This window comes from Cryptomeria japonica, chromosome 6, assembly GCF_030272615.1.
Source record: "Cryptomeria japonica chromosome 6, Sugi_1.0, whole genome shotgun sequence".
Lineage (NCBI taxonomy): Eukaryota > Viridiplantae > Streptophyta > Pinopsida > Cupressales > Cupressaceae > Cryptomeria > Cryptomeria japonica.
This window is the reverse complement of record NC_081410.1, coordinates 564385201-564457289: the sequence shown is the minus strand read 5'-3', so window position 1 is coordinate 564457289 and position 72089 is coordinate 564385201. Positions and strand designations below refer to the sequence as shown.

The following is a 72089-nucleotide window of genomic DNA, read 5'->3' as shown; positions in this document are numbered from 1 at the left end:
CTCAATCTTAACCCTCCATTTCTCATTGTGTCTTCTATTTAAGGAGATGCTTTCTTCATTGTCAAACCCTAATGGCTAATGACATATCCTAATGACATATCCTAATGACTGATTTTGGAGTACTTGGCTACACTACAATTCCACTTGCAACCACATTTCGTTCTTTGTTGAGCTCTTGTGCATATTAAAATCTGAGAGCAAATATATCAAGCAAGATCAATGGAGATAGGAAGAATGGAGATCAAAACCCTATTGGACATGTGATGGTATAATCTTTGTGATTTTGAGTTATTTGCATTGTCTTAGGTAATCTTCATATGTTATGGTGGATCTTTGTTGATTGTTAGGCTAGGGTTTAGTGGTTGGATTCATTTAGCCTTTCAATATTGTTATTATTGTATCCATTTTCACCATACACACCTTTCTATTTGTCTAACCTCTAAGAAAAAGGAAGAGCTTATTATAAAGCAAAGTTCAACTACAATGGACAACTCAAATCACACCTAGAAGAAAAGGCGGGTGATTGACAGATGAAGAAGATAACTAGAGCTTGGCTGCAGGAAACGTGGATCTAAACCAAACCATGGTCCTTGCACGCAGTAGCGATATTTTGTGAACTCAATGCCCACTAGAGTTAAACTCCCATAGTGATATATGGCTGCTCCGGTTATGCCATATCTTGCGCTCGTTCGGCTCCTCTTCAGTTTGATCTCCAGCTATCTCATACGTGATTCTTCATTCCTTAGGCGCGAAAGGAGAAGATCCATCGCGACATCATTTATCATCTGCACTAAACAAGAACAACATACAAGGACATGCATACATATTTTACTTAAATAATACATTCATTAACTCACATATAACATTATCCCAAATAATCCGCATAATAATAGGAACAAGCCACTTGGCTGCAGGAATAAATTGGCATGGCTGCAGGAATAGATTGGCATGGATGCAGGAATAGACCGGCAAACTTCAAACATGATTTCATAAGTTCGGGTTTACACATGGAATACATATAGTCAATTCACAATACTTTACTACCATAATGCAACCCAACTTTAAAAGTTTGTTGATCTTGCAGCAAAAGGAAAATTTATGATTCTCGTTGTAACCCTTAAATCACCAACAGTGCCCTAACCTGTCCCCCCTGAAGCCAAGTTCCAATAAAATCCTTTCATTTTTTCCAGCCTAGCCCATCTAGTTGTTTCTTCTGTGAATACATCATAATTATGCTCTGTTGGCTCGCATGCCAAGAGTGGCCACATAAGGATCGGAGGTTGAAAGATCAACGGTAGCCATTTGTTGGCTTTCTCCCTGCCTAACTATATGTATCTAGGGGTTCTTTGCATGGCTGCATGAAAATTTTGTAGTGAGTAAGGTTCTCCCTGTTTTAAATGTTCTGATAGATTATTCCAACGTTGAGTTAACCCTTCCATTGCAGTTGTCCTGGTAGTTTGAACCAAATGCTCATATGCTTGATAAACTTCTTCTCTCATTGAAAGCACTATTTTACTAACATCATCTCTTATTAGTAACTTTTGCCAATCATAATAAAGAACCCTTGGTTCTTGTGATTCCCTTCTTAATGGCAATGGACAGTCAAGCTCTAATTTTTCATACTCACTGGCTTGTGGCCCTATGATAATTTCATTTTGGATTCATGACATTAAAGCTCTGATATAGATATCCCCAATATATAATAAAGGATTCCACTCCCTGTCTGAAGGTACATCATAGTTATGTAAATATAATTCATATAGCAAATTTTTCATAGCAGGTGGAGAGGTTTGATAAGCAGAAAAGAATTCTTCAGGTGTTTCTAAAGAAGGGTTAAGGTCCCTAACAATGCGGTTTAATTTGAAGTTTAGATACCGTTCTTTCAACTATACTGCATTAATTCTTGGAGGTGCCCTACATTGCATCAACTTAGGAACTATACCATAAATTATTTCTACCTTAGCTTCTAATTCTTCAATTATGTTATCTCTCTTTTCAATCTCTTTTTGTTGTTTATCAATAATCCCTTGTAACCTATCCTTCTCTATTTCCCATTGTCTATAAAATGTTAAAGCAATAGATAAAATACTTAGGGATGAAGGAGGTCTCATAGGTACTACCTTAGATCACGAGATTTCTTCAATAAACTCCTCATTCGGAGTTGGCATACCTCCCATATTTTCCTCAGGCTGATGTAGAACATCTTCAACATTTTATTCAAATTGCAGTGCCACAGAAGCAAGATTTTCTAGTTTATCCTCAACAACATTTCCTTGAATCTCCACAACATTTTCTTGAATCTCCACAACATTTTCCTGAGTTTCATCCTCCACAGGGCTTCCTTCTTCCAAAGTTTCTACTACTATAACCTCTGCTGGATTACCCACAGGTTGAGTCTTCTATGTCCTCCTTCGTGTTCTTCTCACATACATTTTTGGAATGGCTACGGGAGCTTTTATTTTTGTCCTACGCCTCTTGGTTGTAGGAGGAATCTGAGTTACCTGCGGCCGGGTAATAAATTCTTCCTCTGTTTCACCCCTTTCTAACTCTTTTCCCTTCCTTCGCAAAACTGGCAAATCTCTTTGAAGAGAAGTAGAGGGTTGTTCTTCAATTGATTCAATATTTTCTTCCATAACAACCGTGGCTCCTTCAGCAACAAACAAACCCTCATCTTCAACAGGCGGATTATCTGCAACAGGGGCATCATTAACCCTAAATTGTTGTATATCCTCAAATACACCCCATTCCATTTGTGAAACATCTCTCAGGGACCGTTGTACAAGTAGCTTAACTAGTCCATGATGGCTAACAGAGCGATTTTCATTCTTTCACGTCTCCTTAGCACTTGTAGAAATGAGATGGTATAAGAAATTAGGTACATTAACTCGCCAGCCATGCCGCAAATGGCTAAGTAACTTAAAATGAGGTGAATGTAGGTTTGAATACCACCCTTCACATGTAATATTTTTCATGACATACAAAGCTACTTGAGGCCAATATGTTGGTAGAGAAACCCTTCTAGTTCCTTATCTATCCACCATTAAGGGTTCGTCAGTGGGAGTAGTGAACTCTGCCCTGGCACTCCTTGATGATAGACAAAAAAAGTTGGACTGACTCAGTGGCCTTTTCCTGGGAGAGGGGATTTTTTATAAAATGCTTTGGTGACTGGCCGTCGGTGGGTAAGATGAAAGGTTGGTGTGCAGAAAACTGGAAATGCAAAGTCGAACTCAAAACCCTACCAAATGGTTTTTTCTTGGTAACCACTGAAGATGGTAAGGATAAGCAAGGAATTTTAAATAGTGGCCCTTCTTTATGGGTGGTAGGGGACTGTACATTAGGGATTGGGAACCTAACTTCAATCCTATGATGACACCGATCGAAGAGGTACCCATCTGGCTAAGATTATATAACTTGCCTAGAAAATACTGGAATGAGGAGTCCTTTCAAGCCTTAGGTAACAAACTAGGATTCTACATCAAAGCGGACGAGGCTATTGAGTCTAAAGACTTCAGTGTGTATGCACAAATATGTATTAGGTGGAAACCCCACTACCCACTCCCGAAACAAGTTGAGATCATAACAAATGCAGGACAGTGGCTTCAAAAAATCGAGGTGGAGGAATCAAATGAAAGATGCAATCATTACAAAAAAGATGGAAACACGGAGGAAACCTGTTTGATAGGCCCAAAAGGAAAAAATATGGAGACAACGATTGAAGTTGAGGTAAACTTTTTTGTGAGCAAAGCGAATACAATGGAAAAGATGAGAACAAAAGACGACACAACTCAACCTCTACCAAAGCCCTTTTTTCAAGGGGAGGGTTCAATGGCCAACAACAATAGAACCCAGGAGGTGGAAGAAATTGTAACAGATGCTTTTCTTATAAACAAACATAAGGAGGCTGCAAGTTGGGTAGAAGAAGCCATTACAAGAGTGGAGAAAGTAGTTGACATTCTGGATGAGGTAAAATCAAGGGCCATACCTCCCGTGGAACTAGGATTAAACTCAGAGATAGGCCAGCACACTGAAAATGCTCAGGAGTCGGGGACTGAAAAGGATGGAACCAAGGAAAATAGAGAATTTGATGGAGATGATGGTGAGGACGAATGGGGATGGATGGATGAGGAAGACATTCTAGAAACAAAAATAATAGAGCAAATAGAGCCTGTGTGTAACAAGGTGCAGATGGGGGAAAAGAAATCCAGAGGCAGAAAGTCAAATCAATTCAAGATTGCACTAGTTGGGAGTGCCAAAGGCCAAAGTAAACTGATAGTAGGGAAGGGTGTCACCCTTCCTAAAGGACAATGAAAATCACAACCTAGAATGTCAGGGGTTGCAATGCCCTTGACAAATATCGTTTGATCAAACGAGGGTTGGATCAATTAAGTCCGGATGAAGTTTTCTTACAAGAGACCAAAGATAAATAAAGAGGAAGCTAGTTTACTCATGAGATCCTGGAAGAAGTGGATGGGGGCATTTGTGGATTCTGAGGGAGCCTCGGGAGGTTTGGGTATTCTCTGGAACCCAAACAACTACAAGGTAGAGGAAGTCTTTATTTCCCGTATGTGGCAGGTGTGTAAGATTCATTCCTTTCCTCTAAATGTTGATTTCATTTTGATTAATGTTTATGGCCCATCAAAGCCAAGTCATCAAAGAGAATTTTGGAAGCCTCTCTCTTCCCTCGTTCAAGAGATGGAAGAAGATGTTATTATTATTGGGGGTGATTTTAACACTATTTTGGATCTGAATGACAAATCGGGGGGCAAGGGAGGAATTTTTGCATCCCGAGTAAATTTTCAAAATTTTGTGATTGATAATGGACTTAGGGAAGTCAAATCCAAGGAAGGTCAATTCACATGGTCCAACCGAAGGATATTAGGGAACCATGTAGCAGAAAAGCTTGATCGTTTCTTCTTAGGAGGGCCCTGGGCAGAAACCAATCTCCTTTTTGTCTCAAATATCCAATCGATGGTTTCTTCAGACCACCTACCAGTGGAACTCACCATAGCTTTCGATGGCCCTCCCATCAGGCGCCCTTTCAAATTTGAAAAAAATGTGGTTGTGGGATGGAAGCCTGAGAGATCTAATCAAGGAATGGTGGTTTGGGGCCCCAGAGATCTTTGGTACTAAGGCCTTTGTTTTTGTCAAGAAATTGCAATTTGTTAAGTCTAAAATCAAAGAGTGGAACCGAATCAAGTTTGGCAACATTTTTGCTAATAAAAGAGATCTGGAGAAAAGGTTGGCTGCATTGAAAGAGGTAATAATACAAAAGGGGATGTCCTCTGAGATGTTTCTATAGGAGAGAGATCTAAAAAGTCAATATAGTGAAGTTTTGGCTTGAGAGGAGATCTACTAGTGACAAAAATCGAGGGAGTGTTGGCTAAGGGAAGGGGATGGAAATACAAAAAATTTCCATAACTCGGTCAAGGCGAGAAGGTCCCGGAACAAAATCACAACCATTTATAATAGTGAAAATGTCTTGTTAGATATAAATTGGAGGACATAAATAAAGAGGCAGTTGATTTCTTTTTGGCATTACTATCTAAGGAGAGTAATACCAATTCAGAACACCAACAAAATGGGCTCAATGTTATCCCAGAGCTGATAACAGAAGCACAAAATCAGGTACTTATGTAACCCATCCAGGCTGAGAAGGTTCAGAAAGAGGTTTTTAGTATGGCCGGAGACAAAGCTCCAAAGCCAGATGGTTTCCCGGTGCTTTTCTACCAAACCTTCTGAGATATTGTAGGAAATGATGTTTGGGCAGTAGCGAAGGAATCACGGAGCAAGGCGAGTGTTGCAAAGGAACTAAACTGCACACTACTAGCCCTTATCCCCAAGGTAGAGCATCCTACTTATTTTAATGAGTTCAGGCCAATTTTATTGTGCAATACCATTTATAAAGTGGTAGCGAAAATGATCTCAAATAGGTTGAAACCAATGCTAAGTCATATCATTTCAGAAGAACATAGTGGCTTTGTCCCAGGTAGATCGATTATGGAGGGCATAATAATTGCCCATGAAGCTATCCACACAGTACATTAGTCAAAAGTGGATAGAACGCTGATTAAATTAGACATTAGGAAAGCATATGACATGGTGGATCTGGAATTTCTTCTCCAGGTATTGCATAGTTTTGGCTTTTCAAAAGAGTGGATTAGCTGGATACGAGCTTGTATAGGGGGGTGTGGACTTCTGTCCTGGTTAATGGCAGTCTGCAAGGTTTCTTTCAGACTACCCATGGGATCAGACAAGGTGATCCATTATCACCTTTCCTTTTCATTATCTTGGTGGAAGTTTTGGGAAGATTAATTCGCTTTCAGCAACAATGTGGAACCTGGAAAGGAATTAAAATTACGGAGGGAATGGAGTCAGTAACACATCAATAATTTGCGGATGATACTCTACTATGTGGGCAGTCTTCACTTCAAGAGGTTCGAGTGATTAGAAGGACAATATATGCCTTTTGTAGAGCTACCGGTCAGCAGGTTAACTGGGCTAAATCGGAATTTTTTTTCTTTAATACAGGGGTTAGCAGACAACAAGAAATAACAAACATCCTAGGAGTCAAAATGGGCCTTTTACCTGGAAAGTTTTTGTGTACCCCCTTATTCGGTGGGCCTAATGGCACTACTTTATGGAGCAACCTTATTGATATTTGTGCGAATCGCCTTGAAGGTTGGAAAAGTAAATGGCTCACTTCATCTGGGTGGATTATGCTCCTTAAATTAGTTCTCTCTGCTCTTCCCGTTTTCTCCATGATGACTTTAAAGATTCCAGAGAAAGTGATAAACTGCATTAACAGATTATGCTCCTTAAATCAGTTCTCTCTGCTCTTCCCGTTTTCTCCATGACGACTTTAAAGATTCCAGAGAAAGTGATAAACTGCATTAACAGGGGGATGAGAAAATTCCTATGGAATGACAAAGAGACTACCGACAAAATCCCCTTGGTTGCATGGGATAAAGTTTGCCAAGACAAACAGGCAGGGGGTATAGGATTACGAAACTGGAACTTGCTAAATGAGGCAATGGGGGAAAAATTGATATGGCAGATTTACTCCCAACCGAATCAGAAGTGGACACAAATCCTAAAACACAAGTATCTAGATCAAATGAACATGTAACACATTTTTACTATCAATGCCCTACCAAAAGTCTCTGCTATATAGAATTTTATTGTCTCCTGTAGACATGTCATTACTGAGCACATCACTTGGGAAATAGGCAATGGGACATTGGCCAATTTCTGGACGGATTACTAGGATGGGAGGCTAGCTCTCTTGAATAGACAAGATCTTGAGAATATTATACAGGTCACTAAAACTCAGTGGGGAGAGAAGGTAGGGGATTTTCTTATGAAAAGCAGGGTTTAGGGGGTAGATCTGCGTGAATGGAAAGAGGTGGAAAGTCTTCCCTTGACAACACATCAAAAAGACCTATTAAAGAACATCATGCAAGAGTACACACCTATGTTATCTAATAAGGAAGATACTCTAAGGTGGTGTGGATCAAAATCGGGGTACTACTCAGTCAAGAGTGGCTACAGTATTTTAGACAAACTGGAAGAAAGAAAGGATTGGTCAGTCAAACTTTTATGGAGTTCCCCTATCCTCCCAAAAGAAGGAGCTTTCTCTTGGTTGGTTTTGAAAAAACACATCCTGACAAGGGAAAGATTGTGTAGATTGGGCTTCCTGGGCCCTTTCAGATGTATAATGTGCAAGAAGGCAGAAGAATCTCTTGATCACCTGCTTCTACAATGTGAGGAAGCACAGAAGGTATGGAGCTTCCTTTTAGGGAAGCTAGGATGGGTTGTCCCTTTACCTAATTTAATTCTTGACCTCTTTTCCAGCTGGAATCTACCTAGCCGCAGGTCTGTTTTTTCTAGTTTATGGCTAGTAGCCCCCTCCCTTGTTGTATGGGAGATTTGGAAGGAGAGAAACAAGAGAATTTCCCAAGAAAAAGAAGAATCAGTGGGGAGTTTGCTAACAAGGGTAGAAAGAGCAATAGTTGAAACTGTATCAGTGGCAGCCAAGAACCATAATCTAGCAAAATACCCTTACACTAGTGAAGATAGGGACATTCAAGTAAATTGGCCTCTTGTGAATTGTCAACCCGTTAATGGGTCCATGAGGGCTAATCCCACATTAGGAAAAAGGGGAGGTTAGATCGGAGCTGCCTAGCAAGGAACGGATAAAAATAAACTTTGATGGGGCATCTAGAGGAAACCCGAGAACCTCAAGTGTGGGGGTAGTGGCGAGAAATGATAAAGGATCCATCCTCTTCAAAGGATCCCATCGTTTGCAACTCTTGGCAACTGAGTTGGCCTTAAACATGAAAGTCCAATGGTTACATCTCGAAGGAGACTCCCAGGTGATCATCAATGCAATCACTAAGGTCAACACTCCATCATGAAAATTATCTCGTTGGGTGGCGATCATCCGAGAGAAACTCAATCTTTTTGAGGAATTTCGGGTATCCCACGTCAGGCGAGGCACAAATGCAGTGCAAGACCTACTCTCCAACATTGGATGCGACATGACCAATCAAATGGCCAAGTGGTGGAAGGGAGATGGTAGATTATGGAAGTGGTCTTAAATGCAGTCCTAGAAGCATGAAGTAAATAACATGCACGCAAGGAAGCCCAAAATGACAAGTACATATTTGTAGACATTGTAATTAAAGGGGTAGTTGCTGAGGCAGATAGTACCAGTTAGAGATGATGGCAGAGGGTAGCAAATCTGCTTTGAAATCTCACTTTTTATGTCATTGCATTTGTATTTATGACCTGTCTCAAATGATGGTGGAGGAATTTAATTCCTTTGGTTTGTGAGCTGGTTATTGAGTTTGTATTTAGTCCAATTGATAAATGGTATCATGTCATTTGCATTGTAGAAGCTAGAATTAATAATTTGTGCAGGTCTAATGGAAGCAAACTTCACTTTGCAAACTGAGAAGAAATTGGTACCATTCCTGGGGATAGTCTCAGAGAAGAGAATGCAGGAGCTATTCAGGTACAAAGAGGAGAAATTGTGGAGTGTTGCGCGCCTGATGCTAGGAGAGGAGGTATCGTACATCCATTTTCGCTATCAGACGAACATGGAGGTTTATTCCCTGATTTTGCCATGGGCATGCGAGTTCGAGCCAGAGGTGGAGAAAATCAGGCTCACTTTGACAAAACTGATAGATGGGGAGTACCTGATCAACCTCGACTCCATTCTGGAGTAGGTAGTGCCTCAGACAAGCATTCACATTAGGGAGGGAGATGATAAGGAGGAGCTATTGCCATTTGTTCGAGGTCCAAAAAACCACATTAAGAAACAATGTCGTGAGCGAGCTCTCATTGGTTGGGAAGCCATGAAGCTCTATGTAAAACTCATTAGGATAGATGAAGTTTTGAAGGCTCTAAAGCTGGTGGCGCGAATGGAAGTCGGGAGAGAGCTGCGAGATAGATTCGAGGAAGGGCGGGTGGTCCAGCTGTTAGCAGTCTGGAAGGAGACCCCGATTTTGGATGCTTGGAATGCATCCCGAAGATGAAGAGTGAAGCTGCAAAGGGAAAAGCTTTGGCTGATATCATAGATGAGGAAAAGAGGAACCAGAGCAATAGCGAGTGAGTGGCCATGGGGCCATTATTTTTTTACATATTCTTCCACATATTGTTTCAAAAAGTTTGGTTAAGGCATGTCTGTAATATTTGGTGCATAGATGCACAAAACTGGTTTTCTTTCCTTGTTTTAGCTTTGAATTTTCAAATTAGAGCAGGACTATGAATATTTGGGCCAATGTTTATATCTTTAGCATGGCCTTGGATGGTTGTATATTTTTTTCTGAATCAATATACTACAAAAATTACCGATCAAAAAAAAAAAACTTTTATTTATTTAATCGATCCCACTTCCTCTATTAATTAAATAAATCTGTATTTATTTAATTAATTCATTAGCCTTTTCTACCCATGACACATGTCATTCATCTCTTAATTCCTACACTACCTACCCCCTTTATCATTTTATTATTTCTTCTACCTACCCTTTAATCCTAGACAACCATCTATCTTTTACACCTCTTAATCTTATCCCTTCATTTCCTACAGTGTCTTCTATATAAGAGGATGATTCTTTCATTATCAACCCCCCTAAGCATCTAATTGTCTAATCAATCTTATGCAATCAAGGATTTTTACGATCAATCTATCAACCACATTTCCATTATTTGTTGAGCTCTTATGCACACATAAAATCTGAGAGCAAATATATCAAGCAAGATCAATGGAGATTCAAACCCTAGTGGACATGTGATGGTATAATCTTTTTTATTTTGTTCATTGGCATTGTTGTAGGTAATCTTCATATGTTATGGTCGATCTTTGTTGTTGTTAGGCTAGGGTTTTGGGGTTGAATTCATTTAGTCTTTCAATATTGTTGTTTCCATTATTCACTTTTCACCATACACAATGGGTATTGTCTTATTTATGGGTGTGATCTTGGGTGTCATCTCCTCTTAGGTGCTCTTGATTCTGGGTATTGTATGTATAGGTCCTTGCCCTTGTTCATGAGATTCTTTCATTAGTATTCCTTAAATTTCCTATGTCAAAATCTTCAAGAATCCTGACTCCTTTACTAGTTAGCATGAGGAGATATTTTTGTTTATCTGCATCTATAAGCCTTTCCATGAGTTTTTGGAAAGCGTCAAACTCTTGACATTGTTGGACAAGCTCCTCGATGATCTCTTCTTCTTCCATGTTCATTTTAAAAGGATTGGACTCCATTTAACTCGTACTTGATTCTGGTTGTGGATCCTTTCCTTTATTTTTCTGAGATCGAGTAACAATGGGCATTAATATACCTCTAAAGTAGTGAATTCTTTTTCTCCTAGCAGGGTTCTTGGTGGAGTTGGTGGCTCGAGTCGAGCTTCGTTGTAAGTGATGCAAATTATTGGAAAGAAAGCGGGATTGATCTTTCCCCCTTTGTTAAGTTGTTGGTTGAATGTTGTTTTATGTGTAAAGACCCTACTTCTTAAAGGCTCTTCGTCAAACTCGTTAGTTTTTCCTTGAAGATATAGTCGCATATGACGTAGGAAAACGTGATGGGATTTAAAGAGTTAAAGGTTGATATAGAGAAACTTTCTCCTATTGATAAGCGCTTTAGGACTAGATTGCCTCTTTTTCAGACCAGTTTTTAGACAAGGATGCTTCTTCTTGATATGTTGAAGGGTGTTCATGCAAGTGATCAAAGTTTCAATTAAGAGATTGGTAGGATGAATACTTTGTTTTGATTTCTAAGTCTACTTAGTCGAATAGAGGGTTCGATATGCCTCTATTGATATGACCGAGTGTGTCAAATGATATGATATAGTTTCCCAGATATTGGAAACTAAGCTAGTTTGACCAGCTTTAGAAAACTAACTCGGTATGTTCATATTTGGATTTGTTGATTTGAAACTTGTGATCATTAATTGATATTGTGTTGATACAATTTCTCCTGTTTGTGTTGGATTTGTCAGAAGACTGAAAAGGGTATCCGAAACTGGTTATGAATTTCAAAAGGTTGATAGATTGCTCTCTGTTTTTAGCCAATTTTGGTCATGCACTAAAACAGAACTTTGACCTGCTAAAAGATGACTCCGAAGCACTACAAAGTTTTTTAGATGCGCTATACTACCCCAAAATGTGCTATTTATCACTCTCTAATAACACAAATGTTGATTCTGTTATGCGCTAATATGTTCTGCAAAAACGCTAAGTTTTGGTCTGTATGCGCTATCTTATGGTTGCTATGTGCTATACTGATGTTTTTATGTGCTAAGAGGGTGTTTGCAAGCCCTGCCTGAGTTTTACCAATGTTTTGTTGATTATGTGCTAATTTAATCTTTTTAAGCGCCAATTTCTAGTTTGAATGCACTATTGTTTGGTTGAAATACGCTATATTAATGCTCTTATGCGCTAATTGTCCTTATTTTTTCAGTTTGATGATTTTGTTGAACATTTGAAAATAATTTTTATGTTTGATGGATGATTTTTTGATATTTGATTCACTAGTTTTGATACAAAGAAGACATATCAAGTAGACTCTTTATTCAAGGGTCATTGACAATATCATAGCCCACTAGTCTCGGTACTCCGTCAGCTCAAACAACCTTGTCACCCCCTAGAGGGCGCCCATTTTTTTGCCTTTTTTCCAAAAATTAACCCAAAGTGAATTGATTCACACTTAGGTAGTTATCTTGGGAGATTTATGGTGAGTAATCTTGGGGGTGGATTCTTCCCCACCCTTGCACTATAATATTGCCAATGTTTGGCAATTGACTCAGCTCAAAGTCTCTATCGCTATGGATTTTAGTAAAGACTTTTGTTCGAAGATACCCTTTGAAGTTGCGCAAGCGCGATTGAGGCCTATAGACCAACAAAGTACCAAACAAGATGTAGACATGCAAGCGTGATTGAGACCTCAAAGCCCTACAAAGTGCTCAATATGAGATAACTCAAAAGAGAACTCAAATATGCTTCATCCCCAAAGATTTTCATCTCAAAAGGCTATTTGATTATAGTAAGTTAAAATACTTGGCTTTAGCCGTACTCACTTGGGTCATTCTCTTCTCACTAGCCCCCTCAAGACGTTTGGGAAGATAGGCCCTCTAAAGGTTGTATTTGCTAATTTGAAAGAAAGTTTAAAAATGGTGTATTTGGCTTTTTGATCACCCAATTAAGGGGAAAGCATATACCTAACACCTTCAAAACATGGAGTACACACTTTCTTTTTATCCAATATCGCAGTTGTTTTCTAAAAAACTATTTTGGAGATGTTCGCTCCAAAAGACATGTGGTTCTTTTTATCCCAAGATAGCAATGTTTGAAGATAGGAAAAGATTTGAATGAATGAAATCCTGGTAAACCAAAGTAAATTTGCCAAATGAACAACAACGATTTGCAACTTTGAAAGCTTTTTGGAATAGCAATGTGAGGTTCTTTTTAAGATTCCAAACGAAACGTGAGGTTTGTTTTAAGTTCTTGCAAGAAAGATGAGTTCTTTTGACCAAAAATTAAGCAAAGACAACTATTCTAACTCCTCCTGCAAAAAACTATCAGAACCTGCATTCAAATTAGTCAACAACAATCCAATTCTAATGGTGGGCTTCACAAGCCTAGTTTTTTAGCTCTGTTACAAATTTTTGCCTCCATCAAATCTGTGCGCTAAATTGTGGAACAGATGTGCTAAGAAATGATTCCTATGTGCTACAAAATCAGGCAGATGCGCTACTCTGAGGCCTGGATGCGCTAGTCTGGTGGTCCTACGTGCTAAAATAGCAGAGAGGAATATGTGCTAAAAAGAAGATTAGATGCACATAAAGATGGTTTCTATGCGCTAAACAATGCAATGGATGCGCTAAAGTTGACTGTAGATGTGATACAGAAGGTCTAAGATGTGCTATTTTGGTGCTTTGACGTGATTGTTGTCTTCAAATTGCATTAAAAAATGATGTTATTTTTGGGGACGTGCCCCACAGTGGGCGCCAAAAATGTATGTAGAATTTGTGGTGATCAAAATATCAAGATTGAGATCAAAATGGCCAACATACCAATGAGACTCTTGAGTGCAAGGATTAACTAGATTTTAAACTAGTTTAACTTCCCAAGGTGCGTCTCATTGTTCTCTATCTCATAGGATCCCTAAAGTCAATATTTTTCTCTCAGATCATTGAGCAAATGACTTAGGAATGACAGCTCCAAGAATGAGTGATATTGTGATCTACAAGCATGAATGCATTTTAAGACCTATATGATATGTTCAAACTATGATGTTAACCTAAGATGAAGATAGTGATATGATAAAGATATTGACAAATTATCCTAACATGATATACTAGCATGGATGTACTATGATATGAAATGCTTCTAAATGCTTAAACGATATTCTAACAAAGAGAGGCTAAAATGCTTGATACAATTAGACTATAATGTAGATGCATGAAACTTGTATATCTCATAAATGAAGACTGTGAGCTTTATTTATAGAGGAAATAGGGCAATGGATGGTTAAGATTCAATAATCTTAACAAAGACTAGGATTGAAAGTTACTCAATCCATGCTTACAATTTCCACCAATGAAATGGTGACAATTGTCAACAAGAGGTGGCTTGAAAGGGGGTGTAAGAGGCATTAAATGCCTGAGAAGACATGAGGGTCACCCTAGGAGAGTATGGTTAGGGTTAATTAGGATTAACCAGTGGATAAAGATTTTAACCAAAGGGTAAACTCTTGTGCAAGGGTTAAATAAGATAACCAGGGTCAAAGCCATGAGTGCTTGATGAGACCCTTGGGTTGGATGAGGGTTGAGTGAGAGAGAAAGTCTCTAATCATGTGGTAAGGTTGAGTTAACCATTAATGGTTTGGGAGACTTTGAGGGTTAACTTGTTGAAGGCATAAAGCCTTTAATGCATTTTGAAGACTTTCCTCCAAACTTGAGAAGTGACCTCCTTAAACTTAGGGAAATGACATGATTGGATGAGTTAAGGCTAATTGATTAGGATTAGATGAATCTAGAAGGCTCTAGAAGTGGATTCCTTAGGAGAATGCAAGTGGGAGAAATAGAATTTTAATTAAAATAAAATCCTTTATTTCAACTAAAATAGATGCAACTTGCATAAATGCAAGTGGGAAGATTTTTTATAAATAAATTTGATTTATTTATATGCAAGGATCAATTTAGTTAAATGTAAATTTAATTAAAAGGAATAAAGGGGAATTTAATTAAATAAAGTGATTTATTTAATTAAAGGCTAGATAGGGGTTAGATGAATTTAATTAAATTAATTGAATAAATCATTTAATCAAATAGATGAAAATGAAGAAATTAATTAAATAATATTTAATTAATAAGGGGATGTGGTGTAAATAAATATTAAATATTTATTTAAGAAGGTGGTCAGATTTATAATTTGTCACATAGTTCCATTATATGTATGTACTCTTGGTCATAGTATATGAATATTGTGGGTTCCAGCCCCACCGTGGTTTTTCCCTTTCCGGGTTTCCACGTAAAAAAATTCGGTGTTGTGGATTTGTGTAATCTTTGTTGCATGCATGTTTATGTTCTTTTATGTTATACATTGCTAACCAGTGGATAAAAAATAAGTTTGTGGTTATAACTTCGGGTAGATCACTTATTCACCCCCGTCCCCCTCTTAGTGATCTCTGATTCTAACATCTTAGCCAACCTTGAGGGATTTTATATATGTGAGGATGATATAAATCTATTGAGGATGGAATGTATGTATTATCTTTTAAAAAATATTATAATTTGTCACATATTTTCCTCCAACGTTTCAAGAAAGGTAATAAACCCCCCCTTACAAGTCCAACAACTCTTACACCAAACTAACTCTGGTACCACTTGTTAGGAAATTTCCAATCCTTATCCAATGAATTAACATTAAATATTTGTTTAGGTGGAGTGAAGGAAGTCTTTGGAATAGCAAGCATGGATGTCAATTATGATTTTTCTTTAGGATGTAGTTCTTCTATGAGAATTGAATAAACTCATTCTTGCATAGCTAGATGCTAATTGAGAGTTCATTTCATTGTATTTTCTCATTATAATCAAATTGTAAGTCAGTGAGACTTCCCTGAAGGTTGTAGCCTTTCGGGCAATTGTAATTAAGCAGTGAGCCTGAATGCAAGTGCATTCCCCATTTATGTAATATTTAAGTACTCTTGGCCATAGTATATGAATATTGTGGGTTCCAGCCCCACTGTGGTTTTTCCCTTTCCAACTTTCCATGTTAAAAATTTTGTTGTTGTGGATTTGTGTAATCTTTGTTGCATGTTTATGTTCTTTTCTGTTATATATTGCTAACCGGTGGATAAATAATAAATTTGTGGTTATAACTTCCGGTAGACCACTGATTCATCCCCCACCCACTCTCAGTGATCTTTGATTCTAACAACTTAGCCAACCTTCAGGGATTTTGTAATCTATTGAGGATGGTATGTATGTATTATCTTTTAAAAAATATTATAATTTGTCACACAGTTCCATTCTCATATTTTCCTCCAACATTTCAAGAAAGGTATTAAACCCCCCCTTACTAGCCCAACAACTCTTACACCAAACTAGCTCGAGTACCACTTGTTAGGAAATTTCCAATCCTTATCCAATGAGTTAACATTAAAGATTTGTTTAGGTGGAGTGAAGGAAGTCTTTGGAATAACAAGCATGGATGTCAGTTATGATTTTTCTTTAGGATGTAGTTCTTCTATGAGAAAATTGGGAATCCACATGACTTTTTATTTTTCTTTTCTTTGTGCTTCTTTGGAATGCATTACTTTATGAGCAACTTAGGAATCCACGTGGTTTTTTATTTTTCATTTGTTGAATGGGCCTTTGCAGCCTTTTATATATTTCTTTTTTCTTTGGGATCAAATTTTTCTTTGTTTTTACATGTTTCTTAGATGAGACGTATTGATTCTTGAATGTGTGTGGATTTTTTGACCTATGAATTTTATGTTTGGCATCCAAATTGATTCCAAGAGCATTGCAATTTATGGATGGATAGGCGTGATATGAAGGTCTTTTGGATGGGTTGATGTAGATGGATGGTTGTAAGGTTCTGAAAGATGTGTGCCTCTGTTGATCTTGATTTATGGTAGGGTAAGTGGATTGTGAGCTAGGGGTGGTGTGGATAGTGGATGGAGGGATATAAGGACCTAAGATGGATGGATGTGATGAAGGATTTGGTTTTGGGGTATAAAGACCTGAAATAAATTTAGAGGATGGGGAATGTGTATGTTTGGGTTTAGATGGAGAAATGTAAGACTTAGCAGGGACACCAACGTCTTGAGAGTGACATGTAGACAAGACCATGGTTATTTGGAATTGCTTTAACATTAAGGGGTTATAAAATACCTTGTTCATGGATGCCTAACCCTTTTACTTGATAATGCATGCTTTGACAAATCTTTTTAGCAATGGGATACTCGTTTCTTTTGAAACAAGATGCAAGTCCATTTTGAGGTGGATATGGAATGGTGGGAATGATAATCTCATGAAGTAAACTAGATTGGATGAAAGTGGACTTGAACCCATTTGATAAGTAAAGGGTTTGTAAACATATTGGGTAGAGGTGATGGGATCTTGAGAAGGATTAGGATCATGAGGGGGATTGGGAGGTATGTTAGGATCTTGAGATGGATATGGAGGATTATGAAAAGGAGATGAAGGGATAATTTGATCTTGGCATGGAAGAAGATCTTTGGATGGAGTGGAAAGGGTGCCTTGCTCTTGATTTTGAATAGGATCATTGGATATGATGGAAGGGATATTATGATCTTGCTTTGTAAGTGAATTATGAGTGTGACTTAGAAGGATACTTTTCTCTTTAGATGTAAGGGAATCGTCTTGGATGGAATGAAAGTGATGGTGGGATCATCATGGGAAATGGGATCTTGGTCAAGATTTTGATTGGATTGAAGACTTTTGGTATCTTCATCTTGATTTATTTTAGGACTTGTTTCTTCATACTTTGGATTATCCTCTTGACATGGGGTATGGATTTGGATATGCATGGGGGATTCTAGGGTGGAGTCCATATTTTGGCACGATAGAAATGAATTTTTAATAGGACTCTCTGAAGTGGTTTTGATTGGAAGTGGAGTGCATAGTGGCATTGGTTCTAGGATATTTTACTCATGGGAGGGATTGGTATCGAGAAATGGATTAGCTTGGATATTTATAGAGGATAGCCCTTGGAGGTAAAATTGAAAGGTGTGATCATTGGATTCATTGTTTGATGGAGATGATGGGGATTGTTATTGTAAAGCTTTAGGGGATGAAGGAATGGTAGGATAAATGGAGGCTACTTGCGGGCCAACATCTTTATTGGAGGTAGATATGTTATTGGTGTAATTACTATGGGATGAGCCATTACTAGACATAGGTATATCATTTTTATCATGCTTGGAAATAGTGTCTTGACATATGCCTAATTCCTCATTAGGTAAATTATTAGATTTTATTTAATAGTAATGTCACCTTGATCAATAAGGTATTGAATGAGATTTTTCAATTTTGAGCAATCATAAGTTTATGTCCTTTATTTCAATGACACAAAATTTATAATCATTCCATGATGCGGGTTGAATCTTAGATTCGTAAGGTCTACCCTCGAAAAGTGCAATAAGTTTGTTGGCAATAAGTTTTTGCAAGGTTGATTCCATTGGCTCTCCCAAAGGTGTGTATTTTTGTTCTCATGTCTTGTGAATGTTTTCTAGAAGGGTTGTTATGGATTTTTTGTTTGGAAAAATATATGAGTGGTTTTGAGGATTTTTCATGGGGATGGATGTAGGGGTAAGGTTAGGTGATGTGTTTTGTTGGTAATGATGGGTGGTCATAGGTTGGATTGTTTGGTTGAAATTGGATGTGACGGTTTGGTTTTTTTAGGTGTAAGTGTGCACGTGGATTGGTGGTTAGGTAGAATATTGTTTTGGGGGATGTTTTGGTTTAGGTTTGTTGGTTGAGGTTGGTTTTTCGTGTGTGTTTGTGAGATGGGAGGTGGTATGTTGGGTTGTTGGTAGAGAGAATTTGTGAGCTACAAGTTTTGTGGTGATGTGGATGTTTTGGCTTTATGTTTTCAAGTTGTTCCAAGCCTTGTAATTGTTGAGCTAATGTCTCTATTTGTGATGGTGGAATAGTACGTTTGGTTCAAGTTCTGGGACATGCGTGCATTGGATTGATAGGATGGTTGTGATCTTATAGTCTCATAAGAGAATGGAGGTTGGTATGATAGTGACGTTGGCTGAACTAGAGGAATAGTTTGTTGAATGGGGTTTGACCTTGATACTTAGACTTCCATAACCATTTTTTCAAACCGATCCATGATATTTGGGATCTTAATTTGGTACATGTGATTGGTTTCGGTTGAATCCTAAGTTTGGTTGATGTGTTTCGAGGTTGACATTTTGGATTTTTTTTGGTTGGATATATATATGAAAACACAAAAAAAAAGAAATAAAAAAGACAAAAAAATTACGGCTCAATTTGTATGATGTGTCCCCTTTTGGTTTCAAGTGGGGAGGGGAAGGTAGTATAAACATTCAAGCACATAAAACACACCAACAAGCCTACTCAAGTGGGATTATCAATCCCCACATACACAAGAAATGATGGTCAAAAGGTTCAACTATAGGATTTAAAAGCTCAACTAGGGGTATCCTCTATATACCACAAGAGTACGTTGAGGCCTAAATCTGTGAAACGAAAGAGAAATGATGTCAAACAATCGGGAAGAGAGGGTAACCCACTCTCCACCTTCACTTATCTAAGGTATAAAGTTCTTAGAGGATTAGCCTAGAATGACAATATTCCACTTCCAAGAGGTGTGTCTTTTGATTCATCCTTGCTATTTATACTCTACCAGAACATGGGAGTTGAGGTTGTCCCCCAAAATGACCACTTCTCTAGGTAGGCCCCCTAAAATGAAAAGCAAGATCCCTTATTTATTGTGCAGTTAAGTTCACTACTAGGACACAAGAGGAGAGCATACATAAGGAAATATTAGGGATTACAAGGCACTTATTAATTTTAAACTTCCAAATCTAAATGTCAAAGGTTGATTTTAAGCCCATTTTCAATATGTGGAAGACATACCAAGCAAGTTTATCTAAAGCAATATATGATTTTATGATAAATTAAAAAGACTATGAACACTTTTGGAATGTGAATGAGACCTGATCTAGAATAAGTGCACATGAATTTAATGCTTTCCAATTGTTTTGAAACCCTTGATCCAATATGATGAGCTCCAAGCTAGTCTTTTCAACTCATAATCAAGTGCGTGAAATCATGAAAACATGATAGTCCAAAGTCAAGAAATGTATTGCACAAATAGATTCCTTATGATATTAGAACTCATAATAAAACCCTCTCAAAGATAATAAAGTAAACTTATGGTGCAACAAAATATATGCAATTAAAATATAAGCTTATCACAAGATTATAATTTTTTTTTAATTTTGACCTAGTCACACAAGATCTTTTTTTTTTGTAATATTTTTTACTCAAAAACATAAATGCAAATAAGATACCCTTATTAAAATTCTAAGAGATTTTCAAAAATGTAAATTTTTTAGAAAAAACCCTTAATTTGAGGCCTACAGAGTAGATTTACAAAAAAAATACTAATTTTAAAAGATCTAATTTTATGCTAATTATTTTTCATCGAAATTAAACATATATACAACAAAATCTCGTTATAATTATGAGACCTTTCCAGAAAAAAAAAATTTCAAAAAATTGACTGATTTGTGATCAAAATTTATTTTTTTATGAAAAATCATAAAAAAATTATAACTCGCTCAGGGAAATTAACATACCTCTGTTAACTCCTATAATGGTTAATCATTCATAGATTCTATTCACCCAAAAGACATAGCCTGATTTTTTATTATCAGGCTATGCCTTTTAAATAGAATCATCCCACCAAGTGGGCATTGGTGTCTATAACTGAATGAACATCTGCATATCTATTTTCGTCTCTTGCGTTTTCATTACCAGTGCACTCATATTTAATGTGATCAAGGTTTTCCATTGGACGCATATTTATATTGTTTTTAAACTGCTAGTTGTATATTGTTGAAAGTTTCTAAAGCGTTAATTTTACATATCCATTATGTACCTACATATTATGTGAGTGATGCGCCCCCTAGTTGACCACGACCTTGTAATTTAACCAACTTTCCATTATGTGCTTGTGTTGCCACTTTCTGTATAGACACCTATTAGAGTGTAAATTGCAACCTTAGTATTTCTCCAATCGACCTTTTAGGTATTTGACTATTGTCATTGCTTTATCTTGTAGTATGGGCATTTGTAAAAACAATATAATATTGAGCTTGTCTAATATTCAACATTACCCCTCACGTAAGTCTAAGCTAAGAAAGGAAAAGTTTTAATGATAATAAATGATTATTATTTACAATTTAGTCTAATAAAGCTAATTTCAATATTATCTCATTTTAAATGTTTTTTTTTAGATGTGAAATTAACTCTAGATTTAGTGTTTTTTTTCAAATTGTACTTCATGTAAGTTAGAATAAATTAAGATTAATAAAGTTTTAAGTTCTAATATCATTTTGTCAGATGTTCTTATACGTGTCTAAAACTTCCTTTTCTTATCTTGTTTTATCAATGGTGTTTATTAGATAAGATAAAAGAGAAGTCATAGACAAAATGAAACATTACCTATTATAGGAAAAATATGCGATAATGATAAACCTTAAAGAAGTATAAGTAAGAAATATTAAGTCAAATTTTATTTCAATTGGAAGTTTGGGGTATTATACGTATATTTATATGCATAGAACATAAGTTGGTATGAGCTCCCTTGACATGTAGAAGCAGATGAATCATTATTGAGTAAGGATTTTAAAAAAAAAAAAAAAAAAATAGTATAAGAAAAGATTGTGCAAATTTTGTTCTATTTATTTTTATATATTAAGAGGGAATATTTTGAGTATTAACATCTAAATGTTGACAATAAGAGATTTAGAAATCTTCCTTAAAATTGAATTGATACTATATTACAACATGACAAAAGGGTATTTCAATTTAAATGTGTTTAGGGCCATAAAAGGTATACCGTGACCTTACTTAAACTATGATAACTAATCTTCTATAAACATTATCTTCATGACCTCCATAGTATACGAATATTAGAAATAGGGAAATAAGTTTAGGCACATCCCAAGTTCTTAAAAGACACTATCATTATTAAAGGAATGGTAGAGAGAGAGAGGGCTCAATTGTTTCTTCTAGAACATATAAGAATAGTATTGGGTTATGCATTGTGATCTCCTTAAATTTATGCCTTCATTATATTGATCTTTAGAAACTTAAGAATATGATAACTATGAAAATACTATCTGATGTGTTCCTATTGGAAATGAGGTTACATTTATCTTGTCCTAGTTATGGTTGATTACTAATCTTTAGACCTAGGAAATTTCCATAGTGTTCACCTTAACGTTATTGAGATTCTTGTCACTAATGAAAATATGATAATGTCCAATTTTCATCAAAAAAATATGATAAGTTACCTCAATGCTTATGATCAAAATAACTACAAAAGAATTAGTGTCTACAATTGTAAATATTCTTCGTATGATATGTATGAACTTCGATACCATTGATTTGCATATGCAAGCATTGTTCATGATGTGCAAATCAAATTTTGGGTATATGAAAGACATAACTATATGTGAATTCTCATTTGATTGTTGATTTATCGTTTGCACGTTACCACCAAGTAGATTTATCTCTCATGTGATATGATTACATAGAAAGAGATGCTTCAGTAGTTCAATGAATTCTTTTGTTGACTTGTGGACATGTTCAAAAATATTGCACCTATATGCATTTATATACTCTTGTATTTTGTTGTATGCTCGTGTATATTTTTTTGAGCTTTTATATTCATTGTGTGTCTTCCATGTGTATTATGTGTGTATTGGATGGGTTTTGAATATAGGTTAAAAGAGAAGGGTGAGTTTACAGAGAGGTTTAAGTCTCCGCTTTAACTCATCTGCCGATAGTCGTCCTTGAAAGATCTTTGGCCAAATTTCTATTGATTTTTTAGTATATTCTTGCTAAGAGAATCACTATATTTTAACTCTCTTCCATATCTTAGTGTTGATACTAGATACACTGAGTTGCACCAAATTCCATCCCCTGCCAATTTCGAGTTGCTAGACTTCTTTGTGTAAGGTCGGTGGTTCTTTGTGTCAGGAATTACTTCGGGGAAGCGTAAATGCTTTGCGGTTGGGCAATAAAGTGCGTCGGCAGTGTTATCACCCATGATGTAAGTGTGGGAGATAGATGTTGGGAGTCCCTATCAGGATGATATTCAACTTTATTTTATATAATTCATTATATTTGACTTCATGGTCTTTTGTAGCATAAGTTCATTATGTTTAGCCAATCTCTTGGACTATGTAATCAAACATTGTGTTGAGTTGTAACATTATGTAACTACTTTTTGGTATATTGAGCATAATGGATTATTCAATAAAGTGAATTCTTAATTATGTGTAATTTTGTGTAAAATTGTTGTAATTATGCAATTAAATATTTTGATAATATGGAGGCCTCTGCATTGGTAATATATATCATTGATGTTTTATTTAATATTACATCATAATTTATAGATTAATTTAATATTATTTTGTAAATAGATAAATAAATTTTTATTTTAGTTAAAGCAATTAGAGTGTGTAGGAGAAAATTGTTTAGTAGAATTTCCTATAGATGTCTTGAAACGACTTTTTATGGTTGTAAAATAAGCACAAATTGGACTTGTAAAAGTCGTTGGAAACTCTCAACCAAATGAAACATTTAACATGTATAAAATTGGTCCTAAAAATCACTGCATACATTCTATTCTCTCTATTTCAAACATACCATAAGCCTATTGGTAATGGAGTTTTATTATCTTTCTCATTTTTCAAAACCCTATCAGAGGATACATAGTTGATTTCAAACTACCACTTCTCCATTGATACATTTTTTGCAAAACATCATTTGTTAAATGATCTACAAATTAATGTCATGTATTACATAAATGTATACAATAAATAGACCATTTTTTCCTAATTGACTTTCCACACTTGTTCGTCGTACCTATTGCACACCAAGGTGCAATTGCTAGTTTTAGTCAAGAACAATGTGGGTGCATAATATCAAATTAAACAATGCATATTAAATTTATGCATTTGATCCTCATCTATTGTTCTCAAATTATGTCATGGTTTAAAGATCCCCGACTTATGTACTTTTGTTATGTTTTTAGGTTTATTGGATATAGTAGGTTGCATATTTTTAATTTGTCCTCTCTTTGACTTGGAAGTGGTTAAGAACTGTTCCATAAGACCATGAGCAATAGTTTAGCTAAGTTCCTTGTAATTTACTAATGGTTCAATGTCCTTATGTCTATAGAGTGCTACATGTTGTTTGTAGGATAAAATTCCTTTTTAAATGTTGATCTTCTTGTTTCATGCATTGAAGCTTATACCATTTGATCTAGCTAGCTTTTGCTAGGGCATTGAATCATGTTGCTATTTGATATAATAGGTGTGAATGGACAATTCATTTTATGGTGCTAGTTTTTATTAAAACAAACAATAATCCCAAGTGATTCAACCTAATTGATTCAAGAGGTTATAAAACTAGGAGTATCCTATGTCATACTCTATGCACTTATGAAATGTTTACATGTGTACTTGGAAAGGTTGATTGAGAACTATTCTATTGTAATTGTGAATTATTTAGATGTTAACCAAGGGAAGCACTACTTTGATGACAACTATTAACACCGGTCTTAAATGACCTTGTAGTGTCCCTCCCTGATTTATCTTTTCCTTTTGTGTTTCGATAGACTATCTTGTGATGCTTGGATTAGACTATTATGGATTTACATGTGATTTAGATGCTTTATCTTGGATATTGGACATATTATATTGCATTTGACATTACTATTCCATGAGGATGATGACATTATGGATTGTTATATAGGTTATTATGATGATAGGTACTCATTTGATGACTTATATGTATCTCTTTCTATGTGTTGTTTATACTCTCTTACGACAATTTGATGATATTTTATGATGTACTAACTCTGATTCATGATGTGAGATTGATTATGATATTGCTTGATTGTTTGCAAGTGTCTTCTATTGTCTTTGTGATAGGGACGATGTCACATCACTCATTGCGAGCAGGATGTGTCGTTGCGATTCTCTATCAGTTGCCTATAGTATATATTGCATATGTTGCATCATGGCTTTGTGGATGCAGGATTTGCATGTACCAGACATCGACTCCACCTGGCTTCACAGGTCTGAGCGTGTCTTATCCCAATAGCAAGTTGATCAGAGATGACATAAAATCTCATTCTACACTCTAGGTTTAAGATTGATTACCCTTGTTAGTCCTTGTGTGAGTTGTGGTTCAGTGTTGAGTGATCTCTTGAGTTGTCTCTTGTTGGTATGCTTGGAGTGTTGTATGTATTGATTGGTTTAATTATTAATTTATTAAGTAATTTATATAGTTTAATAATGTTAAATTAAATCAATAGATTTATATAGTTCATAATAATAAAAGGAATAAATATAGTTGACAATAATAAAATAAATAAAAGGTTGGTATAATATTTGAAGTAATATTGGGAACTGATTTTATAATCATTGGATGTTTATTATTTATTATTTATTATTTATTGGCTCTAGGAATTATTAATGGTATTATTATTATTACTTTGTAATAAATAAGACTTTGATATTTAATTATATTAATATAGTCTTTGATTATATTTTATTGTGGCTTTAATTTATTTATAGCCCTTGGTTTATTATATTTATTGGGCTTTGTCTAGATTGTGCCCATGAGTATTGTTATTGTTATTATTTCTCTTTTTACACTTTGGAATAGCTAATATATTCTTTCTACCTACCCTCGTATTCTATTGGTTGAATTATTGGGTAAGTTAACTAAATAATATCTTATTTATTTATACCTTGGTTTTTGTGATGTTGGTAAGAAATATTATTGTCTATTATTCTTATTGGCCAACATATTCTATGGTTTTGGTCTTGTTTTCTATTTACTCATTTTCCTGTGATTTCATGGGGGTTGGCTTTTCGGATGCATTTTGCTGGAGTTGGATTTTGGATTGCTTGGCTTGTGGATTTTCTTCATCAAATTCCTGTTTTTGCATATTACCAGGTTGGAGGTTCTTACTTCAGCATTTTCGGTTTTGAAAAGATTGTCTTCTTTGCGTATTCTCAGGAGTTTTTGGGAAAATATTTCATATAGTTTTGTACAGTTAAAAGTTCTAATTTATGTTATATGTAGTATATACTATAGTTGAAACTATATTAGATTGGGGAAAAATTTGTATTATGTTGTGCGCAACCGTGAATGGTTGGCACTGCATATATTGTCGATATATCATTGTCTTGTATCCTTGGCTTCCTGCGAGTTTGGATTGTGATTCTAGGCATTCTGTATGTTATTCCTTGCATTAGTTCAGAGATTTGATCATTGTGTTGAGTCAGTTGTTGTAATGTGGGTTGTCGGGAGTCTCTGTGTTTTGTCTGAGAGCGCTCGTGCTTTACCGGGAGTTGTTTCTCATAATCATTTACATGCCTTGTATATTTACCTTTGAGCTTTGAAACCTTATTGATCAGCTTTGTTTGGTGATTGTGTTCCTCATCATTGTATTTTCGGGACCTTATTTTATTTCTATGATTTTGTTTTACTGTCGTAAGTTTATTATTTTCGTCTGTGTATTTGAGTATTTGCACTAAAAGAACATATGCACTATTTCCCTTGTCATATGTGTTGTTTAACCTGTTAAATGCGCTATCATGTGTCTCATTTGCACTGCAGAGTGATGCAAAAGCGCTAAAGCTTTATATATGCGCTGAAACATTTTACATATGCGTTGAATCCTTGGGTAAAAGCACTGCAAGAATTTGTAAAAGCATTGCAGAAACTTGTACATGTGCTACATAGTTAGGTGAATGCGTGATTCTGCTTGTTTTTTGTGTTTTGAGTCTTTCTTCTGGTTTTCTGAGTATCAGTCTGGATTTTTTGATTTCTCAGTTGTTCCAGTAGTCTGTCTAGAGGCTGTGATGTGTTTTTGAGTACTCTCGGATGTTCGGAGTAATATTTTGATGCGTTACTTGATCATTTGTATAGTTGCGAGATGAGTATCTCCTTGCTATGTTAATGGATTGTTTTCTCTATGATGTTGTGAGATCTATGTGACTTATGTGATATATATTGTTGGCTCCTTATGCATTGATGAGACTTTATCTTGGTTAGTCAGATTGTATTTTGTGGACCTTCTTGCTTGATTGTTTGTGTTGTTAAGGCCTAGACGCATGATTAGGGGGAGTGGGCTTATGTGAGTTTGTCGAGGTCACGAGGAATGGACTACTAGGATTCTTGTGTAATAGAGTCGGGGTCTAGACCATTTGGAAAGCTGATTGGAGGTTTCCTTTTTAATTGATAAGTGATACCATAATAATTAATATTAGGTGGGTTGGGTAGAGTAACTCATCTAAGCAAGACAATAAATATTTTTGGCTATACCCATCTCATGGATAAGAGACCGGAGTGAGGTGGTAGATTTGGTAAATGGGTAAACTATACTACCTTGATTTCCTCAAAGGTTGAGATGGTTTTGCATGTGTATCCTATGTGGTAGCATGTGATGGCACTCTATCCCTACATGTTGTTACTAGTTCCTTATGTCTTGTTGTTGAGTCGACTCTGGAGGTCTCTTGGTTGTTTGGCATGTTTTCCTTGGTTGTGTTAGTGTTATTTCCTCTTTGGTTGTTAGGTGTCAACTTAGATCTAGAGCGGGTGTGGGATCTTGTGTCATCTCCTACTACAGGGGGTGGTTCCTTTGGTTCCACATGGTTGGGTGGTTGGTGCCTTTCTTCCATTGAGATGTTCTTTAGTGGATGCTTTTCTTGGATGCTTTGCATGGATGTGGATCTCTTATCTCTTCAATTCATGGATGGATATTTGTAGCGGTTTATTGATCATGATTCATTAGACATGTCTATGTAATTGTATTTGAGAGCTATGCTCATTGTTGTAAAAGACATTGTATTCATGTAACTAGTAGATGTTATTAGGGAAAATTATGTATCATGTGTATCTTGAGAATGCTTAATAATGAGATTAATGGATATTGAATCTATGGATGTGTACTTAGTGCCATGCTTGAGATGATGTAATTAGTTCATATTGCTATGGTTTAATAATGTGGTAATTGGTATTGAAATGGTTATTTAATGTTAAAGAAATGAATGGTTGAGATTAGGAACATTTGGTATTGCTGCTTAAAATGAACCTTGTGGGATGATTGAGTATTAATAAATGGATGTAATCATTCTAGGATAAAGTAATGAATCATATATGGTTGTATGAAAGGAATTGATGATAGTAAGTTAGATTGCACTTGGATTATGGAAGTAAAATGCTATCATGATTAGGACTTGTTTAGTGTGTAGTTTAAGTAGTAGCGTTGAGATACCCTAGGAAAGATAGATGATTATTGGTGTATTGTATTTCATTTTTGCTTGCGTAACATGATTGGTAATTATATTCATGATGAGTAGTTTTGTATCAGGTTAATGAATGTTGTTGCATTGTATTGGATGCATGTATAGATGTATTAAAAAAAATTGTTATCTCTATTTTGCATTTTAGATAGTGTATTTCTCTAGGGTATTTTGGCGGGCATTGCAGACCTTGTAAAACTGTATAGATTATAATGAAGTTTCACCCTTATTCTTGAATCTTATAAGTATTCCCCAAATTGTCTATTCTTAATGGGGCTACCAAAGGAAACAAGGGATCATGGTGATGATAAACTTGATGATCTTTCTTAGCATAAACATGTCCATGGCCTTATCTTGCAATGATTTCAAAAGGTTTTCAACTAATTAGGTTATATACCATGATTTTTATAGAGACTTTTTATTGTGGGTCTATAAACTATAAATTTTTAAGATCTTTTGATCGGAACATGCTTATTATCAGGACTTGCACGAAGAATTATAAGCCTAAGTGAAATTATGAAACTAGACTTAAATACAAACCATGACAATGAAAGAAACATGACAAGGATTGTTAAAGATATTTTTTCACAAAGAACATTCAACATAACATGAACTTGGACAAAATAAGAGGAAAAACCTTGTAAATATAGGGGAATTCATTATCAATTACAAACCATATAGTTCTAATATTTCATACAAGCTGAGCTTAAGACTATGAGATTTGAATGACAAAACTTTGTAATCTTTTCATTTGAAATTTGATTATTGTAACCAGAGAAGGCTATGGAAGCAAATTAGAAGGTTTGCACACAAAAGATCTTTGACACAATTTTGAATCTATAAGGAATTGAATAATTTGAAACTTAATATTTCTTCACATGTTGTGTGCATGCATTAAGGAATTGAATAATTTTAAACTTAATTTTTCTTTCATATATTGTGTGCATGTATTCCTCATACCTAATTGTGGTTATGAACTCAATATATTATTGATATATAACACTTAAAAATTGACCCAAGAATGCATTTGAAAGACTTTGGTAAAATATTTATGAAATCACTTAAAGGAAGATAACAAGCAAACTAAGTGTATATTAAATTTACATTTTGTATGAAATTGAAAGTTGCACATCCCATTTTTATAAAGTAAATGAACAACACTAATCTAACTTTTTAACTTATATCATTAGAAAGTGATATATATGTTTTAAGTCTCGAAATGATGTAAACTAATGAAATACAATTTTTTTGTGTATTTTATGTTTGTATTTAAAAAAATAAATACATTATTTGCATGCAATTGATAAAGGGATTTCACTTTTTATACAACAATTTTGTTTCTAATCTTTTTTTTGTTTTCATCTTTTATTTTTATAACTTGAAACTTTAGAGCATGGATTATTTTCCCCATTTCAATAAATATTTTTAAAATAAATCATGAAAGTCATGTGTACTAGAAATGCAATTGTTTTGAGAGTCCTCCATTCTTTTTCTTCACTGTTTATATGAGATAGACAATAAAGATATTGTTTGGACATAATATCTCCTCTACTTCATTGTAATTATTTTTATAATATTATTTATTCTTGATAAGATAAGCAACCTTATATTTCAATGCTAGTAACCTACTTTTAGTAAAAATAACCAAGAAAATATAAAACATTAATTAAAATGTTTACATTTTTTAAAACTACACTTACAGATTTACTAAACGCTATTTTTAGATTTTTTTAAATATAATTTATATGAATATGAGTTGTGAGAACATTAAGTGTTTTCTTTTCTTTTTTAAATTAGCACCAAAGTAATGCTACACATGTATCTAATGGACACTTCTAAGTAGAAAAGTTGCAATCCAAATTTAATTTAGTTTTTTTGAATCCAACTATAACATGTATTTTGAGTCCTAAAATAATTTCAAGAAAAAATACTTAAATTTACCTGTGTTGATAAGTTGGCCTAAAGTTGGACACAACTTTGAAGTTTCACCCTAATCTAATAGCACATTCTTAATTTTTTTTTAAATGGACAGGCAATACATAATGAATTGTAGGAAGTTTTAAGCTATGAGCACTCCCATTATCTGATATTTGGACTACAAACAAAAAATTATGAGTAGAACTGTAAAATTCAACTTGAATTATTTGCTCATGGGTGTCTTGGTTGGTTTAGGATTTCATATCTATATATTAGGCTTGTGTTAGGATGCTTTTTGTTTGCATATGCTTTGGTATTTTCTTAAATTTTATGATCACAATTTGCACATTAATTGTTTTATTTTTAGTCATGGCAAAGGTTCCCTATTGATATTGTAAAAATAAAATTGAACTTGCTATTGGAGTTGTGTTCTTTATTTCTATTGCACTCTTCGAGCCTTGGGTATAAATATTCAAGGTCATTTTGACTTGAGTTTACATGCATTTATTTGATCTTATATTTAATGCTCAAGGCTTTGTGAATTGTGATGGGAGCCCTTGTGTTGTGAAATAAGCTTATTAACTAGTAAGCACTTTATCCTCATTTGTTGGTTTCAAGGTGTGTTGTCACTACCATTCAATCAAGCCATGAGCTTAATAAGCCTCAAGCTATGGACATTTGCTACATTTGTGTGTCAATAGGTAATTGTTGGTCTCTAGGAACTTAAACTTGGTCTTCTTACAATGTGAGGGTGACTGGTTACCTCTCAATGAGTCTGTGGGCACCACCTTTTCTAACTCTCTATGTCCTCCTTGTTGGCTTTATGGACTTGTATTTATAAAATTATGAGATTTGGTGACTTGTCATAATTGTATTTTCTTGACCCAATGGGTGAGTGGTACACCCTACAATTTATGTATCAATTGATGCTTAATGAAATTGTGTGGTAGTAATAAAAAAATTGACCACAATAAAATGGATGATACAAGTGTCATTTATAAGAAAAAATGAAATAAGACAATGCACAACTTATCTTGGGTGTTAAAACCCCATAGTCTGATTGTGATAACTTTTGTCGGGTCATAGATTTATGACATGCATTAATATTACCTTTATGTCAAATACACTTTACATGCTCACAATGGATTTCATTCAAGCAAGGGATAATACAATGTTCCATGGCCTAATTGGTTAAACGAAACATAAATGCATTTATATAACATGTGGCTACAAAATAATAAACCAACCAAATATAACATGCATACCTTGAAAGTTGACTATGTCAAGTTTTGATATATTTGCTCTCAATTTATATATTTTCTCTCTCTATCTTTCACATCCATAAAAAGCATTCTACACATTTTTAAAAGAAACTTTTTAGTGAAGTTATAATGTCATCTATACCTCGTTGATGTATGGGGCAAGTTGAGTGACTAGGATTCTTTGCCTCTTGGAACTACTATTGCTCTTGCTGCTTAGCAACTTTTTCTATTGATGTGTTTTCATCCAAGCTGTGATCGTATGACTCTTGAAGTATGATCTTGTATCCACCCACCTTTTTTTTGTGAATACATGTATTTTGTTTTCTAATTAATATAATTCTGACGTACTATTCATATAGTTTTTTTAAACTAGACTCAAAGGTTGTAGCTCAATTAGTTGAGCATGATTGGTGATAGTGATGATATATTTCTTGATTATAAGGGATGAGACAACAATCATGCATCATACAACTTTGACACGATGGATACCCTAAATCCTTGACCTTCACTAAAAGAAGTACAATATAGACTCCTAAATATACCAAAATTTCATTCTAAAAATACTTGTGAGCTCTAGCTTCGTATTACCAATTTTCACACACCTATTCATATTTTTATAAAACTGTATAGCAAGGTTGCAACTCAATTAATTGAACACGATTGGTGAGAGTGATGATATGTTCATTGATTATAAGGAATGTGATGATAATCATGCATCATAGGATGGATACCCCAAATCCTTGACCTTCACTATTTAAATAAATACAAATGTAGACTCATGCTCCTATGTGTGTGAAAAGTGGTAATCATGTAAGCTATAAGACACAAACACTTCAATAAGTCATTGCATTACAAATCGACCTATTGCCTCCTAAAAGATGCGAGTATAGACTTGTTGTCGGATTTATCTAAGCAATACCAGTGACTAGGCTACACCAAGATGAAGGATTTAATCTATATGAGCACACAATTAAGCTAAATGGATGCAAGATTAAGCAAATTAAGCTAGATGGATGCAAGCAATGATCATCAAGCTATATGGTTCTAATCAAGCTAACATGATTAAACTAATATGCAAGAAAGCTAAGATGCAATAATCTCAATACACAATATTCTCAATGACTCTAGAGCAAAAACAACATAATAACAATAAATCTCCAGGGTGTCTTGATTGAGAGATGAAAGCCTGAATTTATAGAGAATCCAAAGAGAGACCAACATTCAAAGATTGATTAATGATGAGTGGTTGAGATTACTCGAGAAAGCACAATCCATGTGAATTGAAATGATTGGGTGCTTTGATTCAGTTTCAAAGGAGATAACATTGAGTTGATCTTGAGATAAATTCAATAAAGCTTGATTTAATGCATTTGGATTATATGTTTGAGTTTGCATTGGAGATAAAATCAATTAATTTCATGCATTTGAGATAAAAATCAGTTAATTCCATGCACATTTCTTTTATTTGCTCAAGATTTGTTTTATTAGAAAAAGCCATTTTAATGCAACTGAATCCTTTTCCTCGAGATTTTTTTTGAGTTTAAATTTAGAGAAAATGATTTATTCAATTTAATTGTTTTTCTTGCTTTTCTGAGATTTCTCAAGTTATCTCAAATTAGAAAAAAAATATATCTCAAGTTGATTTCTTTTCTCAATTTAATTCCCTTTTTTCAAATTAATTCCTTTTTCCAAATTAATTCTTTTTTGATTATTTAATGGCAAATTTATTTATTAATTAAATATGCTAGGATATTTAATTAAATAAATAGGATAATTGATTAAAATGATTTTCTTGGAATGATTAATTAATTAAATAAACATTTAATTAATTTAAAATGATTTATTCGCCATGTGTCATTGATGACTGAAGAATTAACTAATTAGGTGCTCAAGATTGATTTAGTTGCCTTTGGTTAGGATCTTGGTGATGTAATCGAGATTAAAGACCCATAGTTTAGATGGCCATTTTTAAGATATTATAACTCCACATTGATTAACAAAATGATTTTATGAATAATATAAATTAAAAAGAAAACAAAACACCAAATTTTCATTCTAAAAATACTTGTGAGCTCTAGCTCCATATGACCAATCCTGAAAGGCTGCTGAAATTATGAGAACAAACGACGTCCCGAAAAGCGCTTCTCCAAAAATAGCACTAAACTCAGACCAACCAATCTTCTAATTGACACGTGCGAGTTTTCTCCAACGACTACGTGGCAGAGATATATTCTGACCAATTGATGTTTCAATCGCACCGGCGCCCCAGTCGCCGATAAAGTGACGTCAGACAAAATTGCCCCGACTCATAATTTTCCCTACCAAAAAATGCCACGTCGTCAGATACCTCTTGCCGAACACCCAGCTTCATGTGTCCACGTCAGAAAAAGCCGGGGTTAAAAAGCGATTTCACGTAATGACTCCAATTCACTAATTACCCTCACGACGAGCAGTAATTTTGTCAAACAGAGAGGGCAGACGGCACGCTATTTTCGCGTGCTAATTATTGTTATTATCATTGTCATCTGATCCGGATTAGAAAACAAGTTCTCCTGGTTTCGGTTTCGAATCCGATTGCTTCGAAAAAAATCCAAAACCTAACAAACACAGAAAAGCGAGAGAATAGGATTCTCGGCGCTCCTTAATCGCTCTGTACAGCATGCCTCATTGAAGCCGATAAGCACGGCTTTGTTTTTTTGTGTAATTTTCGTGTGCGATTAATTGACTGGTTCTGTAAAATTTTACGGGGTGTAGGTTTATTTTGAGTTTTTCTTGAGGGCTAAGTATGGCGGAGGGGAAGTTTTGAGCGTGATTTTCCAAGGCTGTTTCTAGGGCCGAAGAGAAACAGCCCTGGGGTATATGCTGAGAGGGGTTTCTTTTGAGGGATGAGGAACGCCGGCAATGATAATAAATTGCACGGGCGAGGAGGCCAAGGATCGAATCGTAGCAGTAGCAACGGCAGAGGATTTTTCCCCAATTCTTTGAGAGTTATACAGAACTACTGGCGGAGTGCCACTAGCGTGGCCTCTACAGTTCGCTCGGCTGGTGCCTCTGTTGCATCCTCGCTTTCCCTTCCCGAGGACGACTCCCACCGCGACCAGGTATTTTTATTTTATTGCGAGAACAACATTTCAGGTCTGTATTTACGTTTACTTAGCTAATAATTACGAGGACGGAAACAAGAATTCCCGGGGGAAAGAACTGCGTTCAAAGGTCTTACGAGGCTATCAAATTTGTGGTTTTTGATTTGAATTAGGTTGAGGAACTTCGGTACTTCGACAATTAGTGGTATTTTTATTCCTGTTCTGTCGGGAAACTTAGATATTTGACCAATTTGTGGCTTTTAAAATTTCTAACAGTCCGGGAAACATAGGTACTTGAATAATCTGTGGTTATGTTTTAATTTCGATTAGGTCAAATGATTTTAGACACATTAAATCGATTCGTGAATAATAATTACAAGGTCATCCAATCGCTGCTGTTAAAAAAAAAGTCGGTGAGGCTAACAAGCTCAAAAAAATTCAGCCAGGTCAATAAGCCTTAAGTTTTTGAACTGGACTCTGGAAAATTTTCTAGATGATCAGTTTAAAGAAATTTAATTATTACAAGAATATCAGTTTTGTGGTTGTTTATTTTGGATTAGGTTGAGAAAGTTAGATAAATGAACTGGATTCGGGAACATATATAGCTGATCGGTATTAAAATAGTTGTAAATGTGAGCAAAGCTTTAAAGTTTAATGTATTAATATTATGAGGATGAAAATAAGAATATCTGGAAAACACCACTGAATAAAGAAAATTAATTCCTCTAAGGCTGGCAAAATTGTGGTTTTTAAATTTCAATTAGATTGTGAAAGGCAGGTGTTTGAACAGTTTGTAATTCTTTATTTCAATTAGTTTGAAAATTTGAACATTTTATGGTTTAAAAAAAATTTCAATTAGCAGTTTTATTTTATTTTATTTAGGTTGAGAAAGTTAGTTATTTCAATTTGAACTAGATTCTGGAATATCTCCATCTAATGAGGACTAGTCAGTGTAACTATGAAGCAGGATTTAATTTATAAACATGAATTTGATCTTGGACTGAATTATTTATGATGTTATTAATGTTTTTCTCTTCAACAAATAGGTCCAGGAATTTGTGTAGTTCAGGTTGATTTGGAAATGCTTCTAGCTGATCATCTTAAACAGTGTAAATTTGAGCAAAGATTTGATGTATAAACATAAACATGAGCTTTTTCTGAAATATGGAGTTGCTTAATTGATTAATTATTTACAGTGTTTCCCAATTTATGTTTTTGTTTTTTCAATGAGGTGGAGAAACTTAGGTATTTGAACTGGTTGATGGAAAAATGGAGGATGGAAATTTAACTGCTGACTGGTATTAGTCAGTGCAATTACAAGAAAGACTTATTAAATTAACATAGATTGAGTTGTTAGATAATTGAGATTATTTCTAGACCTTTTCACTTTTGGAATTTGTATCTGATTCTTTCTGTTTCCAATGCTCTTAATTTTACCAGATATGCAGGTATATGGTAAAATAAAGAGGATTGATGACACTGATATCCAGTTATATGTTCCAGCAATTTTGTAGTTGTTGAATGGATTCCTGGAAAGTATTGCTAATTTACTATTTCAAATTTTTATTTATGAGCAAGTTAAAGGTTTCTTTCAAGGCTATAAATTTTATATTTTATATTTTCATATTCAATTCTAGACATTTATTATGACAAGGCGATTTCCAAAAACCACTGGAATTTTTTTTTTGAACTGGACTATGGAATTTTTTTAGCTGGTAAAGATTAATTATCTTAAATAAAAGGGATTATTTAGTAATTGACATGAATTAAAGCATTTACTGATATTTTTAGCGGCTGAATCATAATGCATTCCTATAACCCTCAGGTCAAAAAGCTAAGAACCTTATTAGTAGAGATTACTCATTGAATTTTTTATGAAAGGTTTATGACCGTGAATGATTGGATGAGTTTATGAACTCAGTCAATCATGACAAGGCTGAAATCTGGAAAGGAACTGCATACAAAAAAGTTTAATTATTACAAGGCTCTTAATTATTTGGATTCCTTTTCAATTATGTCAAGAAAGTAAGGTATCTCAACTGTTTGTAAAGGTTTCTAGCTGATCAGTATCACTAAATGTAAATATGAGCAATAAATTTAATGTGTTAAGATGAATCTGAGCTTGGAGTGAAATTTGTTGTCATTGAGCTTTTTTTGTTTTGTTTGGGAATTTAATTAATTGTTTGAGGTTATTATTTCTTGGTTTTTTTTCAATTGGGTCTTTAGTAGTAGAGCATTTTTTTTCGCTTGGGAATTTAATCAATTGTTGGTGAGGTTATTAGCCTTTTGGTTCTCTTCAATTTGGTCAAGAAATTATGTATTTAAGTTGAATTAAGGTAAATTTCCTGCTGATTGGTGTTGATAAATGCAAATATGAGGCAAAATAAAAAAATGTAATTAAGTAGTTAAAAATTTAGAGATTATAAAACATATAGTTGCTGATTAGATTCATGCAAACCTGGGCTTACTAACATTTCAGCTTTGTATTTACCACAAAATTAATTAATCATTTACATGGATGTTAAATTTGTGTTTTTTTTTTATCAGGTTGATCAATGAGATATGAGTCATTTGAACTGGATTCAGGGAAATTTTCAGCTCATCGTTGTTGATAGCTGCAAGTATAAGCAAAGATTTAGTAAATTAACACGAATTTCAGTGAGCACTCAAATATTTTGGCAGCGAATAAATTCCTGGAAATCCCAGGTTGATGAAATAGTTTAGAGTATGACTTTAGAGTAAATTATGGAGTTTTTAGTATGGTCCCATGCATTTTTTTGAATTAGCACAATACAAATTTGGAATCTTATCCAATAAACATGGAGCAACTATGGTTTATGATTAATTAAAATAAGTGGGCAAATTAAATTTCATGGAATTAGTGGCCCTTAAAGAAATCCCCAAAAGTTTGAAGAATACTTGCTTAAAAAGATTAGCCAAGCAGCTGCCTGAGACTCTGCTTTTTTATGATTATTTTAGTTTTGTATTTCTCAGGAAGTGAAATAAATATGTGCAAGATCTCAAAATTTATGTTGTTAGGTTGAGAAATATAGGTCTTTGAACTGGAGAACAGAAAATCTCTAGGTGATTGAGATTATTGAGTTCAAGTATGAGGAAAGATGTAGTAAATTAATGCGAATTAGAGCCGGGATTGAAATATAGATTCACATGAACTGAAAAATGTATTTGCTGAATAGATTCCTGCAATCCTCTGTTTGTTAAAAACTTAAAACAGTCTTGTAAGAGGCCACCGCAGTTGTAGCAACAATTTTATGCAATTTCTTTCCACTGAGCATTATGTCCAGCTGTTTGCATGAACATCATTTGTTGATTTCTGTTTACCTTCGTGTGTTGGTGGTTTTGTGTAATAATTTTATATATGAATATGCACAAAGTATGATCCAAGAATCCACTAGCATAAACTGAAATACTAAGTGTAAGAGCAGAGAAAATAATGGAACTGAAAAAGATTCAAAATCTGACCTCTTATTTGACAGAAATAATATTGTACAGATCTGAGATATATTCTGAAGTGATCACCATTACAATGCTGGAGCAATATATAAATATTCTTAGCTCAGCACTTAGGAACAGCAACAGACATCAAGATTAATACGCTCAGCTACAATCACAGGTTTTAGTATGTGAACAGCAGTAAATATTCACTATCCAGACACTAAGAGAGACTTCTAAGTCCCAGCTGGAATGGTTCGAACCTTGCAATCTTGGTTTCACTTCTGCAATGAAGTTCAACACCCTCCCTGGAATAAGAAATGGCCCTGCAAAGCTGGGACACCCTCCAAAAATGCTGATAATACTCATGCAGATGCAGATTATGCCTTCTAAAACCCCCCCAGTTGCTGATAGAAGACCACATTTAGCAGTTAATGCCTCTTCCTGAAGGAGTTGACCCTTTAGAAGAGGCCACATTTTTCATATTAACAGTCTTCCAGCTAATGAAAACAATGTCTCACACCACCCAATTGATGTGCACGAGTCTGCAAATAATGTTGCTTATAGTCTCCACGCTTAGGGCACAAGTATCATCCTGTCCTGATAACTGCAGCTCCTTCAAGTTTTAGCACCCAAGATGGATTCTCAGTCTTTGCGCCAATCCAATGCAATGAGTCGACCTAACTATACAAGCGTTGGACTTCAGTATGCAAAGAATGTTACACAACACAAAAGACCAGTCAACTATTTGTCCTCCTTATTACTTCTATGTTCCACCAAGTTTTGGGGATGGGATTTTTTTAGGTCATTTTTGGGGATGGCAGGGGATGGCTATATATATATATGTATATGTATTTAGAAATATAGAGAAATTTCAGATATTCATATGAAAATCATAACTGATAACATTGATAAATTTGCAAATATAATCGTATTGACATATACATCATAGAATCATCAATCAAAAGTAACATGCGAGTCAAACAAATTAATATTAATGCTTAATTGCTTTCATAATACATGTCAATGTGCTTATGAAAATTAGTAGTACTGCATATACCAAAATGCCCAAAGGCTACGAGGTTGCTCTACAAATGTCAAATACTGTAAAACATAATGATGAAAAGCAAAGTTTGACAACTTGGACTTGACTCGGCAGCCCAAAAGTTTGAAGGGCAGCAATGATAAGCTGCACAAGGTGTTAGATGTGAGAAAACCCCAATGATAGAGGGGGTGTTGGGGCTATGCCCCTGTTTTTTTTGGGGGGGGGGATGATTGAAAAGATGAAGTAGAAATGAGAAAAAGGGGATGGCTGGCTGTCCCTTAGACGTCCCCAATGTGTCCTTGGGATGGCCAGTCATCCCATTGGCATTTCCGAAACGTCCCCTCCAATCGGGGACATCCTCTAAAAAAGAGACATTTTGGGGATGCCTTGGGAACATCCTCAAGGCATCCCTTGTCCCCAAAACATCCTCAGGACAAGGATAGGGGCCAAAAATGTAGGGGACACATCCTTGTGTACTTAATGAATCGACTAGCCAGCAAGGAAATTTCTACTCACTCCAAAGGTGTGTACACATAATATCCATAATAGAGCATTCCAAAAGTCAAAATGTCTAGAATATAATATTTAAATTAACAAGAAACAACCATGAAGTTTTGCACCCTAAACAATTTCGAAATTTGTCCTTTTCAAAGACTTCACAAATTTCAGTCACTTCAATTGATGAATTTTAAAGCAAACCCGAAAACCTCTTTTTGCACAAATGCAAACCTTGTCTGGATTCACCTTTGAAGCTGTATCAAGAATGAGGGTTTTCGTTTACGTTCAAACTTTTCAGCATCTTGTTGATCCCTATGCTATGGTGAAGACACAAGGTTTTCATCCTCAGCTCCAAGAAACCATTAAGGTTTTTGTCCCACTAGCAAAAGTTTGGCCACATGCACAAATCTCTAAATCTTTTAAGAGAAGAAAACAATTTTCTGAATCTTTTGTATCTCTCAAATGAGATCCCCAGCCTTCTTTTATAACCATCCTGAGAACTTTCCAGAGTTCACAATTTAAAATCACTTTATAAATCAATAATCTTTATTACTTCAAAAGTGATTTAGTTAAATATTTTATTATTTCGTGCACTTTAGTCACTTGGTTATGTTCAACATTTAAAACTTTCAATTCTCATTATGGCGAGCTATTATACTAAGGTGCTTGTTAAATTATTTTAATTTAAATAGCAACCTTTGTAAAATCTATTAAAATATAGGTCAACGTTAAATTTGAGTTGTGGAAACGGTACAAAAGGATTGGAATTGAAAATTGACTACACGAGTGATACCAATAATGAATGACGATAATCGGACCTGATTGGGTGACTTACTATAAATAGACATTCTCTCCAGGAATCTTGGAGAACACAACAAAAACTAGAAATAACTCCAGAAAGTGTCTTCAGAGTCCTCTAGATCATCTAAGCTCATAGGTAACGTTAACCACTACGATAAGGCTGACACACACAGAAGGTCAGAGTCAACTGCAAAGTAAGAGAACCTGAAAATGGGGACATTACAAGTCTTAAGCATATTCTCTATTATTAGAGATTAGTCTTAAAGGGTTTGAAGTTGGGGCACCTTCTGATTAGTGAACATTGGGTTGAGGAATGGTTCTACATTCTAGTGATGAACATAATTCAGTGAGTTCCCATTAGATTTGGTAAATTCCCCCTTTTGAGATGACCTTGGCCTAGATGACAGGAACGAGGTAAACCCGTGACTTGCACCTGACATAGCCCATTGGGGTACACTGCACCTTGGGTGTTGGCTTCAGTATTTAGCTTAGTTTTACACTTTATCTTGGGCTTCTAGTTTGAAAGCCTGCATGGGCTTTAATCACTTGAAATCATCCCATTTGACTGGATCCCTTTGAATTTTGTCAATCATCAGCCTGCATTTTCTTTTGAAATCTTGATCATTAAATTCTTTGACATATTGCCTGGTAAGCTGATTTTTGGGAATGTTTCAAGCATCACTAAATTTTTTATTTGCTGGAAATCACATAATTTGAAGATGTTCATGAGATTAACCCTGCTTAAAATCTAAAGCTTTGAAATGATGAAGAAAGATTTAGTAAAGTTTATGTCTATTGAGAATTCATTAGTGCAAATATGACGAGTGATTTGGTAAGAAATTAAACTAACATGCATTTAAATGTGAACTAAAAAATGCAGTTTCAGAATAGATTTGTGTAAACCTGAGCTCAGTGAAATTGTTAGAGGATGACATCTGTTTGAAATATGTAATTATTAGTATCCTTAAAAGTATCATTTTAGTTGTCTTTTTGAGAAGCTTGAAAAATTGTGTAAGGTTATCAAAAATTGTTTAGGTTTTCAGACAGGTTTGAGAGATATTGGTATCTTAATTGGATTGCGAAAAAAGAAGCTGATCCCTATTAATAAGTGTGAAAATATGAGGAAATATGCAGTAAACTGACAGGATTTTGAGAATGGACTAAAATGTTTTGTTGCTGGTTAAATTCCTGATTGACATGTGTAGTTGCTGAGTAAATTCATGGAATCTCCAGTCTGGTGAAATAGTTCAGAGCATAGGTGATTGGCGAGTGGTTTTTAAGGGTCTGTAGTAGTGACAGTTTATGACCAGTGGTCATTACATCATCTTATGATCATTGCATCATGTTAATCTTGTAGGATCCTTAGCTCTGCAATGTCCATTGATTATAATCTGACTGAGAGAATCATGGTTGGAGGTAGGTTTTGTTTCCACATTTCCGTAGTTCCATTTGTTCTTTTGAACCATTTACACATTGTCATTAGGTTCCCTAACACGTTGTCTCCAAAACTATTCAATTTTGTATAATCAAATTTTGATTGTAATCATGTATCAGTCCTTTCACAGTGGTCAACAATGACGCTACTGATTTCCCTTCTGGGCCCTGACAGAGATATTTGATGAAATTTGGATTCTGTCCTTCCTGTCTTCAGCCCTTGCTCTTTGTGGATTTTGTTCCTCCCATGTGGCTATTTGTGCTGGTTTCTTAACCACTTTTGTTGGTATCGCATTGCTTCATTTTGTTTTTAGTGCCTTCATTCCTTTATTTTGTTTTCCTAGGATGTTCTCTTTCTAGAAATTTCTTAAACTTATGAGAAAATTACTTGCATATTTCAGCTTTTATGAAGATTGGTGTTAATATTTTAGTGTCAATAGCACCACATTTCACTGGAGATTGTAATATATGAAGAGATATTTACTATGCATAACACTGGAAGAGCAGAAAATGTGAAGTGAAATTCAATCGCTGTGTCTGTCTCATTTCAGCATAGCTGAGTGAAGATTGACAGGAATGGTTTAGTCATTTTTACTCACTTGGATATTGAATAAGTTGAAGATGTTGAGAAAACATTGGTTGTGTATTATAGTAAAAATTCAGAAGAATAATAGAACAGAGAATATTTCTGGAATGTTTAGTTCGAAAAGATTAATTGTTTCTTTTGAAAAAGGTGACAAGCTCTATAGTAACACAGGAAACAGAAAAAAGTTACAATGTGGGGTTATGTACCAACCATTCTAATTTAAATGATTTCCATATATGCAGGGAAATAATTGCACAAAGTCATCCGATAATCCAGGTAGCTGGTGATGGGATTCCACCTGTTGGCCATCCACTAGAATCCACAAAAAGTAATAGTTGATATTGTATTTGGTGTGGTTGCACTAACTGTAAATGCAAAACACAAAACTAAAGCACCACAACAATGAACTGGTATCTCAAATCATAGACCAGTTATTACATGGGAGTTTGAAGTCATAACCTCTCCCAGTAGAAACATTGAGACAAAAACTTATAAACAAGAAAATGGCTATGCATACTTTATATCTTTTGGCTCCATGGTGAAACCCAGGGTATGAGATTGGCCCTTGATGTCCACATGTTGCTTCTCACTAACCATTGCCTGCAGCCAGGGCCCTTGGTCTTGTACAAGATGCTACATTAAGGGGTTAGTGAAAAGATGGAAATGGAGATTGTCTGGTCTCTTCCAAACATATATGACCCATGATTGCTGACATCATAGAGGGTTCTGAAAATCTGTCCACTGGTGAAAGACAACCCTTCTCAAAATCATGACAATCAGGTGCCTTCTTAAGGAGAATAGGTTCTTGGAACCCAATTTAAAAGTTTCTCCCACGTCAGTAGGTTAGGTGTATAACCTTTTTAATTTTTTTTCAATGCATAACTCAACTTCAAGTTTTCAACCTATTGTTTGATGTTCTAAAGGTTCTGGGGAGGAGCCATGGGAAAGGTCATCCAAACTTGCTGGAGTGGGATTGGCCGGGACAGGGGAGTTACCTTTAAACATGTAGGAGGTGAAATGATCCTCAATAACAACTATAGCCTGTGCAACAGGATTGATTCCTGCAAAATAAGCTAAATAGCACAGAGAGATCCTGTGATCCAGGCCTCGTTAGACTCATTGATGGCTTAAATATTGTTATAGGAGTGTCTAGCTTCAGCACTGCTTGGTTCTTCCAGATTAGGAACAGGGACCGAGGGAATAGTTGAACCCACATGACTTCTAACTTTTTTAACTAAACTCAAAGATTCCTCATTCTTAAGAATGTTACTGCTACTCATTGATCAGGTTTCATGGCAGTTGATTATCTAGTTGGAAAGCTAATGGATAGGATTAAGCTAGGTCTGCCACAGGTCTTAAGGGTTTAAGTGTGTGGACATTTAGAAGTGAGACTAGAGACTTTTGACTCCTTTTAAGTAAATGGTTTAGGAATGGTACCATCTTTTTTACTTGTATTAGAGGAAGCTGAAAGTTCAAGATATCTAGAGATACATAGGAAAAAGGAGAGGGCACAACCAGCCACCTAGAAGTAGGAATTAGGAGAGAATACCATGAAATGGGAAAGATTAACTTGAAACATAAAGAACTTGTGAAGACAATGAAGCTGGGCTATGTCAATTAGACCATTTTTTGACACAATAGATAGCCAATGAAAGCACCTACAACATTGTTTGAAGGAACCCAAGAGAGGTAACAACGAGCAAAGATGAAAATGAAATGTTACCAGTTAATGTAGCAGAATAGCATTATTATGCCCCCTTTTTTTGATTAAAATAATTAATAATACTTTTTCTTAGTTGGGTCTGGTCACTTCTAATTTTGGGGCAACTTAAATAATATTACTTTTTTAAACACTCTAATAGAAAAAGTATTTCTAATACTTGGAGGGAAAATAAAAAAAATAAAAATAAAATAAAATATATGGTGGGCTCAAAACAGGCAATTATAGGAGCAGCACTTCTCCTCATTCATGATCATTCAACTTAATCTTTTTTGCATCATTTTTCATATTTGAGTATATTCAATTTATAGTGCATCCAAGTACAATATCCTTTGGCTTGTTCAGGGTTGAGAAGACTGAAGCCCTCTTGGATTTCAACATTTGGGATTGAACAAAAAGCCCTTGTTTCTCAATTTGGGTGATTCCATTTGGAGATCACAATTGGGCTGATTTGAAAACATGTTTTAATTTGCATGTTACTGCTACAATGTCGCTACTGTGATTTTTGAAGATTTCATGTGTTGGAGTGTTATATTTTGCTACTATGGTGGCACTATAGTGCTGCCCATCATATTTCAGGGCTTCTGTTGGTTTTCAGAACTTCTGTGTGCATCAATAAGTGCTAGATCTGAGTTGTTTATGATATTTCCAGTCAACCCTAGTGAAGCGCTACCTTTGGAGGAGTAAGATCAGCGAATGCCGGCCTTGAGATCAGTTATATAATCGCTGGTTTACATCATTCCCAGCCACCAACAATCATTTTCGGCATTGGATCAATCATTAAGGTGTTGTTCTAGTCATCAGAAGCAAAATTTTAAAACCCGGGCTCGCCATGGACTCGGCAAACCAAAAAATTGGACTTGGACTTGGACTTGTGAAAGACTCGGCAAAAAAAAAAAACCTTAGTTTTACAAAAAAACGTAAAGAAATTAATGCATTTAGAGAACATAAGAGCCATAATTAAAACATTACACCTGTCATATGATCTCCAAACACTCAATATTTGAAATTTCATCATTCATACTCATAGTTTCAAACTTTAAAATGTATAATAGTGGCATAAGTTTATAAATGTTTACAAAATTACATATAATGATAGGTCTAGATCTTGGGGGAGAGAGGAGAGACTGAGATAGAGAGTGGTAGAGAGAGGGGATAGAGGAAGAGTGATAGGGAGATAGATAGGTCTAAAAGTCGGGGCAGATAAAGTGAGTGAGATAGAGAGGGCAAGAGAATGCTAATAGTAGCCTACTGATTACTTAAGTTTGACTAGGTCTGAAAATTTAAAAGATCTAAAACCTATAATTTGCATTATAATTCCTAGAGATCCGAAACCACTCTCAAACATCCTGCCAATATATACATGAAATTTAACTTAAAGTATATTTCTTTCTTATACTTAACATTGTTTCAAGTATATATTCTGATGAAGAGAATGAGACTGACTTGAAAAAAAAAGATTTAGATAATGTTTTGGCATGTTTTCTGGGTTGCACGAGTCTAGTCAAAAGACTAGCGAGTCCAAGCGAAAGACTCGTGCGAGTCAATTAGAAAGACTCGCTAGGACTCGCCTCGCGAGTCCGTGGCAAGTTGACTCATGGCGCCACTGGACTCGTGAGTCCGTGGCGAGTCCACGAGTTTATAAACTATGATCAGAAGGATATATCAGTCATATAAGGTGTTGTTCCAGCATTTGGGAAGGTTACATCAGTCATATTAGGTGCTGTACCAGTCATTAGAAGGTTATTCCAGTCATATAAGGTGCTGTTCCAGCATTCTGGAAGGTTCATCAGTATTAAAGGTGCTGCACCGGCCTTTAGAAGGTTATATCAGTTATATAAGGTGCTGTTCTAGCGTTCTGGAATGTTACATCAGTCATGTAAGGTTCTGTTCTATCATTTGGGAAGGTTACATCAAATTGCTAAAGCTTTCCAAGTCTTTAGGTGGAATGGGTACACGGATAAGCAAATTGCTAAAGCTTTCCACCTTGTCAAATCTTAGTTCCATTCCACAGCCAATCCTAGTTCCTCTCAACCTTCGGTGATCTCAAGAGTGTCTCTTCCTTTTGTGGAAGGAATTTCCCACAAGATTGCTAAAATTCTTCTCAAGAAAGGTCTTCGTTGCACGTTCAAGCCTTGTATGACCTTGAATAAGTGTATCCCCCCTCTCAAAGACCCCAGGGATATCTTCTCTGAATCAGGGGTTTATAAGGTCGTGTGCTCTTGTGGCACCCCATATATAGGGGAGATGGGTCGTTCTTTTAACACTAGAATCAAGGAGCATGGTGCTGATATCAAACACGAACGTGTTAAAAAATCAGCCCTAGTAGAGCACTCCTCGGCCACCAAGAATCATATCTGCTTAGAGGACACTCAAATTCTTTTTAAGGAGGAAAACTTCTTCAAAAGGAAACTTAAGGAGGCCATTGTCATCAATAATCACCCGACCAATCTTAATCGTGACGATGGGTGGAGCCTCAATCCCTCTTGGCATCCCGTGCTTGATACTTTGAGAGGCCCTCTTTGTTAGTGTCTTCGTCTTTCCTTAGCCTGGTCTTCCTTTAGGTGCTCTCCCTCTTCCTTTAGGTGCTCTCCCTTCTTCTTTCGCCACTTCCTCTTGGCTTGTCTCAGGGTGGGCTCTTAGTGCTCTCTGTTTTCCCTTCTTCTCTTGATCTCTTGATTTAGATTTTTTGCGTTGTTTATTTTTTATTCTGAGTTGCCGGAAACTCCTTTGTCCCTCCCCGGGAACGCGTTTCCCCGTATCCGTTCCCGTTTCTGAAACGGACATGTATTCGATACAACCCAGATACATGTCGAATATTGTACCCACAAATGCCCAAAAATCCTTGATTTCCAACCATGCTAAATAGTAATGTGATTTGATTTTTAAAAAAAATTGACGTAATCTTCCTAAATTTAATTTCAAAAAACTTCATTAATGCACATAAATGCATTTAAAAAAAAAAATGGTATTAACAAAACCTACACCAAATGAGAAAGAAAAATGAAATGTTTTTCTATTTCAGTGACCCATTTTTTGGGTTATCTTCCAATGCAACTCTTCTAGTTTTGCATATTTTAAGAATCAACTTATCATTATTTATGTAGCAATTATGTGTCTATATTGCTTTTGAAGTAATGAATATATATATATATAGGTAGGGAGAGAGATAGAGAGTTGTTTATTTTCGATTTCCTGTCGCATTGTTCTTTGTGTTTAGGCTTCTTGATTTTCTTTTATTTTTATTTATATTTGTCTTTTACTTTTTTGGGTTATCTTTTTTTTATTGTTTCTCTTTTCTATTAATTTTGACTGTCTTTTTAGTATTTTAATTCATTTATTTATATTCATTTGTCTCTTCTCTTTTTAGGAGTTGGGCTAGTAGTTTTTGTTTATTCTTTTCCTTGATCCGTGTGTTGTCTTTCTGTCCTTTCCCTCTCTCATCTCTTTATATTTTGTCTAGATCTGCTACTTGCCATTTTTCATCTCCTTTGAACTCTTTCTCATCCAGATGATGAATCACAGAGTATGATTTGAAGTTGATGGTAAAATTTTTTGGCACACAATCTAATCCAGAAGCTTAAAGAGAATTATAATATGGATTGTGGAAATCTGATACCATTAAGGTTACATTAATGAAATCATATACGATGCTGCCCCAGTTAACAAAAGATTATATCAGAAACTAATTGTGCTGTAAGCGGCGGCTTTAAGAGCATCTGTATATCATTTGGGGTCCCTTATCAATGGTCATACTGCACAACATCTGTCATTGTAAACCATTCCAGGGTTTGTTTTTGTGGTTGGTGATAAGGATCGGTAGTAACATCAACATTTTTGGTCATCACCAGCATTTCCAGTCATTATTGCCATCTTGGGAGTGGTCATACAGCAGGATAACTCTCAGCACATTCTGTACAGCAGGCCATACAGCCTTGTTCATGAGTGATTTTTTTTATTATTTAAAAAGTCATTTCTGGCTTGTAAATTTCTGATCAGCTTTTGGTCAATTAAAAGTGAATAAATTCTCGAGGGTTTTTCAATGAGATTGTCATCTAACTAGGGTTTTCAATTTCACAAACTCTGATTTTATCTGCAAACTAGGGTTTGATAAATGTGGTCAAGATACGTTGAGGTCATCATTGTGTTGCAACAAATGCAAGGATAGGGCAGCACAAATTACAAGGCCATAATGAGATCTGCATAACAAATGGATAAAAAAATATTGCACAAAAAGAAAGTAAGGTTTGATAAATGAAAATGGTGCACAAATCAGTATGAAAATCATCAAATTTTAAAGAGCCACATTGGGGTGTGTACCAACAATATTAGACTGTAGAGGGCTTGTCATTGTGGTTTATGGATGCAAGGCATCAGCCTAATGCCAGGATGGAATAACTCAGCTTCTTTGGCAATCCACACTTGGCCACAACATCAACAACTTTGTTGGCATCCCCTTCTAAGATGGCAGATGCAAAGGTTCAAAACTTTGGTAGGAGAATCTGAGTGGGAGCAGGGACCTTTGTAAGCTGCTAATGTTTGATGCTGGTGTCACAAGAGAGAGTTGAGGTCAAAACCTGAGTTAGTTTTGATGTTAGTACTCTGAAATTGATAGCAAACATCAATTATACCATATCAAGGCGTCCACCGTGTATTAAAAGACAGAGTGAATCTCCATAAAAAACTGAAAATATAGTAGACCGTGGTATTGAACAAATGCCTCTAGCACAGCCTGCCCTTGTTTGTCTCAAGAGGTACCATCTATGTTCAATTTGAGCCAATTTTCCTTTGGTGGCTCCCATTTGATAATAACAGAATTTTGATTGGCAACCACTTATTTTCATACATTTGAGATTGAAATATTTGCATATGTTAGGTAGATATTGATTGTGCATTGCTCTTGAATCTCATAAAAATTATGTATAGTGGAATTCAACCACTGCATTCTTCATATTCTATAAAGACACAGAAGATGTCAAAGGATGTTTTAGTGCCAATAATATTCTTATCAACTGGAGGTTGAATGATTTCAACATGTATAGAGGATATTGGCTATGACTTGTAGTGGAAGCTTGGAGTTGACTCTCTACATCATTAGGGAAAACATTACTGTATATATTTTTCCAATCATTTTGCAATAGTGGATTAGGAACTCATTAAAAACGTTAGCAAAACTTAAAAGAAAATTATTAAATTAACTGTAGTTCCCAAAATTTCTAACCATGTTCTCCAACAAGAGCAGGCACATAATGTAGAAGCAAGAAGATCTTCTTTGGTGGATGTGCTGAACGAGAGACTGTTTTTTTGACTTTGTCTGGTCTGACATTAAGTAAATCAATGGTTTGAATGCTGGTCAGAATTCCATTTCATCAGACAGATTGCAACAGAACCATAAATATAGCTCACAAAAAATAAATAAAAATAATGGACATGTTGGTCCACAATATCACCTTTCAACAGTTACTTATAAGAAGTTTTATAAATATTAGCATATAATAACTATGTCTTGATATGAAGTGAAAAGACACTCCAGTAATTTACAAACATGATTTCTATAGGGAAAAACGAATGCTATATACAGGAAAGATTAGATTGAAGGAAGATGTTGAAGTGAATTTTCATAAAGTTTCATGTGCTGAATATATATCATCTCGATATTTCTTTTGGGTTGTATTTATGTGAGTTTTCCCATGTTCTGAATGGTTATTTTCCAATCAATCAATGTTTACTTCAATCTTAGCTCCTGTTTCATAATTGGTTTTATAATAATGACTTCAATCATGGAAGTGTGGTGATTGAGGTTCTGAATAATCTTTTAATCAATCAATATTTACTTCAACCGTAGCATCCAGCCAAGCATTGTTTTTTAATAATGACGTCAAACATTATTTTGGTGTCAAAAAATTTGGATCCTCTTTTCCCGTCCATCAGGTAACAGTGACAGCTGCTGTTTTTTCTAAATCTATGAAGTCACAAACAATATCTGAAATACATGCAATCCATCAAATTTCTGCATCAAATATTTACCTTTCTGGTGCTGCAAATTTTTTGAACTAATAAAAAATGTCTACCACGCTTTAGAGTCTAATTAGTTGCATGTCAAAAATGTGTTGGTATTATTCATGAATCAAGTTTATAGGAGGAGAAAGATTATTTATGTCTCAAAAGTTTATGTGACACAGGTGCAGTGGGCTGGATTCGACAAGCTAGAAGTCAGAGAAAATGTAGTTCGCAGTGTTCTCTTGCTTGGCTTTATGAATGGCTTCCAAGTTTGGGATATAGAGGATGTTGATGATGTGCGGGAGCTGATCTCGAAACAGGATGGACGAGTTGTATTTCTGCAGATGCAGCCAAGGCCAATTATCACAGAGCAAGCAGATGATAAATTTAATGCTGCTCGGCCACTACTGTTGGTTGTTACAGGAGATGGAACACCAGCTGGAGGGAACGTTCAAAATGGATATGGCTCTGGATATGGGGGAGGTATTGGAAATCCTTCTCAACCAGGGAGCAACAACTTTGTGCCTACAGTAGTTCTGTTTTACTCCCTGAGAACCCACAGTTATGCACATGTACTAAGGTTCAGACAAGCTGTCTACACAGTTCGGTGCAGTCGGCGATTTGTAGCCATTGCCCTTGCGTCTCAAGTAAGCTGTTTGATCTCCATTCAACATTAGCTTAAAATGTCACTTAGGTTTGCAAATATTTTGATCTCATTCTTGACTCTTATTGGGCAGATACGCTGTTACGATGCAATAACTCTTGAAGATACATTCAGTGTACTCACATACCCTATCCCTCAAGGTGTACAAGTGGCTGGAAGCATAAATATAGGCTATGGCCCATTGGCTGTGGGTCCACGGTGGTTGGCGTATGCTGGTAATCAAGCTCTATTTTCAAGTACAGGCCGTATCAGTCCTCAACATCTTACTCCCTCTCCTGGTGCGAGTCCATCTACATCACCTGCAAATGGAAGCTTAGTTGCACATTATGCAAAGGAATCAAGTAAGCAAATTGCAGCAGGGATTGTGACCCTTGGAGATATGGGATACAAGACATTCACAAAGTACTGCTCTGAGTTTCTTCCAGATGGAGCTAATTCTCCAAGACCAGGAAGCCCAAGCTGGAGGCATAGCACTAATGGTTTACCTGGGCATGCACATGAGCCAGATTATGCTGGAATGGTGTGTGCCTTTCAATTGTGTTCTTCTATTGACAGTAAAAGGCTCTTAATGTCTAATATAATGTTTATATCTGGTAAAACCGTAAAAGAACAACTATTTCTCAAGGAGCCATTAGCAAATGATTTTCCTTGGGGTAGTTGATTTAATTAGATTTCGTGCTAACACAAAAATAATTCACAGATTTATTGTTCAAGGAAGCAGCTCATATGCATATCAGTGTTTTCCTTGTAGTAGTTTGTAATTCTGATATAGGGAGTTTTTATATTATGCAGGTTATTGTGAGAGATTATGTTAGCAAATCAGTTGTTGCTCAATTTAGGGCACATACCAGCCCCCTCTCTGCATTATGCTTTGATCCCAGTGGCACTCTTCTTGTGACTGCATCTGTTCATGGGCATAATCTTAATGTTTTTCGAATTATGCCCTTTTTAGGTGGTAATGGCTCAAGTTCTTCAAGCTTTGATGTGAATACTTCATATGCACATCTCTACAAGCTCAGTCGTGGTGTTACAAATGCGGTAAATGAGTGATCATATCTTAAGTATCTCTTGACCAGTATCTTATGCTTGATACTCAATTATTTTAGTGTACTCAATGATTGTAGTTTTGGATGCTGTTATGGTTAATAGGTCATACAGGACATAAGTTTTAGTGATGACAGTCACTGGATTGCTATCAGCTCATCCAGGGGGACAAGCCATTTGTTTGCCATATCACCTTTTGGTGGTGCTGTGAGCTTGCACACCCATGAGGGAAATCTTGTAGATGAAAGCAGGGCCTCCTTATTGGTACCTAGTCGAACAATTCATTGGTGGTTAAGCCCTGGGCCATTGAGGGCAAATCAGCAGCCCCTTCCACAGCCTGCACCTGCTATAACCTTATCAGTTGTCAACAGGATAAAGAATGGGAATGGTGGTTGGCGAGGTACTGGTGCCATTGCTGCTTTTTTCCGTAGTGGAGGTGGTGGGCGCAGCATGCAATCTGAGAGTGCAAATTTCAGTTCAAAGGATGAGCTCTGGATTTTCTCTCCTTCTGGACATGTCATACAATACTCTTTGCGGCTATCTAACGGGGTAGAAACAGAGAAACTTAGAAAATGGGATGTTTGTCAAATACCAATCAGGGTGGAAAGAGAAGAGGATATAGAAAACCTTTCTAAACATGCGACTTCAAGTGAGCTGCCAGGCAGAAATGGTTTAGGACACTATAAAAATGGAACCATTCCAAGCAACAGCCAAGGGCTAGGAAAAGGAGGGATTGACTTGGAAGAGAAGCATCATTGGTACCTGTCGAATGCTGAAGTGCAGATGCTACAAACTAGGACTCCTATATGGGCAAAATCTGAGGTAGGGATGTACTTTTGGACCTTTATCATGTGTGTAAATTATTTCTTATCCAAGCTCCTGTTTGTGGGTTGTGTCTGAAGGTATATTTTCAAGTGATGAGGCCTGAATGTATGGATGCTGCAATTTTCAATGAAGATGCATATTCTGGGGAGATTGAAATTGAAAAGGTTCCAACGCGTGTTCTTGAAGTTGGGACAAAAGACCTGATACCTGTTTTTGACAATTTCCAAGATTTTAAAGAAGTCCACAAGGAAAGGTGTAGATTTTAACCTGATAGAGAACACATGATTCCTTTTACTCATTTCTTTTCTATGCACTTATTGTTGGAATGAACGTGTATTCATTTCCTACTTGCCATTTGCTTGGTAGTCTATATTGTAAAATGCAAAAGTTTGGGAAACAAATTTCTGCTTTACCCTACTAAAAACAGAGCAATGGACAAATTGGGCTTTCTCATAAGATATTTTGTGAACAACATGCAAGTTGGAATGGACATGCCTTTTTTCCCAAATCAAACAATAGGTATGTGGTTACTTTAACAGCATCCAATGGTGCCCTCTTTCTCTGATTTTTATGTGTTAGTATAGCAGTGCAAAGGTTCCATGTTCTGCATTTCAGTTTCTTCTATTTGTATTGTCAGTATGAATAAATATGTTTATTGATTACACCTGGAAGGAAGGCATTCTTATTCTCAGGCTGTGGAAATTTTGATTACACAGCCATGATCAAAGAGCTTGGAATGGAAGTTCAGTTAAGTGGTTGTGTTCCAATACTGAATCATTTGAATCTCAAAGTGATAGGATAAGAATTGGAAGCACTAATTGGTAATTATTTTCCTAGTGCAGTGGCCAGTTTCCTGTTCTTTGCATACCAAATATGTGAATCTGCTTTGTAAGAAATAAGTAGTGGAGTTTTGTCCACATATGACTAATTCAAATCAGTAAAAAATTTATACATAATAACTAATTTGATGTTTGAGAGAATGGAGTCATGTAGCATTACAATGCTTTGTCATGAAGAATTAAGCTGATCTACTGTATCTGGAATTTATGGAAGCATCTGAGTTCACCCTCCAAACGGCTTTAAATATGAGTATATTATTGTTGAAATGATAACTAAAAATGGAATAGGGTGTAGAATATATGCTGCCAAATTTGACAAGAGACTAAGGGCAGGACATTTTCTCAACCACAAAACCAAAGTTAACTAATATCACTTCCTAATCTCAAGGCCTCAAGTTGAGAACAGAGAAGTGACTAAAATGAAAGTGGTTGAGCAATATACAACATGAACGTATCCAGCACATGCATAACTTTTGAAGGTGTACACTTTACTTTTTGTGGTGGACTATTTTCATGTACAATAGGCTAAACCCAATTCAATGGATTAAATGTAAAATCCAAGCAGGATGAGTACTTAAAAACTGTTATAAACCCATTTGATGCTGGAATGCAGAAAATATAGTATGTGTTCAAGAGGATGAACATCATAGTCACTACATACAAAGATAGCAATACTGGATAGTTTGGGCTCTAGTGGTCAAATTAGGCAAAACATATGGTGACATTGCACACTCCTTCTAAGACTTGATTGGATGATAGGTAGTTATGAGTTATGACAAGTCTCTCTGAACTGGTAGATCTCAATGGTATGTGCTCTGTGCCCTTGGAAAAGGATATGTATAAAATTTCACTGGTGCATTTCTTTTGTTCCAAGTGTTGATATAGACATGTAACAATGTTAACTTCGATCTCCTGCTTTGGTCATCTTATGTTAACTCTTTTTTTGAAGAATCCTTTCCTTCACATGGCTATTATATTTGTACTTGTATCTTGTGGCTAGTTATGCTTTCTTTGTTTTGGTGTTCTTAACTTTTTAGTCTCTTTTTAGCTCCTAGTTTTCTTTTTGACCCAAGTATGATTTTTAATTGGTTGTACATACAAATTCTAGAGAAGTACTCTGGCTACTCATGGACATCAAATATGATTCCTATATTTCTTAAGTTTTTTCATTAACACTTTTGTTCTGTACCTATAGTTTCATTTTGTTGATAATTCAGCTTTAATGCATTAATTGATTCAGGAATTTGTAGGGGGTGATATATCATTCATTAATTGGGCATACCTTTATCAGTCAGATATCTATTGCTGAGCAATGGAAGTGGATGATGTCTTGATGAAGCTTTGATCTCTCTCTCTCTCTCTCTCTCTCTCTCTCTCTCTCTCTCTCTCTCTCTCTCGTTCTGACAGTTACAATTCTTGACAAAATCCTAGCATCAGGGCATGTCTATTATTTGTTTTGCTTTTTGCCATTCCAATTGCTGTATTTTGGGGTAAAGGTATTCCTTTGTGGTTTTGAAGAATGCCCAGCGATTGTAGGGCTTTATGAATCCCCACTGTAAGTGCACAAGGGGCTTTTGTTGCTGGTAGATAATGGTGAGAGTAGTGGAGGGAGATATGCAGATTCTCTTCTTCCACCGATCTCAATTTTTTGAAGGAATCAGGTGTCTTTCCAGATATGTGACATAATTGATAAAATAAAGGCATTTTTGCTCTTAGGTTCCCACTTTAAAGAGTGTGTGGCCTGGCAGGTTTTTTCTTAATTTTTTAATATTGGCAACATTATGTGCATTAAGATACCTGGCATGCAGCTTCAAGGCCTATGCTTTCTGTCAAAAGATTGGATTGAAAGGGACTTTTTTGTTGGGAAGAGTGGACAAATATTAATCTTTTATACCAAGAACTTTGTAGAATGATTTGTTGAAGGAATTCTTTCAAAATGCAGCTATAAGGATCAGTTTTTTTGTGAAGATTGGAGATGTTGTAGTTGACAAGTTCTCTAAAGTAAATGAGTAATGGAGATGCAGTGAGATGCACTACTTATTTTGCTTCATAGTTGAACAAGAGGTGGGAGTGAGGAATCTTGAGATCCAATGACAAGCATTCAGAAAGTTGGTCTTATAGATTCTTAATGTAGGATTTGTTCTAGACAGGGAAGTGTCCATGGTTTTTAGAGATGTCCTTTGATCAAGATCTTTTCATTTTGGTTTCAAGCTGAATTTAATTCTTTTTTTAGATCCCCTCCGCCCCAAGATAAATCCGAAACAAGGAATTAATGCTGTAACCATGGCAAATGCTCTCACAAATATTGAGGTTTATGTTGTGAACTTGCAAAAGAAGCACAAACAGCTGAGTGCAACTCAGCTGACAAACTGCTTTCTACTTATGGCCGCTAGCAATGAACTTTTTTGGTGGTTCGTATGGAGGGAATGGGTCTTTGCTTGCATCTTTGGACCTTGATTCTTATTGCTTGCAAATGTAAGTCCAGCTGGTCTTTTTTTTTTTTTGAAGAACCAGGGGCCTGAGACAATGAGATCCATTTTCTACATCCATTTTTCTCCATTTTGATGGTAGATGCTTTTGGGAGATCCATTCTGGAAGCTCACAACCAAGGAAGATTGAAAGGGTCAGTGGTGGTAGGTGGGGTGGAAGCATTCACTCATCAACTATTTGTAGATGATATTTTTCTATTTGGGAAAGAAAATTTGGAAGAAGTTGCTACTATAAAAAAGCTCATGGCAAAATATGCAACAACCTTTTGTCAAACTATAAATGAGCAGAAATCTGATTTTTAAAAAATTTTATGGTTTCAATATTGAGAAATTATAAAAGCTTGTAGATCAATTTTGTGGAAGAATTCAATCATTGCTTGTCAAGCCAGGTAAACACATGGAAGGGCAAGTGGCTCTTATTGGTACGATGAATTTTCATGCTAATAAAGCCAGTTTTGGCTACTTTGCTGGGCTATTGGATGCCCGTGGTCAGTTCCCCGGCAGGGGTAATAAAGGCTTTGGGGCAGATAATGAGAAAATTTATTTGGCAAAGATTTAGAGGACAAGAAGAAAATTCCCCTCACTGATTGGATAAAGTTTGCTCACCTGGAGAGGACAGTAGGGCAGGTATTCGTTGCTCGGAAAAGCATATTGGGAGCCAAATTGGTATGGGGAATGTTTTCTCACCCTACAGTTGGTTGGAGCCAATTATTGCAAAAAAAATTATTTAGATCTAGGTTGCCCACTAAGAATTTTGATGACAACAAATCTGTGTAGAGGATCCCTTTTGGAAATTCAGTGGTATAATTTGGATAACAACAAAGACCTCTCTTGGGAAGCTTGGAATGGGCGATTGGCTAATTTTTGGCAAGACACTGGAATGGTCATCCTCCTCTTCATCACTTGGGGGAGAAGAGTGTGTTAGTATTGTGAAGAATATTAAGTAGCCAAAGCTTTTCTCTGTCACTTGGGCTGAAAAGTGTGTTGCTATTTTGGGCAGCATAGAGAAAATGGCTGTGTCAAAACAAAATGGAAGTTCTTGGAAGAGAGTCCCATTTTGGAGGTACGAAAAGAGATAATTGAAAGAGGTATTGGCTACACATTGGTGCAAAGTCAGGAGGATACACAACAAAAATAGGCTATTTAGTATTTAGTAGCAATGGTCCCTTCATCTCAAAACAGTTGGCTTATAGTTACTTGTTGGAATAAGGTAGGTCCCCCAAAAGTAGGTGCTTTTGCTTGGACTTCTATACATGGTAAAATTTTCGAACAAGATAGGCTAAGGAAAATAGGAATGTTTTTCCCCTAACTATGTGTTTTATGTCTCGAAGAAGAAGAAACAACACACCATCTCCTTATTTATTTATTTGCTTTTGTGGCAAAGTATTTAGCTTCATCACGTGTCATGTTAAGCTAGTTAAGTGCATTGCTTTATACTCTTCTTCAACTTTTTTGGGCTAGCTCTTGCTTTACCCAAAGATGATATTCTCATGCATTTGAGCTTTCAACCCTTCAATGGTCATCTGGTATGTTTGGAAAGTATGGAATAGGTGCACTTTTGAAGTGACAAGTCTGTCTATAGAAGAGGGGCTAGTCCAAAAGTCACAACTTTAGAAACGATCATGTCATGTCTCATAAAGATAAACAAATAAACATAAAGCAAATGACATCTTGAGATGTGGAGATGTTGAAAGATTGGAACCTCTTGAAATCTTCTTCCATTGATGGGGTTAGTATCAAAAAAGAGTTGTAAAGGAAGCTGCAAATGAAATACGTGCCACTTCCCTTGGGGTTTTTTTAAATCAATTTTGATGGGGCATTGAGAGCAAATCTTGGAGCATTGGGGGTATGTTGCATCATTAGGGATTGCCTAAGTTCTTTAATCATAGCCACTTATAAAGGTAAATGTAGGGAACGAACAAATTCAGGACATTCTTTGGAGGTATTACGGTGCAATATCAAGGTGAAATCTAGACGTTCGACATAGAAGGGGATTCGATGGTCATCATAAATGTTGTTCAAAATGTGCACTCTTTGAAATCGAAATTAGAAAATATTTTATGAATGACACGGTCATTATTGTGGAAGTTTGAAGGTTGGTCTATCAAATATTGGTATAGAGAAACAAACAAGATGATAGATCTTCTAGCCAACTTTTGATTCATGAAAGCAAGTAAAGCTCACAATCAAGCAATTGGTTGTGCATGACATTAGTCAAACATAACTGTTTGAGGACTTGCCTCTTCATGAAGATTGAGTTCGAGGTTAAGGAGTTTGTGTGTAGGTCAATTTTGCACTTGGGATGATCTAGAGCATCTTGGGGAAGACAAAAGGATGTGTAGGCATTAAAACAAGATGGTTTTTGATATATGACATATCCACCGGTTTCCGTAGGTGACACGAATGGCATCAACCACGACAATCACGCAAATGCAACAAAAGTTCTTAGACCATGGCAAATATGCAAATGCCCTTTATGAAAGTAGTGATTTGCCCTAGTTCAAATAAAAGCAGGAATATGAAGGGTTTTGTCAATTCATTTCAGCTCCAAGTATTGGGAAGTGTGTTTTGATGCCACTATAGTCGTGAGAGGTAAATAAAATATTGTTGTTAGCATTCAAGGGGTTGGTTCTCTAGATATTTCATAGTTTACTTGTTTACAATGTTTTGACACTATGAGACAAGGGTTTGTAGATAGCGGACATTGTTGTAGGTTATAAAAGCATGGATATATAGTGGTATGAGGAGCCAAAACTCACTTTGGCTGGACTTTTGACCCTTTTAAGGGTTGTTTAGGTAACCTTCGTGTGCATAGACATTGTCATTCATTCTCCTTGCCTTATATCTATTGACAAGTTTCTTTGAAGTGTTCTTAAGAAGAGCTAGGCTGCCAGCATTTGGAAATCCATTATTGATGAACTTGGAGTGGAATATCAACTTGGTTTGTGGATCAAATGGTATTATAATTGGTTAATAATCACTTGGTGCATTTCGTTTTTCAATAGTTTGTTCTTTTAATGACTCTGGCTACCATGTTTTGGAGCTGGGGAAAGGTGGCAGCAAATTTTATTACAGCATCTCTTACAAAAATTTATCGTGTACTCTATTTATGGCTCCTGTATAACCGAATGGATTGCTTCCATCCTAAAAATTAGATGAACTTACCTTCATGTGTCTGGCCCTCCAATTTACATAACCTTACATTGTAGAGCTTGATTACCACTATTGATATCAAAATTAACCATTGCATAACACAGGGACACAACCACTGAACTAGGGACATGTCTTAGGGTCATCTTACATGAACCTTGGATGCAGGGATGGCTGATGACATGGTAGGAACTGTTTGATCCAATTGCCCAGATGGATGTCTAGTTATTCCCAGGCAGTCAAGGGTTTTCTAGAGACTTTAAAATTGCCAAGGAATAACAAATTTATCATTCAATCTTGACTCTTTATACATATGATGGCTAGTGAAGCTAGTGCCCTGTATAAGTAATTGGAAACATGGGTTCCGAAGGATGCTTATAATACATTTGAAAGTGATGGTTCTAAATAAGTTACCTGAAACTGGAAATGGGTTTGGTTTCAAAACGGATATGGTGTTTGAATATAATCCCCAAATCTTGGAAATTGGTGTATTCATTTTCCCCCCCAAAAAGGTGAACATATTCAGATGGAGTTAAAAGATTTGGAACAAAAAATTTGAATAAGAATGTATACGAAGGAAGACTAATATACAATTATTTTAAAAAATAGTTCAATTTAAACCTAGATTATGTTTAAATAAGTATCTATTTAGAATCAACATTCTAACTAATTTCAACAAACATTTCAGTTTAAACATTCGATTATAAAATTAGATTTTAGTCTGGGGTATATCTAACGCCAGTTATTCATTCTTTGGTTCCATTTCTATTCTTATGGATTTTTATCTCAATGGAAGAGTGTAAGTTTTGTGAGAAGGGATGCAGGTTCTATGCTTTTGAATTTTGATCAAATTACACAAACAACCATTTTATGCTTGAAATGCTTTGGAAACAGCCAAGAACAATATGAAAGTTTCCATTTTAAGGAATTGACCTAAAAGTGGTTCCCAAAGTGTTGTGAAGGCATTTCTAGGGAGATTAAAACCTCTTAGACATAGGATACATTGTAATTTGGTTCTAATTGTTCCACAGGGATGCGTCCCTCCCAAAAATCCCCGCATTTCCTGGATGGGGATGTTTTTGGGATTTGGGGGCTTGGGGGGTAAATCCACCCATTGCATTACCACCACCACTGCCACTGGGACGTCGCCGAGACATCAAGGACAGCAGACCGCCCTTGGGACTCCTAGGAGTCCCTTGACCCCACATGACCCCCTTGGGACTCCTAGGAGCCCCTTGACCATTTTGGGGACATCTAGGAGTCTCTCGTGGCCTCTAGTTACAAACTCCACCTGAAAATGAAAAAGGTGATAAATTTGTGAAAATTACATTTGTAATGAAGGTTTGTGACGTTTTGGAGGCTTTATTTGTGCTTGTTGGCGAGGGCTTTGCTCCTCAACCATTCCTACACCAATGCCCCCAGACCTTGTTGGGGGCTCTGCCCCTAGACCCCCAAAGGTGCGCTGCCCCTCAACCTTGTTGAGGGCTTTGTCCCAAATCTCCACAAGGGGCACTACCCCTCGACCTTGAATCTCCACCCACCATCGTTATTCTTAATCCAATCATTGTCATGTTTTTAATGTTTATTAGTTTAAACCATTGCAGCAAAAATCATTTTGGGAAAAAATCAGCAAATCAGAAGTATAAGTTTTTTGAAAAAAAGGAGAAAAAATCGTGAAAAAATCATATTAAAAAAGATGTATATATTAATTATATTATTATTAAATATATAATAATAAATATTCATATTAATAAACTATTATATAATAATAATATTATTATATAATAGTTTATTAATATTATAATTATATTATATTAATAAACATTATTATATTAATATATTATAATTATATTATATTACTAGACTGATTTAATAATAATTAATAAAATAATATTAATTCGAGTTATAAGGATAAGGACCATATTCAATAAAAAATCAAATTAGAAATCTATCAGGGGGGCTTCATCGAACCTAAAATGCTAATGATTCTACCACTTAAAAAACTCCTCGTGTCTTTGGAAAAACACTTTTTGCCGAATTGATAGGTGCACGATAGTGAAATGTTGGTGGATTCAAATTTTTTTAACTAGACAATTGATTTTTTTTTTGTTTAGCTAGATGAATTGAAATTGTTGGAAATCACAAATCGTAATTGCAGTTAAAAAAAGGCCCTAACGAAAATCTTCGTAAATCACAATAAAAAAAAGTCCTAGTGAAAGTCGTTAGAAATGTAGCTAGAAATCGCACAAAATTATACTACAAGAAATCGTGACTCGAAACATTTGTAAATCACATTTAAAAATAAATAAAAACCCAACGGAAATCAGAGGAAATGGGTTTAAGTCCACTGTTTGAAAAAATCGCATTTTTTATAAGGAAAAACTCGGGAATTCTGCCGATTCACGATTTTTTCCGATTTTTTCCCGATTTATGCTTCTTTGGTTTAAACTTCACTTAATATGCCAAAGTTTTATTTGCAATTCTTATTTTTGGTTTGCTCCCATAGTTCGGAAATCTACTCACTATTGTTAATGTTCAAATTTCAATGCAATCATTGTCATGCTTTTAATGTTTTTTAGTTTGAATTTTACATAGTATGCCAAAGTTTCATTCACAATTCTTATACTTGATACTTATGAAGGGAGTTGAGCTCACTGTTTCTCCCAGAAATCGCTACCATCCCAGTTAAGGATCTCACAGGAGGCTATTAAACCATGTCACGAATCCCGAGGGGACCCGAGGGGAGACATTGGACCCATTCTAGCAATCTCCTCCTCAGCGTTACTTGTGGGGATTCAAACTTGCAACTCTGCTTTGATACCACTTGAAGGGAGTTGAGCTGGCTGTTTCTCCGAAGAGATGTACTTATTCAAGAAATTGCTATCATCTTAGTTAAGGATTTCACAGGAGGCTGTTAAACCATGTCACAAATCTCGAGGGGAGACATTGGAAACATTCCAACACCTTATGTCTTGTCATAACGAATTTTTCGAATACTATATGTATTTGTGCCACACACCCATTGTCGTCCCCAAACTTAGGCCCTTGGCGCCCGTGTCCTTTCAGGAAACTCTGCGGAACTATGAATTTGGGGTGGAAACGTGTATACTAAATGATGGTTTTCTTTTTCAATACCCATTCCCTCGAAATGTTTGCTGGAGTTAATATTGATAGGTCTGGCTCATTTGTTAAAAGTTTGCTTAGAACTCGTGTGATGTGTTTCTGCCTTTAATTGATAGCATTTTGTTAGGCTGGCTGGGGAGACAAGGTTTGTCAAGTCTCAATTTCATGGTAGCATATAATAATATATTAGCATAAGAGTTGCACTACACAGATGAAATAATCAACGAAATATATTCATGCATGCATTTCTACACATTTGGATTACAATCTTTATTTTGTTGAAGCATTGAACACGAGGCTGCATTCTACTCTCTTGCTGACATGTTCAGTTTAAATGCCATTTGTACCATACTATCCTGCAAAAAAGTGCTTAAAAGATCATATTTCAAGATTACTATTCGGTAAAGCTCATATTGGCTTTTCATACTTGATCGCTTATAATTATAATGTCAATAACAAGTAACAACTCTAAAAGCTTCCTTTTTTTTGGCTTGATGGAGTACATCCTTGGCTGTTCATATGTCTGGTGCATTCAGTCCATCTATTCCTAAGGTAAACCGTTTATCTATTCTTGCTTGTTCTCCTGTTTGTATAGTAGAACTTCTGTTCATTCTTCTACTACTATTTCAATCCATAATTTTCTCTGGGTCTATTTTAGTGTGGCTGTTGATTGACCAGTTCATTGTGGGATCATATACTGTGATTGCCAGTGTAGCTTTTGATCTTTTTAGCCATCGCCTATTCGTCTTTTGATGGTGAACAATTTCTACTCATATCTGTTTAGTAAGGTGTTGAAAATCTATTGCTAAGTTATCACATCCAGCTTAGTCAGCAACATTGTGACAAACTGAAACACTTCGGTTTTGCACAGTTGAGCAGAGGGCAAGCAATTCTGTATATTTATAATATATTAGTGCTGTTTGTGTTCATGTTTATTGGACATTGTCATTTAGGGATATTTTTGTGCCTAAAACAGTGCATGACGAGTTGGTACCCAATTTATAAGTATCTAAGAGAGAAAAAATACAAAATCACTTGTCTAGCAGACTGACCTTATTATATTTACCCTTGTTTCAAGATTCATGATGGCTTTCATTCAAATGAGTTGAATGTATTTTTGGTTTTCAAATTGATAAACTTTAATCCAGAGCTTTATATAATTGTTTTTGTTCTGATAGTTTCTTATTTATGCAGAGCCTCTTTCCATGGAAGTCTTGCAGGTGCTAAAACTATGAACATCCATCAACATAAAGACGAAATTACACAATATGGAATGGATGGTACAAACTTTAGTTGTGGACCCATACAACGTTCCAGCAGTGGTAGTAGCTGTGGTTCTGCAGGTGGATTTCTCGCTGGACACACGATTGTAGCAAATGGCTATCATCATGCACATCAAGGTATATTTGAATATGAAGAGGCTTAAATACTGTCTATGGTTTATTTGTTTTAAGGTTGAAAACTGGTTCCATAAAATGTCTGATTTGCCTTGCACGTTCTTTCAGACTCCCAAGATCACATGGATAGAGGATTTTATTCAGATTCGCCGACCACTTTTTTTCATCATCTCCCATGTCCGACATCATCAGGAAAGGAAGAATTATTAGAGCCATCAAATAATTTTAAGGTCACAAATATGAATTTGAATGGGAAGTCAAATCCAGCTGCTATTTGGCAGCAACCTATGGATATTCCTAGAGGCAACAGAGTTGCTGATTGCAATATACAGGCACATGTGAATTCAGTCCAGATGAATAACTGCTCAAGAAGTCTCCCAGCTAATGGTTGTGGATTGGGCAAGAAATATGTTGTCAATGGTGATGTTAGTGATACTGTGGGGGTAATTTTTGAAGGACACATCACGGACAATCTTGCATCTGCCAAGACAGACATGGACTATAATTTAAGTTCAAAAGTTTCCAGGGCAAATGTTTGCCAGGTGGATGAAGAGAACGAGAATCATTCAACAACTTCAGAAGTGCTTGTTAAGGGTATATCAAGTTCAACACAGCATTTGATTGAAAGTCATATCCGTAACATGGATCTTGCTATAAATGGTTCTGAAAACCAGTTACAAAATGAGGATGTGGTGGGGGATGCTAGGGACACTGATCATTGTAGCACAAAGGAGGATTCCTTGAGAGGGGAACATGAAGAGGATGCCTGGGAAGGAGGCATGTTCCCTTTCTGTGATGAAGGTAAGCTTTATTGTCTGGATTAGGAATTCTAAGATCTTTATATAGGGATATAGCTATTTTGTAGTTATGAAGTATTGTTGTCTTAAATTTAAAATTATTATCCTCTGAATTTTACGTAGTTTGTAGACAACAGTAGAATATGGTTAATTTATATCTGAAGTATAGAATAATTCATCTCCTGCAAAATGAATCTTACAAAATACAGACATTTTAGTGTCACATTCAATTTGTTTAGGGGCTGTGTTAATATGTATGCTTTAAGAACTATAGAACTGATCATGTTTCTTGTTATATCAGAGTGAGCACTGGATCATCCTCAATGAGCTACTGGGGTGTGTTCGTATGAACCAGCACTTAACCCACTGCAAGTGATAATGCTTAAAGGATGTTTAAAGCTGCAGCGTTTTAAATATTTTCTGGTCCTGAAATCCATTTGACAACTTAAACCTTAACCCTTCAGTTGTAAATTAAATGAAGGAATTCTAATCAACTTTCTATGTCGTAGGGATTGTGAAGAGTTCTATAGATAATTGTTGATTTCTTGTATGTGGAGTCTAGAAGAAGACTCTTAATCTGGTTTTTGGGCATTTTCATCTGCTGGGCTTTCCTGTGTGCCAAGCCAATCCGGAATCAACTCAACTTGCAGATTTCACCGTCATGATTGGGAGGATGAAACCCAAAGTATGGGTCATCATGATTATGTTTATCATGTATTAGCTGACAAACAATGGTTTTCAGTTAATCATTTGGCAGTCCAGAATCCTAGAAAGATATTGAGTGAAATTCGGATTATAATAAGGCAAAGTGGCATTATCTCGTTGTTGGGTTAGCATTGGAAAGAAAAGGCTTCGTGTTGGCCACTAGCCAGAGATATTTTTGTACATAATCTGTAAAGAAAGTTGTGCAGGCCCATTCTTGGGTTAATTGGAATTTGTTGGCAGGGATCAAAATGATCCTCATTTGTTAAGTAAGCTATTATTTATTTGCACTGTGATTTGTTGTGGTTTTTTAATTTGTTATGAACCAAGCCAAAAATAAAATTGATATGTTCTCAACGAGTCTTATTTTCATTAAATACATATTTCAGGGTTCATGTTATATCCTATCATATTTTCATAATACAAATTAAAAGGAGATCAGATGGTTGGTGCAAATTTTAGAATGGGAACAACAATGAAATCCAGAAATGTAACGAATTCCTGCAGAATCTAATGTGTTACCTTCAAAATGATCGACATAGAACCACTTATCCAAATTTGCAATAGCAATAATAATGGCTAATCCCCAACTTCCTTTTCTGTTCTTAATATAGTGCTAATGTCTCTATTATGGACTATACTTGACCACCATTTTCTTCAGAACCTGCCCCTGGTAGGCAATGCCACTCACTTTACTGCATTTCAATTTTCTGGTCGAAACCTTCTAGAGAAAAATCTAAATCATCCTTCTCTCCTAGGAAGAATGAGGTTCAACAAGCTTTTGCTTTGTGGTTTAAGAATCAGGGGTCTATCTCAATTTGTTTTCCATCATAATGAACTTTTTCAAGCACTTCTGGAAGCAACACACACACAAAATTGTCTATAAGAAAAACTCAAGGACGAATTCAAACCCTTTTGAGGATATTGGACCTTAGTTGATAAGTAACTCCTTGGAGCTTGTACTGAATATAATTCTCGAATTTGGTTATTGAATTAGACAAGTATCATATTGGCCCAAGAAAATGCACGCAAAAATCTTGTCATTTTTTGACTGTTGAATTAGACAAGTATCACATGGTCTCCTTGGAGCATGTACTGAATATAATTCTCGAATTTGGTCATTGAATTAGATCAGTATCATATGGTTGGCCCAAGAAAATGCACGCCAAAATCTTGTCATTTTTTGACTGAAGATTAGTTTACTCGTCAGGTTTTCTCCCAATAAGAAATTCACTAGAATAAATCTCACAGCAACCTGCTTTCATAAATTATAGTGAATGTATTCCAACTCTTTAGTGATGATCTATAGTCGCTTTGTATGAACTCTGGTGATGCATCGGCATGACTTCCTTGGGGATGTCTGTCTTAATAAAATCATTACTATCTTTGAAAATACTGAAAGCGTGCTATATCTCTAAAAAGGCTCCACCAGAACTTCACATCTGCCAATACTAAACAACACCGAATGAGAGTTAAATCATGTGGCTTTTTCAAGGCATTTTAATACACTTACAACATGGCCAGCACAAATCATCCATTTTATTTGTACGCATACCGAAATCATTGAGACTATTGAGAGCAGCTTCTGAGCATGACAAATGCTCAAATGCAGGGGGCAATTGAAGAGTAAGTACTGCCCTCTCTCTAAATGGATATTTTGTATTTTTAGTTGTAGAAATAAACACTGGCCTCGTTATCAACAAATTAATTCAAGGACTTAGCATGGCCCTTTATGCCAAAGGTATTTTTGTAGTTGTGTTTTTAAGGTAATTTATAATACACAGTCCACTGTCAACCGAATATGGACAATGTACCAGAAATTTTTTGGGACTAGCAGAAAGCCTTATGGATGTGTGTTGCATGTTCAACGGGGATTAAAGTAAAATAATCAAGACAATTAGATGCAGCCAGGAGGGAGCCAGATAAGCAGTGACCTAATCCATGCAGCGAAACCAATATGAACCCTACACATAGGAATCGCAACAACGTAACAGATACATACAGTTTTGAATCAATAATATGAGTAATTTAACAATAGATTTAGTCCATTCATCACCCAATGAATATCATTTGCACAATTTCTACAGGAATAGATTCCCTTATGGAGTGATTCTCTTCTTCCAAGAACAAACTACAAAACAAAAGATACCAATAAAAAATGTGTTAAAGAATTTACCCTAGAGACCAACGATTCCCAATCTTGAAGAACACTTGCAGAACAGAAAGAAAACTCCTAGCCCGCGTGCCTAGTTGTTTCATACGAATAAAGAAAATTTCCAGAGCACTCTCTCAACTTCGAATGCCCTCTTTGAGAACGCTATTCAATGAACTATTTAGTCACATGATGACTTGATTCCCAAGAAGTTACAAAAATGATTTACAAATCCTTTTCCTCCCATGTTATCATTCACCAAATTGGCACATCCCTATTCACGGGCTAGTCAAAGAATGATGTTTCATAGATGCATTACAAGTAACTCTCAATTCGATGAGGTAGGCATAGTACGTTCTAAGGCAAATTTAGAAATTTTCTTTCATTATAAATCAAGAATGTACAGAGTGTTCCAGTTTGCGCTCTTTTACGAGGCAACAAGAACATGATAATGGGACATGCTATTGGAAAACACTCATTTTAGGCCGGGGGAGTTGATGAGGCCTTTTTTATTTTGTTAAGAAATGTTTGGAAATTTTTTTTAATTGGTCAAATGTGCAATCTGATGGCTGCATAGATAAGTGAAATGGAAGGATATGGGAGAATACATTTCCCTCACAACTTGAGAGATGTGGTGGCCATCTAATTGCTTTCTTTTTTCGGTTCTTTCAAATATTTCAGATTATAATGATCTTTACTAACTACTAGACTAAATGAAGCAAACCTGCCTAAATGAAATCTGATTAAGATATGTATGAAATTTCTAATGCTAGTTTTTCTCTAAATGCTCTCCTAATGTGACTTTAATTGATACCATTTACCATTAATAGTTTAATGGAAACATAGAAAGCAACCATTATTAAGATTACTCTCTAAAAGATATGATTCCTAGTATAATGCAACCTAGGAAGCAAACAAGTATGCTAATGACATTAATATGTAATCAAGTTTGGTTTACTATGTGAGTTAATGGATGATAACAATGCTTCAATAGCTTAAAGGAAATAAATATTATGGTCTATATACTACTGTCAAAGCAAGTGAATTTAAAGATCAAGTAAAAGATTCATTTTTATAAGTAAAAGGTTCATTTTTATGTGTAAATGAAAAGATGATTATTTTGTGTCATGCAATGTATGGGTAATATAAATCAATGTATAAGGGTTGTCTAATGATATAAATTGTTGTGTGAATGAGAAAATAACTACTAAAGGAGAGGATCCCCATGCAAGGTGAAAATAACACTTATGTGCTTGCGAGTTCTTTGATTGAGTTTTCTTCTTTGAAAAATGACAACACATTCCTTATTGGTCTCTTCTTATAAGACTCGTTTTGTTTATCTTTTTGGCTACTTTGTATTTGGGCTCGAGCCCTTACTATGTTTTTACCTTAATCAAAACACACAATGTGTTGTAAGAACAATAATAAAGATGCACAATATAACAAATTTCACAATGATATAGCAAAAAAAATGCCTTAGAAGGCTTGGAAATGGCATGCACAATATGTAAAATGCATACAAATTAGTATCCAAGGTCCTAATAATCTACACAAAGCAAGGACATCAAAACATGGGCAATTGAAGACACACACGATAAATATTGAATTGATTTTCAAGATGTTCAAGTCTTTCCAAAATCAAGGGACAATGAGATGACAATAAAATAAAATAAAATGTGCACATATTTGACCATGGATTGCGTCTCCACAAATCTAGAGTAGATTTGACTAAAAATTGAAGGAGAAATAGAAATGTCATCCTCAAAAGCATTCCACTATATCACAATTCACCTACAACTAGATGCTTCTTCAATATGAGTATGAGTAAAACCTATAGAGGGGTGAGCTAGGATGATCACATGCTTGCCAAAGTTTGTAGGAAAAGCAAGGTAGCTTGGAGATAGCTTCAATGAAAGTTATAGAGATAGAGCTTGAAAATTGAAAGGAAATTTACAACAATATAATCATTTTCACATTTTCATTATGAGAAAAATATGCAAAACAAGTATTCAAAATCAACAATGTAAAAGAATAACAAAGTATAAAATCAAAACTACTAGTTGTACCCAAGGAAAACCCTCTTATAAAGGAAAACATAGCTTCCAAGAGAACCCACATATCTCTCTATAGTTGAAGTAACATGATATTAATACACTTGCAAAGTATTTATGCAAGATTTTGAAACATCAAAAACACTCTAGTTCTGTTTCTCCAATAAACAAGCAAATGAGAACCATGTAGCCACACGTCCCAATCCATGCTTCCACATATACAACCTACAAGAGATGCTCAATCCAATCCTAGCCACAAAGTCGAGGGTTATGCAAGCCAATCTTAACAAATAATCATGTGCTAACTTTTATATAAATATGCTTGCACACAATCAAGTTAAGTGGTATCAAATAAACTCTCTCAAATGAGCTCACTAAACCATGACCTCAAATTAAATATTTGATACTATTTTTTCAATATTAAATATATTTTTGCTGTGACATCCACATTAATATTGTGATGATGGAATTTGGAAATACAGTAAAACCTAAAAAGCTACCATAAAAACTCTAGAATTCTATTAAAACCAAAATCACCAATGAAACTAATGGAAAAATACACAAATTATACCTTTAAATTGCTGATTTCTCCTTCGTGTCTCATTATGTCCTATCGCTTGAGATCTTGATGTTGATTACTGTAATTATGCTCTCATAATGCACTTCTTTGTTACAAGATGGGTCTAAGATGAATGGACTTGTGGATTTGATGCAAAGTAAATGATTCTACAATGCAAAACTAAGATGATAGAATGATCCAATGATGAAGATGTGGTGAAGCTAATGACGATGGCAACTATGCTAAATGAGATAAGGAAACTGCAATGCAACAATGAAAGTTGGAATGCTATGCTAATGAATTTCCAAATGCTTATGATAACTATGTAAACTAAATCCAAAGGCACACTTTGATATTTCTATGATCTCCTAAGCTCTTCAAATAGCATGAAAGTATAATAGACACACACTAGCTAGCTCTAAAATGAGGATGCGAGGCTTCCTTTTATAGGCGATTCATGGCTTAGATCCAAGGTGGCAAAAATCAACAGTTGGGAATCAATCTTATGAAATAGAGGGTCAAGATTGAATTGGTTGAATAAGAGGAGAGATAGAAGGAAGATGTTCCTCCTACATTGACAAGATGGAGGGATATGTGGGACAAGAAGCCACATGGCAAGATGCTCACAAAGACCATGAGAGGAAGGTGGAAGAAGGAGTCTAAGTTGTTGGAAGGTTAGAGAGAATGTAGGTTTCATGAGACAAGTGTCTCATGAATCTCCTTTGACCAAAATTATGTGGAAATACCAACCTATACAATGTAGGGAAGGTTGAAAGGAAATATGAAATGGAATGTCACATAAGTCTCCACTCCTATTTGGCTAGGAGGTGTGTTGAGAATAAGTGACTAACTAAAGATTAATAATATTTAATTTTGCTAGCAACATGGAGGTGAGGTGTAAGATGATGTGGAAGAATGATGCGGATTTTAGGAATATGACTTTGTCTAAGAGGAATAATCAAATAATTGGGATTATTTAATTAGAGGGAACTTTAGAAGAATTAGGATATTGAATTAAATAAATTGAAATTTAATTATTGGAAGAATATAATAAGTATGAATCAAATAAATAAATTGGTATATTTATTCATTGATAGAGGAATAGGAATTAAATAAATATTAAATATTTATGCAATTTATCTTGGGCCATTTTTAGGTGTATACAAATATTTATCCAAACATCACGCATAACATAAAGTGTTCCAGAGAATGCCTAACCCATTGTGATGTCCACATCTCTAGGTGCATCATAATTAAATATTTATTTTTACATTATTAGCATTATTATTTATTGCACAAGGTGTATTTTATTGTCCATTATTCCAAGAAAATCCTAACCCTTCAGATGTCTCCTAAAAATGACCTTTTGTATTTCTAAAATGTATTTTTTTTATATTCACCCTTTATCTCTTTCAAAGATAATCTTGACTATCCCAATCCCTTTAATCTTAAACTTCTTCAACTGCACTAATCACAAGGTGATACTTGGAGGATGTTCTTTTCTCAATCTTCTTAAAACATTCATTGATCTCTTAGAACAATCTCAACCCTTGATTAATCATCATCTCAATCTACAAATAGACCCTCTTGGAGGCTATTTTTCATAATGATTATTGGATGCAAGGTCACACTACCCATTAGAGAAACTTCAACTATATCTCAAGCATAAATCGATTGGCACACAAGCCACACACATCACATGTTTGCAATAATGAGTTATGGGTGAGACAATGCTTTAGAGGATTACCATTTTATGCAAATACTTAGCTTTGTTGGAGGTAAAATTAGGTGTATAATAAGACTTGAATGCATGGTTTGAGTATTTTATTTTATGTTCTAAATCTTCATTATTAATAGTTTTATTAACATAAGGAGTAATCACTTGAAGACCACACTAATGGTTTCCATGAGTATTTTATGTATTTGTATCGAAAAAACTCCTAAGGAACACAAAATACTAAAAAGTTAAGTGGGTTGTCACCATATAATAGTGCAAAGTTATATTTCCTAACATAAGAGACATTTGTACCTTATATTAGTGCAAAGATAAAGTTTTCCTAAAATGAGACATTGGGGTAATGATTTAACACATAAAAAATTGAAGGTAAGGAAAAGGTCAAGTAAAAGTTTTATTCTTGCAAAAATAAGTATGTGCAAGGAACCACTTCAAATCTCTTTAGGTGGAGACATACATCCCTCATACATCATCAATAATAGATATCCAAGTCATTCCCATAAAACTATAAATCATAACATCATTCATTCCAAGCAAGGATAAGGGTAAGATGACATGATGAGTAGTACCATCACAATCACATAAGTTCTCATAATGTTGTTAAATGCCACACACAATAATCTCTTATTGCAACCACATT

General features: G+C 35.5%; 1 protein-coding gene across 3 annotated transcripts; it reads left to right on the top strand.

Moving 5' to 3' along the window:
- Positions 1-33759: 33759 nt before the first annotated feature.
- Positions 33760-65242, top strand: LOC131068048 (autophagy-related protein 18h). Of its 3 annotated transcripts, XM_058003257.2 has the most exons (10): positions 34274-34403; positions 36933-37091; positions 50105-50569; positions 50660-51106; positions 51379-51624; positions 51736-52452; positions 52533-52708; positions 63251-63456; positions 63562-64254; positions 64552-65242. In XM_058003257.2, exons 2-10 carry the CDS (start codon positions 36948-36950, stop codon positions 64554-64556), a joined length of 3099 nt encoding a protein of 1032 aa, XP_057859240.1. In that variant the 5' UTR covers positions 34274-34403; positions 36933-36947; the 3' UTR covers positions 64557-65242. The 3 variants fall into 3 exon arrangements, with proteins under 3 accessions (XP_057859239.1, XP_057859241.1, XP_057859240.1); XM_058003256.2 differs by lacking the exon at positions 36933-37091 and having other exon boundaries at positions 33760-34403; XM_058003258.2 differs by lacking the exon at positions 36933-37091 and having other exon boundaries at positions 34267-34403; positions 50091-50569.
- The last annotated feature ends 6847 nt before the right edge of the window (positions 65243-72089 follow it).

Excerpts from the sequence above, each read along its gene's own strand:
- LOC131068048 (XM_058003256.2), top strand. The coding sequence starts at position 34,188 with ATGAGGAACGCCGGCAATGATAATAAATTGCACGGGCGAGGAGGCCAA. Across the intron at positions 34,404-50,104 it reads ACGACTCCCACCGCGACCAG|GTGCAGTGGGCTGGATTCGA; the intron begins GTATTTTTATTT and ends TATGTGACACAG. Across the intron at positions 63,457-63,561 it reads CTATCATCATGCACATCAAG|ACTCCCAAGATCACATGGAT; the intron begins GTATATTTGAAT and ends ACGTTCTTTCAG.